This window comes from Hyperolius riggenbachi, chromosome 8, assembly GCF_040937935.1.
Source record: "Hyperolius riggenbachi isolate aHypRig1 chromosome 8, aHypRig1.pri, whole genome shotgun sequence".
Classification (NCBI taxonomy): domain Eukaryota; kingdom Metazoa; phylum Chordata; class Amphibia; order Anura; family Hyperoliidae; genus Hyperolius; species Hyperolius riggenbachi.
The window spans coordinates 159731362-159803450 of NC_090653.1; the positions used below are offsets into that span (position 1 = coordinate 159731362).

Below are 72089 nucleotides of genomic sequence, written 5' to 3' on the forward strand. Positions count from 1 at the left end.
AAAGCAAATTATTACAATTGCCACATGGTGGGCACAGGAACAGACAATGTCAGTTCCTGTGTCCCCCCCCCCCCCCCCCCCCCCATATGGTAAGTATAGGCCTGTTATGCAATGGGCATTATAACCCGAGGGCAGCAGCAGTACCCTCTGTTTTCCGTTCTCTCCATACATTCTTCTCTCTTCCGAGCTCTGGACTACTCCCCTCTGTGCTTTCAGCCAATGAGCAGCCGCGACAGTCCCAGAGTGTGCCATCTTGTGAATGCTCCGCATGGGCAGAATGAAGCTGATACGGACGAAGCGACACAGGTGGACGCAGAGGCAGGGATTTTATTATATAAGAGATTAGGCACTTCCTTTTCCTCTTTTCTAAAACTGTTCATTCAATTACTGTTGCAGGTATGCACACAGAGTGAGAATGTTATTTCCTGAATGAATCCAGGTTTGCAAGGTGAATTATCTTATGTAACAAAACACCTGTACATGTGCCTCCTCTGTCACTGTGTGGCATGTGTGTCTTGTGCGTGGGAGTGGCACGACTTCAAAGTCTAGGGCCAATTTTTAGGGGGAAGCCAATTAACCCCCTTGGGGGTATGATTCTTTCTGGATTTTAGGGTCTAAAAGCAGTACAATTCTTTTGCATGTTTTTAGACCCTAAAACCGGGAAAAAAAACATGCTGCTAGGGAGATCTGCAGCAGCTCAGCACTCACTCACCTCCCTGGGATCCAGCGAAGCGGTTTTCCCTCCATCCTCCAGGTGGCACTGTAACCTTATAGTGAGATTGCCGGCTGTCGTCATGACGACAGACGGCGATCTCACCAGGGGGAAGCAGAGCCTCAGAGGAGAGGAAGAAGAATGGCAGCAGACATCGGGATCCCCCGGGAGGTGAGTGAAAAACGCCTGCTGCGTGCATTGCTCTGCATAGACCTTCGGCGACTACCACGTGTTCAGCTCGGGTTACTGCTCCTGGCATGTTTTTTTCCACCCTGAGCTGGACTCGTGATTACCGCTAAGGAGGTTAACTCATCTGTATGTTTTTGGGATGTGGTAGGGTTCCAGAGTACCTGGAGGAAATCCACACAGACACAGGGAGAACATACAAACTCCTTGCAGATAGTAGGCTTGATTCACTAAAGCGTGCTTACAGTTAGCACGCCTAAACGCTTTACACGTGCAAACTAGGGTGCTAAGTAGTTTGCATGGCGAAGCTGTTACTTATCGCATACTATTTTAGCGCGCGTAAAAGTTTGCCCCCAGACAGGAAGAAGTGAAGCCTGCCGGACCCGGAGACCAGACCAGAGTGGAGAAAAAGACAGCGGAGACCGGGGGGAGTCGCGCCGGCCGGAGCAGGTAATGTATGCGGGGGGGGGGGAGAGCGGCGGCAGCACCACCACGAGCACAGATTGTGAACGGCTTCAGGCTGCAATCGATTCACAATCTGTTTGCAGTAAAGGCAGCCATACCATCCCTCTCTGATCTATTTGTTGGTCGAATCTGATGGCAAATCGACCAGTGTATGACTACCTTTGTGTTACTTCACTGAAAGGAATTAGGTTTCTGATCATTACCTTAAAGCGGAATATAACCCTGCATTTCAACTTTGCTCTAAAATATTATTTACAGCATATTATATGCAAAAAGCATTTTTTTTTTACTAGACCAGCATTGGAAGGGTTAAACACAGAGGTTTAAAGGTCCGTGGAGAGATATGCAGAAGTTCAGATAGATACATTTTATTTAGTTACATGTATCTCTTGATAAATGTGACACACTCTTTGGCTGTCCTCCAAGCTCCTTCTCAGTAAGAGAGATGAGTCACGTTTAACACTTAGATACATTTATGTAAACAAAATGTATCTATTTCAGCTTCGGATGCCTCTGCAGAAATCTCCAGGAACTTTAAAGCCCTGTGTAACCCTTCCAATGCTGGTCTAGTAAAAAAAAATGCTGGTTGCATATAATATACTGTAAATAATGTTTTAGAGCAAAGTTGAAATGCAGGGTTATATTCCGCTTTAAAATAATTATGGTACAGGAATTCAATACCTTTTTTTTCTTTAATTGATAAGGCTTGTAAAGTTGAAAGAGAAGCTTTTGAACTATAATTTATATTGTGCAACACTTTTGTGTTTACATATTTTAAAAATATATTTTACCAGTGAAATACAGTAAATCAATACAGAAAATATAATGGAATTGTTAAGTTTCCTTTTTCACAGGAACAGCAAAGAAGACAAAAGTTTAAAAAAAAGTAATGGATTTTGCTGGAGATTTCAGTTAAAGAGGAACTCCAGCCTAAACAAACATACTGTCATTAAGTTACATTAGTTATGTTAATTAAAATAGGTAATATAATCTCTTACCAACACTGTTTTAAAAGAACAGGCAAATGTTTGATTTGACATGATGGCAGCAATCGTTTTGGTTGAAAGGAGATGACAGGGAGCATGAGACACAGTTCCAACTGTCCTGTGTCCTGAGCACCTCTCCCAGTTGCTAGGCAATGTGAATAACAACATAGGAAATCCCATCATGCTCTGCACAGCATCATAGCTAAAAATGCAGCTAAAAATGATGCTTTGGTCAGAAAAACTAAGTTCTAATGCTGTAAAACTGTTAAACACCAAGCCTTTTCAGTTCTGCTGAGTAGATTTTTAGTCCAGAGGTTCACTTTAACATTAAGTGTGTGGTGTTGAAATAACTACTCTACTAATCTTATAAATGGATTTTATTTTTCAGGATTACCGGTAAGGAAATTTCGAGCAATTGCCAGTAAGGACACACAGTAAGCTTGCTTGTGCCACCAAAACAACCCTCTGCATTGTGGCATCTGAAGGAGATATACTCCAGTTTTATTATAGTATGCCATCTTTGAAAGTGACTTTGCTTCTAATTAACCAACAGACAACACCATTCCTATTATCCAGGTCTTAAAGATGCTTCTGGTAATATTTCAGGTTAGTTAATGGTTATTTATTTTATTTTTTATCAGCAACTATGAAATATTTGCCATAGTGTTTTGTACTATCTAGTCTGTTATCTGTGAGTTTTATCTTAAACCTCCTGAGCGTTACGCCGCTCAGGAGGGTTTGCAGGTGAGAGTCCCCGAGTATAATTTTAAGCGATCGCATAGCTGTAATAGCTTCACCTAGCACTAGGTTAGCTAGTAGTGGTGGCCTGCATCCCCCTGATTACTTCTGATCCACCCGATCGCCCGCTAAGCATATTACCCAGGCTGCGCGATCGCTGGATCCAGGGGGGGGGGGTTATGTATTTAGCGGGGGATCAGAAGTAATCAGGGGGATGCTGGCCACCACTACTAGCTAGCCTAGTGCTAGATATGCGATTGCTTAAAATTATACTGGGGGACTCCTAGGGACAGCCGGCGGTATGCCCGACACAGTGTCGGGCATACCGCTAAGGAGGTTAACCATTGCTGTGTGTACCCCCTGGGGATCAACTAAAAGCTTGTGTGCCTGTGAAAGTGCAGGTATTGTCAAATATCCTCTTTGCTCCAAAAGGTACAGTGCTGCCCATAATTATTCATACACCTGGCAAATTTTGACTTACCGTAGTTACTTTTATTCAACCAGCAAGTAATTTTTTGATGGGAAATGACATAGGTGTCTCCCAAAAGATAATAAGACGATGTACAAAAGGCATTTTTGTGGAACAAAAAAATTCGCAGTTTTTATTTAAATTTGAGCAAAAAGTGTCCAGTCCAAAATTATTCATACCCTTCTCAATAATCAATAGAAAAGCCTTTATTAGCTATTACAGCAATCAAACGCTTCCTACAATTGCAGACCAGCTTTTTGCACGTCTCCACAGGTGTTTTTGCCCATTCAGCTTTAGCAATGAGCTCCAAATCTTTCAGGATGGAGGGTGTTCTTGCCATCACCCTGATCTTTAGCTTCCTCCGCAGATTCTCAATTGGATTCAAGTCAGGCCTCTGGCTGGGCCACTCCAAAACGTTAATGTTGTTGTCTGCTAACCATTTCTTCACCACATACGATAAACATACGATAAAACTACAAATAAGCAATAATTTTGCTAGATAATTACTGAAAGGAGCAAGGCTGTATTCCCACTTGAGGATTTCAAAACTGACAGTGAATGGCTCCTATTTGATATATAGGAGCCCCGGACTCCATCCAGAACACAGCTGACTAGGAATGAGCTCTCGACGTCGGCACAGTTCCGAGTTGCGATTTTCACATTGGAATTCAGCCATTCCGAATAAAATTGTGAAAATCGGAAATTACTGTTCAGAGATCCGCATTCTGTTCTGGCAATGCAAAAAATGGCTCCAGAAACAAGAATTTTCATCAAAGACTGTGTTAACCCAATGGCTGGGAATGTGAACATTTGGCTTCTAAAACAAGAATTTTTGACCCATATTGACATTAACAAAATGGCATAATTTTTCACGTTCCCAGCCTCTGCAATGCAAAAGCAGAGGCTGTCTATAGCCATTCAGCGCTGGGATCGGTGGGTTCATGGGACTTCCTTAGAGGATACTGACGTTAAATCACTTGTTCTGAGGATAACGGTTAATTTTAGAACAGTTAAGGACTTTTTTAGTGTGTGTTTTTATTTATTTTTTTAACTGTTTGTGGAAATGGATAACAGGTACAGAAGTACCACTATACTCATTTCACCTAGGGAGAGGTGGGCATCCAGAAGGTCCGCTTGTTTAAGAGGATCCCGGATACCACCATAACTCCCCTGGGGCGTTGATGTCCCCAACTTCTCCTGGGTGCCAGAGGTGGGAAACAGCCCCTTGTCCATGGATTGGCCAAGGGCTCTGAGGGGGAGGGAAAGGCTTGACCACCCCTCTCCTCTAGAGACCCCCCCCCCCCCATATCATGGACTGTGCAGGCTGGTATAGCTCAGGGTGTGGAGCCCCACGCGCCCGGGGCTCTGCATTCTGGCTATCCCAGTCTGCATGGGTGACAAGAGTTTAGAGGCTTGGGAGGGGAGAGACCCCACTATGTCTGTTTTTATGAAATGTATACAGTACACTGTACCACAGCAAAGTGTCATTTTATACAGTTTAAAAAAAAAAAAAAAAAAACCTTTTTCCTATGAAATTTTAAAATCGTTCCTACTGTTCTTCCTAACATACGTGACATCACGTAGCAAAATATATTGACTTAAATAGAAAATGGCGTCGGAACATGAAAATCGAAACACTAAATTCAGAATTTGCCTGCATAAATCAGAATTTCAAGAAAAACTGAATTTGGATGTTCTGATCAACCCTATAGCTGACCATCGGAGTGGACACTACAGTTGATACAGAAGATAAAACCTAGCAGAAAGGGTTTGTTGGATTCAGTGTGACTCTAAGCAGAGAAGAGAAAGGAAGCAAGTTTTTATTGAATGTTATGCCAGACTGTAAGGGTCGGTTCACATTTGTTTTAAAAATGTATCCGTGGCTCAGTTTTTTGGCCCGGACAAAAAACGGGGCCAAGGATACCAATGTTAAAAATAGCGGCCGTCTTCACAAACTTCGAAAATGGATGCGTGAGGGATCCGTTTTGAAAAACTGAACAGAGTGTCTGGATTTGTCGGGACTTCACGGACTCCAGATACACAGAGGGGTAGTGAAAGGCAATGCAAAAAACAATCTCCCTTTATGCAGAGAACTTTGCACACAGAACTGGAGGGAGATCCAGATTTCCTATTGCCTGCTCCTCCCCTCAACGTCACCCCCATAGGTGTTCCCAGGTAGCCTGAGGGTATAGCACCCAGGAAGGGGTCGGCGGGCACAGTGGTGGGGAGGGGGGTAGGCCCTCCTCCCTTACCTGGATTCCCCCTGTCATAAGCCCCCTAGTGGCCAGACCGCACAATGCCTTCCAAACTGTTTGAGCACACAGACTATGCAATCTGTGGTCGCAATCGGTGCGCAGAAACCGCTGGTATTTTGGCAGCAGACCGCCTAGAAGGGAGCTTGTGAGTTACGGGAATACAAACTACACACTATTTCAGGGTATAACTGCCACCACTCTTACAGAAGTGTAGGAGACCTAACTAATACCTGCAAATAAAATAGTGTGTTTTAACCATTTTTATCTAGCTATCAACAGTAGTAGCGACTCTTCAGAAGCTAGAATTTGGTTTGTGCGGCTGAATAGCAGGGGTAGCTGAACAAATAAATGACTTTTTAGACGTCTCTTTATTATAAATGCAATATAAATAATATATTCAGAAAATCATTAAAATCAACAACTATAGAGACAATCGTAGCGCAGTATAAAAAAATAAAAAGGGCAGAAAATACAAATACTTAAGTTCATGTGGAAATATGTCCTTTCTGGGAAAACACCTGCAGTTCTTTGTCTCAGTTCAGGATCCAAAGTTCAGACAAGATGGCCACTACTCTTCCTCAAAGCAGCAGCATGCTCCCATGAAGATGGAATTGGAGTAATAAAGGAGTCCCTGGCAAGCACTTTTGAAGAATCCACATTTTTGGGTGGGGTCTCAGGTTCAGCCCAGAGGCTGGACAGGGTGCGGTTAACCTCCTGGGTGGGTTCCTGGTGCCCACCAAATATGACATTTTCCATATCTCGGCTTACGCTTCCCACACACACAAGTCAGATTCATATTCCTCAGAATATGACAGTTCATATGACATCAAAGACATCAAACTTGGTTGCTGTCGCATGTCTGGTTACGAAGTAGCGGATGTCAGTGGCCTCAATTTAATATTAAAATACTCACCAGATCCGAACCAGCAGAATGAGATGACGTTCATACCTCTCATATGAACGGTATTCCTTAAACAGGCTAAAAATCATATACAGCATTTATTTCTAAGCTGGTTCCACGGCTCCGCTGGTCTAGACCCCTGCTGTGTGGGAAGCTTGCTTTGCTAGGGCTCACCAAATGGTATCTTTTTCAAAGGGCATGTTCACACTTGGGTGTCACTGCCCATGAAGGAACTTTTTTAGATGAAGTTAATTACACAACCAGGTCTTCTCAGAGAGCCACTTGTCTCATGAAAACAAAGTTCTGCTAACTGAAATGCTAGATTTCCAAAAGAAGACCCCGGACTCGACAGACTGCTACCCCCTAGACATAAAATCTTGATCTGGCAATGCAACGACAATCGGTGCAGGAAACCGATTGTGATTACGTTTTCTGGTCTCACGGCTCTTCCGTGACACCCCCGTCCCCGATCCCCCTCCAGCTATGTCCGTTATAGCAAAAGTAATAATGAGCAAGTGAGTGAGGAAGCAATTACCTTCCTCCTTCTGCTCGCAACGTGACTTCCTGCAATGCATTGTCACGTGGCGAGCAGAGGAAGGAAGGAAATTCTTCCCCGCTCGCTCATTATTATGGCTATTTTTATAACGGCTATTTTTACGGGACGTGGACACTTTTCTTTAGAATGTAAACGGACTGGAAACATGCTGCGAAAGGGCGCATGGATCCGTTTTTGATCCGTTTACATTCCAGTTTAGAAAACCTGAGCCCGGACCGCAGATTGTGTTCTGCAACCGCACCTAGTGTGGACCAAGCTTTACTCCACTTTATGGTGATTTGAAGCTGGCTTACAAAAGATCTTTCCCTGATATCACCTGGCAAATCATATCTGGAAGGCAAAGTTCGAGGTCACAAATGAGCCTGTTTGATTTCTTTCTTGAGTGCAAGGAATGTCTCCTCTCGTCTCCCCATTATCCTCAATGGGCATGAACATGCACAAATATTCACAATACACGCATGCATGTTAGTGGCTGTAGGGTATTGGTTAAGGGCTCTGCTACAGACACAGGAGGCCACGGTTCAAATCTTCCTGTTCAGTAAGCCAGCACCTATTCAGTGAGGTGACCTTGGACAAGACCCCCTAACACTACTACTGCCTATAGAGCACGCCCTAGTGGCTGTAGCTCTGGTGCTTTGAGTCTGCCAGGAGAAAAGCACAATATAAATGTTCTGTGACTGTCTGTCTGGCTTGCCTTGACATGAAGCTCCTAGTGTAAAGAAGTTATCTGATTAGATAGATTTCAAGATACTCATGAAATTCATGTTGGAAAAGGACAAAAGAAAGCCTCTTCAAAAGTCCCAAAAACTATTATTTAGTTGGACACAGGAGGAAAGGAGTGATGCAGTTTTGTATGTAAAAAATGACTATGTAACTCTAGCACAGGAGTGCATTTTTGGCAGAGGTGTCCTGGGGTTTATGGGGAGACAGACAAGAAAGAGTGCGGAAAGTGGCAAGACAATGTGCATACACGTTCCAAGGTAAGCCAGGAGAAATATTACATTGGAATCTTTTGATTCACAAGCCTTACAGGCTTTAAAGAGAATCTGTATTGTTAAAATCGCACAAAAGTAAACATACCAGTGCGTTAGGGGACATCTCCTATTACCCTCTGTCACAATTTCGCCGCTCCCCGCCGCTTTAAAAGTGGTTAAAAACAGTTTTAAAAAGTTTGTTTATAAACAAACAAAATGGCCACCAAAACAGGAAGTAGGTTGATGTACAGTATGTCCACACATAGAAAATACATCCATACACAAGCAGACTGTATACAGCCTTCCTTTTGAATCTCAAGAGATAATTTGTGTGTTTCTTTCCCCCTGCAGCTATCTTCCACTGAAGTGTCAGGCTGTTTCTTCCTGCAGAGTGCAGACAGCTGTGCCTGTATGTAATTCCTCAGTATGTGAAAGCCCAGCCAGCTCAGAGGAGGATTTATCCAGCTTGTAAAAGATAATAGAGCAGAGAGAAGCTGCACTAATCTAAATAACACACAGGCAGTGTGCAGAGAGGGGCCTGGAGGGGGGAGATGCATCACAGAACCACAACACTGAAGAACTTGGCAGCCTTCCAGACACAGGCTGACAAGTCTGACAAGAGAGAGATAAGTTGATTTATTACAGAGATGGTGATAGTAGAACATGCTGCAGTTAGCCAGAACACATTAGAATAGCTTTTGGAACTTGTAGGATGATAAAAAACAGGATGCAATTTTTGTTACGGAGTCTCTTTAAGGGCTTGAGGGGAGATTCCTATTGACTTGTTTCAATGAAATGAGACCCAGCAGTATGTTTCTGCCAGGTCGCCCATCAGTACTGCAGTGCTTGTCCCAGGCTGAGGCAGAAGTGGTGACCAGAACAGTGACGATGGTGGGGAAAAAGTGACGAAGAAGGCAAAAGGTGACTACAGGCGGCAAGTGAAGGTAAAAGATGAAGGAAGTAGGCGACAAATCAGAAGGGGATAGAATGCAGGACCGTGTATGGTAATCGGCCTAGTGAGAGCAGATACTTTACATTCTTATAGGTGTTAATGGATTTCATCAGCATCCATAGCATTTGCGGAGTCAGGAATTGTGTACCACACAGACCTGTGGTCCACTCATCAGAACTGAAAGTATGGAGTGGGAAAGGGATTTTCATTGGAAGAGAAAAAAGACAGCACAAGGTACTGCAAACAAAAACACAAATTACCAGTGAGAGAGCATGCAAAGTGCCACAAAGAAAGACAGAAAGGATCCACAGAAAAGGAAAGAAAACTGAAATTGTTGCAGAGAGCTCCATGCTGGCAGAGGGCCTAATGTAGTGGCCAAAAAGGTAAAGAGTAAGTGAAGAAGGAAAGAGACAGTAAAGGTATAGGAAAAAAAAAGATGTGGACAAGAGCAAAAGAAAAGACAAGAAAAGTCACAGTAGTGACAGAAAAGGAGAGTATGCTGACAGAATGACACATGCTTTAAAGCTACTCCTGAAGTCCTCTATTCTGGACCATTCCAGTATCCCAGCTCACAGGATGCTGCCACTGGTACTGCAAAGCTCTTGTATTGCCCCCCCCCCCCCCCCTGCAGTGTTGCAAACCATGCGTAATGATTAGGATCAACTCACCCAATCACATCTTCCAGCAGCGATCCTCATAACCACAGCTGCATCATGTGCTGGCATGTACTGACGGCGGGTCACATGACACTGCTGTGGCCATGAAGATCAGAACTGAAAAGTGTGATTGGGTGAGTTAAACTTATTACATACCTCATGCAACTTGCAGGGAGGGAGGAAGGAGAGGATAGCGAATCCGTCCCTCTTTCGGCCGGATTCAAAATTCTAATGGCTGGATACAACCCATGGGTCATAGTTCACCTAGCCCTGTCCTAGATGTTTAATGAGATGTAAATAATTCTGAGTTGATTCAGGATTATGCAAACTTTGTATGCAAATTTATGTGCCTGATAATGGACCAATCAAAATCTTCCAAATTGGGATTGGGATTTAATTTATCTATTTTCAAGTTGCCTAAATTTGTATACAAAAACATTTGCGTAATTCTGTATCAACCCTGAATTATTTGCATCTTATTGTCTGTCCCTACTCCTGGAGTACAGTGCCCTGCCTGTTTCCATCCTTAGCTGCTGGACTGAAGTCAGGCATACACTGTTTGATAAGCTCTCAGGGTAGAAACACACGAGGCATAAACAAAGCGAAAACGCACATAATGCAAGTCAATGGGCCGCATGAAAAAATGCATATGTTTGCGTTCTGCAATGTGCGTTTTAAAAAACTCTGGTCTTGCTGCATATTTTTTCCAACGCATCTAAAACACACATAATGAAAGTCAATGGTGACGCAGAGGTATTGCGTTTTAGTGCATTTGTATGCGTTAAAAAAAAAGTTTGTTTTTCCACTTCCTACTGACTTCCTAGTGATTTGCATATAACGTGAAAAAAGCATGCAAAACACATATGCAATTTATAAATGCAAACCGCAAAAGCATTGAAATGCATACAAAATGTAAGAAAAACGCATGTGCGGAACAAAAACACAAACGCATGAAAAAAGCACTAAAAAAAACAAAACTCATATGTAGCAAAATGCTACCTTTCACGCACTGCCTAGTGTATTCCTACCCTTAGTCTAGAAAAAGATTGGGGTACTAGTGGTCTGCTCAGCCTCTCTCACCAGAACCCAGCTTTATGGAACCTCCAGAGCATTATTTTGATGGCTACCTACATGAGTAGGAGGTAACTTATCGAGCACCTACCACCTGTGGATAAGATGCAGTGACAATGTTTATGGAATAGTAGAGACCCATTAACCACTTCACCCCCAAGGGGTTTTTACCCTAACTGCCCAGAGCATTTTTCACCTGTCAGTGCTCCTCCCATTTAGTCACCAATCACTTTATTACTACTTATCACAACAAAATTATCTATACCTTTTTTTTTTTGTTATCACCAACTAGGCTTTATTTGGATAGTACTTTTTTGCTAACAATATTTTATTGTAAATGTATTTTAATAATAATACAAGCATAATGGAAAAACTCTGTTTTTGTTTTTTTGTGTCTAGTCCAGAATTACAAGCCCTTACATAGTAATATACCCTCATATAATACATATTAAAAAAACTGAGTCCCTAAGGCAACTATTTATGTATTTTTTTAAAACAGTTGTTTTTCTTTTTTACAAGTTTTTTTTTAATTTGGGGGGGGGGGGGGGGGGGGGCTATGGAAGTGGAAGGGGTTCATTGTATTAATTTTCAATTATGAATGTATAGAGTGTGTAATTTTTACTTTGTAGCCACTAGATGTCACCGCAAACACTATTCTGGTTTACCAGGAAGTGTACATTTTTTTTTTTTTACATCTTACAAGTGTCTTACTGCTTTTTTTTTTATTATGATGGACATGGCCCCTTATCGGGGTCATGTACATTCATTCCAGGCATTGCGATTGGTTAGGGGAACCAATCACTGATCTCCCTGTCCTGACTGGTACAAGCAGCGCACCGTGCATGCACAGTGGCAGCGGGGGCGAGCAACGCATTAAAACATCCTGGAGCCAGTAAGAGGCTCCTGCAGGATGTTTTAATGCGGCGGCTTTCCGCTAAGAGGTTTATGTTCCAGTGTTGATTCCTATGCCCACATTGGAACATTAACGTACTCTATTTCTGTGTGCTTACGACACTAATTGGAGCAGCCTGTGTCTGTTGTCTTGATAGATCTCTGAGAGTATTACAGGAGCAACATTTGAATATGTGCTTCCTGTATTTATATACCTTGGAACATGCTAATTTATTTGCAAGCACTAATTATTCTGTGAAGATCTCTCAATTCTAAGACTAAAATTTGTGTTTTGACTATGTTGTTTATGCAAACTCTGGAATTAGGAGTGTAACATCAGTAGTCTTCATTTGATTTCAATTTGGTGGATTATATGCATTGTATTTGTAATCCTATGGAACGATTGCTATATATCAGTTTCGATCACTCTGGATTATTTTGGTTTACGACATCAGAAGATATTTCACAGCAGCACCATATGTCAGCTGACCATTAACAATTCAACCATTGTTGTGTGTAAATACTTGAAACTTTGAACTAGACTTTCTGAACTGCAGGTTATGCTTAATTTTCTGAGTTAAAAATGAGCCAATGTTAATTATTTAATTTGGATTTCCCTGTCATTACATATGTCTTGTCTGTGTGCATTCAAGAGCCAATACCACCCTCTGTTTTTTACTTATACCAGGTTTGGGGAAACAAAAGAGAAAGTCCCATACACAAATTAGATGCAAAAAATCTCTAGCACATACAAAATAGTTTATTGAACCAAGCATAGAAAAACCATCCCCTGTCACAAGCCCCCTAGTGGCCGGACCGCACAATGCTTTCCAATCGGTTTCAGCACACAGACCATGCAATCTGCAGTCGCAATCGGTGCACAGAAACCGCTGGGATTTTGGCAGCAGATCAACTAGAAGGGAGCTTGTGAGTTGCGGTAATACAAATTAAACACTATTTCAGGGTATAACTGCCACCACTCCTACAGAAGGGTAGGAGACCTAACTAATACCTGCAAATAAAAACGGTTAAAACACTCTAGTTTATCTAGCTATCAACAGTAGTAGCGACTGTTCAGATGCTAGGGTTCAGTTTGTGCGGCTGAATAGCAGGGGTAGCTGAATAAATAAAATGACTTTTAAGTCGTTTATTATTAATGCAATATAAGTAATTAATATATACAGAAAATCATTAAAATCAACAATTATGGGTGGAGCGCAACATGGTCGCGTGAGGACGTGCTGATCCAAGGCTCCTGGCCACATGACGCTATTCAGCCGGTTTTATCCCCCTAGATCCCCCTAATTTTCACCCGATGGGTTATGGCAAGTAATCCTAAGTGCAGGGACAAGCAGTAGAAGAACCGGAAAGCTCCCAGAGGACCTCTAGATGAATTTATAATCCTCGAACTATCAGGAGTAGGACTTCTAAGATGGCCGACACTCATGCATCTGGTTCTTCCCCGGCAAGCTCCCCTGGCACTTCTGATAGAACTAACGCTCTGGAGGAGATGTGGACTTTCCTAAGAGGTATGCCGACCAAAAATGACATGCAACTACAGACTGAGCATATAGTGAACTCCACTAAGGAGGAGATCACCTCACTGCGAGCAGACATCACAGCTACTGTACAGCAGGTCTCGGGACTGGAGGCCATGGTCCATCTTTACAAGCAGAGATTGCCCTATCAAAGGACTCACGAGATAAGCAGACGGCGCTAGAGAGCCATATACGTTCACAACTGGAAGACCTACAAAACCGTAGCCGCCGCAACAATGTGAGGGTCCGCTGTCTCCCGGAAGCCACACGACAGAAGGACTTACAACCTACTCTACAAGCTATCTTTAATGGCCTTCTTAATAGACCAGTGGGTACCCTCATTAAAATGGATAGAGTACACCGTGCGTTGCGCCCGATGCCCGGAGCCCTGACCCCCCCACGTGATGTCATCTGCCGAATACATGTTTTCCCTGTTAAAGAATCAGTTATGGCGGCAGCCCGCACCGCAGGCTCAGTTGACTTTGATGGCGCCACTATCACCCTGTATCAGGATCTAGCACCTTCTACTTTGGCGCAATGCCGAGCACTGAAACCGATTGTGTCGGCACTGCTGCAGGCAGGGGCGACTTATCGTTGGGGATTACCCTTTCATCTATACGCTAGCATCGGCTCCTCTTCTTCTATACTACGCCACCCCAGAGATCTATCGGAATTCTTTAACACCCTGAACATCCCCCGGGTTGAAGCACCTGAATGGGAACCAGATGCACTTCCAGTCGCTAAACCGCCATGTGCAAGGCGACAAAGAAACTCTGCTTCACCTGCTCCTGCTACAAATGAGTGAGACCTTCTGGGAATAGCTCCTTTAAAAAGCTTCTCCCCTCTTTTGGGCTACTACAAACCCCTTTGAATCTCCAGACAATACAGAAGCTACACTCTATGCCAATACCTTCAGTAACCAAGTCAGAGGTAAAAACTCCTGTGATATCTATCTCTCTCCCCTCTATATCTGTTCTCCTGGGCTACACCTAAAGACCTGATCAATGCTTCTGTAAGGGATCCTACTACTAACTCACAAACTTTCGTGGTGTTGAACTTTATTCCTGGATGTCACACAATCTACCTAGGAGTTACAGCTTCCTATCTAGGAGGAAAATGGCAAAGACTTTTGCACCCTGTGTTTAGGTTTCACATTAACTCCCTCTTCTGGAAAGACATTCAGTCTCCCCTTGTCCCTTGTTTTCCCCTCCCTTTCATACTCCTCTGCACGTCTTCCATCAGTGTCCCTATCACTCACGCACAGGACTCGATTTATACATAGGAACGTTCACATTATATATTGTCTTAGGGACCTAACCCCCTTTTATGTTTTATGGGTCACACTGGTTAATCATTGCCTGACATCAGGGCCGGCCTTTGTCCTGTGCGACCGGAGCGATCACTCAGGGCGCCGGAATGCCAGCTTCCAGGAGGGCGCTCCTGCTGCCCGGCCGCATATATTAGTGCTGCTGCGGCTGAGGGCTCAGGCTTCGTGCATTGTGTGTGGATCCGGCTCCGCCCCCTTGTGCCGCTGGGGGTGATGGGGGTGAAGACCAGCAACGGCTTCAGGCGGCGCTGATTATTGGAGTCCGCACAGACTCAGAGCGGCAGCGGAGCGGAGCGATCTTAGCCCATGCTGGGCTGGCTGTAATGCTGGGTGGATGCGGAGTGATACACACTCCAGCCGCATCACCCGGAACTTATTATAGGTTGGCTCAGCGTGAGGCGGGAGATTTCGCTGTCGGAGCTGCGTGAGGAGATCATCTGGCAGGTGAGTTGATTATATTGATTTTACAGGTGTACTGGCCACATAAATGTATATTGGAGGGTGGAGGAGCCCAGAGGAAGGGGGACTAGCCTGCCAATCTGATTGCATTTGTGGGGACTAGCCTGCCAATATGATTGCATTTGTGGGGACTCTGCTGCCAGTCTGATTGCATTTGTGTGGAAACGCTCATAAACTGATTGCATGTGTGGGGACTCTGCTGCCAATCTGATTGCATTTGTGTGAAAGCGCTGCCAAACTGATTGCATTTGTGGGGACATCTGCTGCCAATCTGGTTGCACTTTGTGGGGAGACTGCTGCTAGGTTTTTTTTTTGTTCTTGGGGGGGAGGTCAGCCGGCTGGCTGGCCCTCCACCATGTGGTCTGGAAAAAAAAATATGGCCCTCCATGCCCACGAATTTGAACAGCACTGTCCTAGAAGATAACTCAGGATAAAAGGTGAAGTGTGCGTGCGTGCGCGCAGAGGATGAATGGGGGGCACCAAAATCTGGTTACGCTCAGGGCGCTGTGAAACCTAAGGCAGGCCCTGCCTGACATAGCTTTATACTCTGCTGTAATATGCTGTTTATGCTTTGTGTTATCTTTTAATTACTGTGGAAGGGTTTATATGTGCGGGAAGGGTGGAGGGGTGGGGGATAGATATGGATGGGACCTATGAAGCCTAATGTGTACATAGCAAATGGAGAGTACTGGACCCTGATGGTATATGGTTTTCGGGTTTTGCTTAACTAGTATCAATCTGGACTTTCCTCCACATGAAGGGGCCTACTACTTTCATGGTTCTCTATTATACTGTTTTAAACCGGTTTGATATCATCTTTTCTTTTATGTTCTATATTTTATATGATGTGGCCGGAGTCAACGGACTTCACACACGATGGTTGTTTGTTTCTCCCTCCTTATCTCTCTGGCCAGTACGCGGTTTTACTTCCTCTCTTCTGTTATGAATGAGAGGACTGGCCTAATAGGAGAGACGTGGAGTCCGGAAACTTTTATCTGGGCAACACGCTTGCTGGGATTTTCTCCCAAATTTTGTTACTGTTTGTCTTTTTTTCTTCTCTTTCTTTTCTCTATTTCTCTGATTTTATTGATTCCTAAGCAGTATGGGGGGACAGTGGGGAACATGGGGGACTTAATATACATAGCTTTAATTTGTACTTATGGTGTCACTTAAGGTACAGGCGTCGCCGCTCAACGTGAGAGGCTTAAACATTCCTGAAAAAAGGGCGGCATTATTAATTGAATTATGCAGATCCAAAGCACAAGTAGTCTTTCTTCAGGAGACACACCTGCGTGGATCATCCTGGGCTGGAGAATAAGTATTTTCCAAAAGTATTTCTTTTGCCATCTTAATCTCCAAAGATATCCCTATTTCTCAGATCCAACAGAGCTCAGACAATGAGGGTAGATACATCATGATAAAAGGCCTGATAAATAAGCAAATGTATACCTTTGGTTTCTTCTATGCCCCAAACTTGGGACAACAGGTGTTTCTGGAACATTTTTTTCGCGAATTGGATGCGTTTGCAGGTAGATCAGATGTAAGATTGCTCTACGCTCCAGGCAACTGGTAGATTGGTAGATATTTGACGCATTTTAAACCCCCGTGATAAAGATTACACCTTTTTTTCTTTTCCCCATGAAGTATACTCCCGTATTGATTATATTTTTATATCCCATAATCTCCTGTTGGTTGCCTTAGCAGCGCAGATCAGTCCTTGTCCCATCTCTGATCACTCTTCAGTATCTATCTCCATTGATGTCCTTGAGAGGAGATGTAGCCCATTTTCCTGGTGTCTTAAAGAGACACTGAAGCGAAAAAAAATAAATGATATAGTGAATTGGTTGTGTAAAATGAATAATTACTAGAAGATTAGCAGCAAACAAAATATTCTCATATTTTTATTTTCAGGTATATAGTGTTTTTTCTAACATTGCATCATTCTATAATATGTGCAGATTACACAACACTCAGCATTCAAAATGATTCTTTCAGAGCAGTCTGTGAATTAATGACCTCTACTCTGGCAGAGAAAAAGACATTTGTTTACTTACAGTTGAGATAATTAAAGTCAGATAACAGCCCTCTCCACGACTTTGAAAGTCGTAGACCTTAATGGCTTGTTTGCATAGAGATAACAACTGGAGTTTAACTCTTCCTGTACTGGAAACAATTAGACTGAATATCTGATCTTAATGTTTTATTTCTTAGCTGCACTACACATACAAATCATAATATCATATTTTTTTTTTCGCTTCAGTGTCTCTTTAACGCCTCACTTCTCAAGGACAAAGCTATCGCTGCTAGAGTGGCGACTGCAATTACAAAATTATTTTGAAACCAATAATGTTGAGGGGATATCGCCAATGTCAATATGGGCTGCCCATAAGTGTGTTGTTAATACAGGAAGTGTTGTGTTAATACAGGAAGGGAGTAGACGGAAAAGGGAAAGGAATGAAGCTATTGAACAAACCCTTACAGAGATACATAAATTGGAACTACTACATAGGAATTCTATGTCCAGGACAGATCTGGATGCACTTGCGGCCAAACAAGATAAGCTAAAATCCCTACTTTACTTTAAGGCACGGTATGCAATCTCCCGCTGCAAACGCCGTTACTATGAATTCGGCAACAAGTGTAGCCGCCTGCTGGCTAGGGCCCTTCGGTCTCAGCAGACGGCTAACTATATCCCTCAAATAAACGACCCAACTTCTAAGAAGCATCACAGATCTCTTTCGATCGCCCGTGTGTTCAAGTCACTTTACAACCTATCAGACTCTGACATTAGACAACCTGGGCCTAGTTTTTTAGGTAAGATACAAGAATATATCGAGCAGTCAGGCCTTCCCAAAATACCGGAGGGAGAGCTGAAGGAGTTAGAGGAACCAATATCCCTCTCAGAATTAAAACTATCTATTTCTCACACCCCTCAAAGTAGACCTGAAACTCTATGCCATCATCTTGGGCAACCGTCTCTCCCCTCTGATGGACAATTTGATTCACTATGATCAGTTAGGGTTTATACCCACCCGTGAGGCGAGAGCCAACACTATCAGGACTCTGGCAGCAGTCCACTGGGCACGGTCGAAGGCCTCGCCACTGATGCTTCGATCTACAGATGCTGAAAAAGGCCTTCGACCGGATCCATTGGGACTTTATTAAGAGCACTCTACACCACATCGGGCTCCCGCAAAATATGAAAGACCGCATAATGGCTCTTTATGGATCCCCTTCTGCCAGAATTAGGATTAACGGAGAACTGTCCGAGCCTTTTTCCATCGCAAACGAAACTCGGCAGGGCTGTCCTCTTTCCCCCCTTTATCTCCACTCTTTCCCTAGAGCCCCTATTACGCTCCATTTGCTCCAATCCTGATATAGGAGGGCTTTGGCTACCATCTGCTGAACACAAACTTGCTGGCTATGCAGATGACTTGCTTTTTTACATTTCAATCCCACATATCTCACTCCCTAATCTTATGCAAGAACTTACTAAATATGGCAGATTAGCAAATTTTAAAATAAACTATATTCAGTGCAAAGCACTAAATATTGGCCTTTCCCCTAGTTCACAGGCGAAATTAAGTCCAACTTTCCATTCACCTGGTCCCCACATGTAATCTCCTATTTAGGCACCAAAATACCTAACAAATTGTAAATAATAATGAACCTCCTTGCTGGTTATCCCGAGCTCAGCTCGGGGTAACCTGCGTAGGAGGATTTCTCAGGCCCCGCTGGGCCGATATTCAAAATTTTTTTTTTTTACTGCACGCAGCTAGCACTTTGCTAGCTGCATGCAGTTTCCAATCGCCGCCGCTTGCCGCCGATTCGCCGCTACCCGCCGTGCTGCGCCATCCCCCCCCCCCCCTCCAGACCCCTTGCGCAGCCTGGCCAATCAGTGCCAGGCAGCGCTGAGGGGTGGATTGGGATTCCCTCTGACGTCCCAACGTCCATGACGTTGGTGACGTCATCCCGCCCGGTCGCCATGGTGACCGGGGAAGCCCAGCAGGAAATCCCGTTCTGAACGGGTTTTCCTGCTTACTCTGATCGCCGAAAGCGATCGGAGTGGATAGGGGGATGCCGCTTGTCAGCGGCTATCATGTAGCGAGCCCTGGGCTCGCTACATGTTTTAAAAAAATTTTTTTTTTTAAATAAGTGCTGCGCTGCCGCTGCCCCCTTGCCGCCAGAATTGTAACGGCAAGGGGGTTAAGATGAATATCCTACCAAGATTCCTCTATATCTTCCAGGCTCTCCCGGTATCAGTACCCGCCTCTTACTTTATGGACATCAGGAAACTATTCCAGAGATTTATCTGGAAAAACAAACCGCCTAGACTGAAATGTGCTCTAACAATCCTACCTAAACATCGTGGTGGTATGGCAGTTCCGGATCTCTCTCTACCACACAGCCTCGGCCCTTGTGTGCATTGATTTGACATAGTGACATCGACATAGTGATATTAAGCAGTGGATTGGGATGGAGCAAGATTTGGTCTACTCCCACCTTCAGCACCTAACTTGGACATCTAAACTGCCATCCCCCTTGATCAACGAGTCTCCAATAACTGAAAATATAATAATAATAATAATCCGAACATTTGTATAGCGCTTTTCTCCTGTCGGACTCAAAGCGCTCAAGAGCTGCAGCCACTGGGACGCGCTCAAGAGGCCACCCTGCAGTGTTAGGGAGTCTTGCCTTGAACTCCTTACTGAATAGGTACTTGACCTAGCCAGGATTCGAACCCTGGTCTCCCATGTCAAAGGCAGAGCCCTTAACCAGTACACTATCCAGCCACTGCTGAAAATATAATAAAGCTCTTCCTTCAGGCGAATAAGACAGGATCGCTTGACCTCGTATTCACTCATCTCTGCTCTGTCACTGACTTTACTAATGATCCACTACCACTCTCTGACCATAACCTACTTAGCTTCTCTCTCTCCTCCTCTCTTCCTACCACTCTGTCACAAGCACGCTCACATATTCGCAGACTATCGCAATCTAGACATGCAATCCGTCTCTGATGCCCTGGCACCTCTCCTCACACAATCCTTCACTGACCTAGACTCGGCTGCTATACACTACAACAGCTCCATTACAAAAGTCATGGATGACTTCGCCCCCCTCGTCAATGTCCGCCCTCACCGTGTCAGTCGCCAACCCTGGATGACCAAAGACACTAAACAGTTAAAAAGATGCTCTAGAGCAGCGGAAAGGCGTTCTAGGAAAAGTAACACCAATGAGGACTTCATCGCATATAAAATAGCCTTGAACAACTTCAGAAACGCACTCTCTGTGGCAAAACAGGCCTATTTTTCCTCTCTAATATCCGCCCAAGTACACAATCCAAAACGCTTGTTTAGCACCTTCAACTCCGTTCTCCATCCCCCTCCTTCCCCTCCTTCATCTTGCTTATCAGCTGAAGAATTTGCAACATACTTCACTGATAAAATTGACAAAATCAGAAGTAAATTCTCCACGCAACCCTAAAATCCCACCTCCACATCTCTCATTGACTGCTATCTAACTGCCTTCTCTCCACTCTCTGAACATTCTCTTTCCTCTATAATTGCCAAATCTAATCTAACCACCTGTTCTTTGGATCCTATTCCCTCCCATTTCATTCCGCAGCTATCCTCATCTCTCTTGCCTGCACTAACAACTCTATTTAACCTGTCCCTCTCTACTGGCATCTTTCTGTCGCCACTCAAAAAGGCTGTTGTGACACCACTACTTAAAAAACCATCTCTAGATCCTACCACACTCGCCAACTACCGCCCAGTCTCACTTCTCCCATTTGCATCCAAACTAATTGAACGCCACATACATGCAGAATTAAGCCATTATTTATCAGCTAACTCCCTACTTGATCAGTTCCAGTCTGGCTTTCGCTCCAACCACTCCACGGAAACGGCCCTTACCAAAGTGGCCAATGACCTCCTTACAGCCAAATCCAAAGGACAATTCTCCATACTCATCCTTCTTGACCTGTCATCAGCATTTGATACGGTTGACCACACCTTACTCTTACAAATACTTTCAAATGTAGGAATAAAGGGCCTTGCTCTCACATGGTTATCTTCCTACCTCTCTGGAAGGTCCTTCACAGTCTCCTACTCGGATCAGATCTCTTCTCCTCATGCTTTGTCTGTCTGGGTTCCTCAAGGCTCTGTCCTTGGTCCCCTCCTTTTCCATCTACATGCACGGTCTTGGTGACTTAATCAACTCATTCGGTTTTCAATACCACCTGTATGCAGACGATATGCAACTGTACCTCTTGGACACAGACCTTAACTCCCTCCTCAAACGTGTTCCTGACTGCTTGTCTGCTATATCCTCCTTCATGTCCTCTCGCTTCCTAAAACTTAATATGAGTGAAATGGAACTAATAATTTTTCCACCGTCTCTGGCCACCTCTCTGCCTAAAGTAACTATAAATGTTAATAACACTCCCATCACTTCAGTTCCCAAAGCACGGTGCTTGGGGGTAATATTTGACTTTTCTCTCTCTTTTATTCCTCATCTTAACTCCATAAGCAGCTCCTGCCATCTCCAACTCAAAAATATATCTTGCATCCGTCCCTTTCTCACTCAAGACACAACCAAAATGTTAATACATGCTCTTATAATTTCTCGTCTGGACTACTGCAATGTACTACTTTGTGGACTACCTTCTAACAAACTGGCACCGCTCCAGTCGGTACTGAACTCAGCTGCTCGTCTCATTCATCTTTCTTCTCGATCTTCCTCAGCTGACCTTCTCTGTCAAGCACTTCACTGGCTGCCAATTAACCAGAGGATCCAGTTCAAACTCCTAACCCTAACCTACAAAGCTCTCCACAATCTCTCTCCTCGGTACATATCATTACTCATTTCCAGATACAAACCCAATCGCAATCTCAGATCTGCACACGATCTTCTATTGTCCTCCTCTAGAATCACCTCCTCAAATTCCCGCTTACAAGATTTTGCACGCTCTTCACCCCTTCTCTGGAATCCCCACCCACAACACATCATTTACCAGCCAACCTTTGTTACTTTTAAACGCTCTCTAAAAACTCATTTGTTCCGACAAGCATATGCGCTACCCTAGGCCACTTCCCTTTGTCCTAAGACCAAATTGCACTCCTACTAGGTATCCTAAAACACACTGCCTTTATATATTTTATCGTATACTACCCCTCCTCTTGTTTCCCCCATTCCCTTTAGATTGTAAGCTCGCAAGGGCAGGGCTCTCTCCCACTTTTGTGTCTTGGAAATCATTATACATTTTATTCATCATGTTACTTTTATCAGTGTCATTACCACTTCTGTATTTTGTACTCTGTATGGTGTATCATTTTTTGTATTTTGTCACTAATTATGTATCTTGTATATTAGTGTACACCATTGTCTGTATTATGTACCCCATGTTTGTTTCTTACTTTGTACAGCGCCACGGAATATGTTGGCGCTTTATAAATCAATAATAATAATAATAATCTCTATCCCTTTGGCCTTCCCCTATGATGCATCTACTAGATAATCCTGGTTTCCCCTTAGGAATGGTTAAAGGAGTTTCTCAAAAGTGGAGAATACCCAATGCTATCAGGGCCTATTATTTGGTAGAGAATAACAAATGGGTAGATATAATTTCCCTTTGAGAGCGTCTTCAGTCACCCACATTAGATGTCTGTCCCACTCCCAGTTTAAGCATTACTTACTCAGCCTAGGAGATGCCTGAACTTTTTCCAGGACCTTTTCCCCCTTTGAGAAGCTGTGCAATAGTGAGGGACAATTAACACATGGGATCTCTCAAATATATCCAGTGTTACTCCCTAATAATGATTTAACATCTTCATTACAGGCCAGGTGGGAAACCACACTGGGTAGGAATTTTTCAGACCCTCAATGGCAGAAGATTCTTACTCTATCACAGAAATCCTCCATTTCGGCTAGAGTTCAAGAATCTGGCTACAAACTACTTATGCAGTGGTATCACACCCCGGATAGTCTCCACAGGATGTTTCCTGGCTCCAGTGTGCTTTGTTGGCACTGCTTGGCACATAGAGGGACATTGATACACATCTTTTGGGACTGTCCGGGTGTGATGCCCTTTTGGGATATGGTTAAATCTGTTATCACCAAAGTCACAGATGTGGCACCATCTGATAAGGATGGTCACCGCTTTCCGCGGAATTGTATTTTCCGCAATTCCGGACAGAAATTGGTCATTCGGTCAGAACGGAATTGCTTTTTTCAATCCGGCCGAATTCCGAAATTGCCTGTGAAAGTCCGCCGGTATCTGTTGATGGTTTTAAACTGAAAATTCAGTTCAAAGGCATCAAGTCATAGAGAGTAGAGATGATCGGAAATGCAAAAAAAAAAATTCCGTTTTGGCTGAAAAATCTCTCTCTCTCTCTCTCGTGATGGGATGCCCTAACTGTTCATGGATCTAGTCTTCCAGGGATTTGTAGGCTGTCAAAAGCAAGCTCGCATGCATTGGCCAGGAATCGAACCCAGGTCGACTGCTTGTAAGGCAGCTATGCTTACCACTATACCACCAACGCTACTTGCTGAAGCCAGCCTAGCATGTACCATTGCGATATACCCAAGAGAAAAATGAGCTTGCTTATTTGCCTAATTTGCTAGATGAAAGCAGAGGGACACATGGCGATGCTGCTTACAGGCTTCAATTCAAGACTTCAGAAAGATCATGTGCCCCCCTGGATGATGCTGGTGTAACACACACAGCAAAGGACAGCAATTTGAAGTCTGGAAAATTCCAGGACAAGGGTGGGAAGGATGAAAAGCTAGGTGGCCATGCACCTGCTAACCTAAAGCTCACTTGTGTCTTACAACACATTGGCTTAAGACTTTACCAAATCCAATGCTCCAATATGGGGAAGCTTCTCTGTTGCCGTTTGCTTTTTTTTTTGAAGTGTGGTGTCACATTTCACTCATCTCCAACTATATGAAAGGCCCAGGAGTAGTCTTAGCTACCATAATATCTATGTTACGGCAGGGCCCTTATTACACTTTCTCTTACAGGGCTATGGAAACCGTTTTGCCCATGCGATAAAGCGAGGTGCAAAAATTAAATCATGCCTAGCAGAGGATGGTTTCAATCCATCGACCTCTGGGTTATGGGCCCAGCACACTTCTGCTGCACCACTCTGCTTACATTTGTATACAATCTTCAAGTTTAAGAAGGGTACATTAGTTGAAATAGTTACACTACAATCTATGTTACAGCAAGGCCCTAATGACACTTTCTCTTAAGGGGCTATGGCCGCTGATTTGCCCATGTGGTAAAGCAAGGTGTAAAAAACAAAGTACATCTAGGCTGCGAGGCTGGTTATCGCCCGCCATTGGACTCCTTCAGCTGTGGAATGGCTCAGAGAGATCCAGTCCATTACATATATGGAGGAACTTACACATTCCATACATGAGTGGGATGAACCGTTTCGCTGCACCTGGAGGCCCTGGTGGGAATTTGAGAAGTCAGACACTTATAAAAAGTTGATAAATCAGTTTACAAACCAATATCACACCATCTTCTGACGTTGAAAATGGCTCCTACAGATACAATCCCTTGATGCTCTTGAGTATGCCTAATGCTTGTATCCTCCCATGGGAATTTTTACCTCTATAGTGTCTCCCCCGATCGCTTTCTCTCTCTCTCTCTCTCTCTCTCTCTCTCTCTCTTTCTCTCTTTTCTTCTTATCCTTTGTCTATCTTTTCACTTACTTTTCTCTTTTCTATTTTTCTTTATCCGATTTATAGAGCCACTTTTCAGTATGTGTTCAACCAGTACACAAATTCTAGCCTTCGCCTCAAATAATTACTCCAATTCTGTCATAGTGACCGGTGGAGACGGTGCCCCAAATGTATGTTCCCTCTGGGCCTTGGGGATACCGCCCTTACCCCTTAACAAACAAACATTATATGCTTTGGATTGGATCTTTCTACACATAGGGGCAGCTATGTGTTTTAATGTATATAGATGAGGCGATCTCTTTTTTTCCCATTACCTTAACTGAATTTAATCATCTTACACTATATTGTAGTCCGCCTCCTCTATATTGATGGGTAATACTGGGAGGAGCCTTCTTATTGTTGCATTTATATTTTCAATAGGTGACACTGATGGTCACCTATAAAATGTCTAACCTTGGCACGTTAATCCATACATGATATGAGATTTTGCACTATGTTGTAGCCTTCGTTATATTGTTTGTCTGTCTGTACTAAAAAAAAATCTTTAAATAAGGAATCTTTAAAAAAAAAAATAAATAAATAAATAAACCAACAATTATGGAGACAATGGTAGCACAGTATGGAAATAAAAATAAGGGAAGAAATAAACGGATACTTAAGCCAGGTGAAAATATATCCTTTCTGAGAAAACACGTGCAGTTCTTTGTTTTAGTTCAGGGGCCAAAGTTCAGACAAGATGGCCGCTGCTCTTACTCAAAGCAGCAGCATGCTCCCATGAAGATGGAATTTGGAGGAATGCCCCTCACTGTATGTACCCTGGGTTTATGGAAGCTAGTTTTGGGGGTTGAGCAAAGCCAGCCCCCTCCAGTTCCCAAACCAATCGCAGTTTATTCCCTCGGAGAGAGATTTAGGTTTAAACTTATAAAACGCTGTAATTCAAAACCAGAAAATGCCATATTTGTGCGGATGGCTGATTCATATTCTTCAGAATATGACAATTCCTATGACATCAGACTTGGCTTTCATATTATGTTTAGTTCCTGAGAGGTTTAATACTTTGTCGTGGCTTATCCCTGGCCCCCAAGACTGGTATTAAAATGTCCATAAAAACACCATGAATTAAATGATATGACTCCCATAACCTTCCTGGGCACGGTATTCCTTTAGCAGGCTAAAAATCATATACAGCATTCATTTTCTCTCTGCTTCCAACGGAGTCAAGCAGTCTGGTCTGCTGCTGAGTTTATCCGGGCTATTGCACAGAGATTGTACTGCGATCACACACACACACACACACACACACACACACACACACACACACACACACACACACACACACACACACACACACACACACACACACACACACACACACACACACACACACACACACACACACACACACACACACACACACACACACACACACTTACACACACACACTTACACACACACACTTACACACACACACTTACACACACACACTTACACACACACACTTACACACACACACACACACACACACACACACACACACACACACACACTTACAAACTCACTCACACACACACACACACACACACACACACTTACAAACTCACACACACACACACACACACACACACACACACACACACTTACAAACTCACACACACACACACACACTTACACACACTTACAAACTCACACACACACACACACACACACACACACACACACACTTACACACACACACACACACTTACACACACACACTTACACACACACACTTACACACACTTACAAACTCACTCACACACACACACACACACACACACTTACAAACTCACACACACACACACACACACACACACACACACACACACACACACACACTTACAAACTCACACACACACACACACACACTTACACACACTTACAAACTCACACACACACACACACACACACACACACACACACACACACACACACACACACACTTACACACACACACTTACACACACTTACACACACACACACACACACACTTACAAACTCACTCACACACACACACACACACACACACTTACTTACAAACTCACACACACACACACACACACACACACACACACACACACACACACACACACACACACACACACACACACACACACACACACACACGAATAATACACACATGGTTTCAACTTTCTTTTGCTGAAATCCATGTACATTTTCCAAAATTCTTCACCTCATATTCATATGTAATTTCCTTTCTGGGTGGCAGCTGTTTCCCCATTGTAAATCGCTTGAAACCCAGATATTAGCATATTTACATATTCGGTTAAGGTTTCTCATTTGTCTATACAATTGGGCCAATTGGGAGATTCAGCAGAAAATTCAAATAATCCCTGGCTAGAAAATTAAAATGAGTTTTGGCAAGGTTCATTTGAATTTCCTGCCCAGCATCTCCAGTGATTTGTTGGCTTTGGCAGGGGCGTAGCAATAGGGGTTGCAGGGGTAGCGACCGCATAGGGGCCCTTAGGCCAGAGGGGCCCCTCACTCAACTGCAGTATTAGCCCTCTATTGGTCCTGTGCTCATAATCCCTTCTATAGATACTTTGAATAGTGGTAATCATTAAACTGCTCCCCACCCCCTTCTTGCACCTCTGACACTGTAGTTGCCATTGGCATGTTTTTTGGTGCGCTGTATCAATTATCCTGTATAAAATGCTTGGGGGCCCCCCAATGTAAAAAACGTGCATCGGGGCCCACAACTCCTTAGCTACGCCACTGGGCTTTGGGCATATAGCTTTGGATAGCAGGTATGTTACAAAAGGAGGAATCAAATTAGATTTATTTTTTTTCTGGAAATTTTGGTTGATTGGATCATCGGGGCTAAAAAAAAGTCAAGGACTATCCAGCTTCTTAGTAGCGCAGAGTTCAAATCAATTATGTGTAAAATAATACTTAAAAATTTGGGGTTGCAAGAATTGCAACCACCAATATGACTTCCATAGGAAATCCCACCTCCACTCGGGTCTGCGAAGTTCCACAGAGGTCCCACTCCTGATAGATTGGGTAGTTGCTAGGGATAAGGGCTACTCAAAACTTACAACCTCCAAGTAGAGGTGTGATAAGAATAGGCGTAAAACGGTGGAGGTGGTTAATGGACTTCCGAGGCGAGGGGTTTAAACAAATTTTACTCACCTGGGGCTTCTTCTGGTCCATAGCGGCCACCTAGTGCCCTTGCAGCATTCCCGGTCCCCCGTATTGTCCCACTGGCGACCCCTGAAGATCGAGACCCCATCAGTGGAGTACGTGCCAGATGATGCGGATGCGCGGCCGTGCAGCCGCAGAAGACCCGACTCAATCTTCACAGACGGCCAGCGGGACAATGCAAAGGGCCGGGACTGCGACGAGGGCACGAGACAGCTTTTAAGGACTGGAAGAAGCCCCAAGTGAGTAAAATTTGTTTAAGCCGGCTGGATTACTGCAATGCCCTTTATGCTGGCCTCCCCAAAAAGGACCTGCGTCGCCTGCAATTAGTGCAGAATGCTGCTGCCAGATTGCTAACAAACCAGCCTCGCCACATTACACCGATCCTTCGCTCACTGCACTGGCTACCAGTAGAATGGAGAATACTCTTCAAGATTGGACTGCTGTCATTCAAATCCCTGCACAATCTGGGCCCTGGATACATGAAGGACTTGCTGAAGCTGTACCACACCTCTCACACAGAGCCGGGACAAGGTCCTCCAGCACCCAAGGCTGAGACACCAAAGTGCGTCCCTCCATCCTTGCCACCCCAGCCATTACACACTGATTGCTATTACACTAAGAGGCGCCACAGGGCCCACAACCTCCCCAACATCTTAATATCTAGTTATATGACTTGCAGTCACTGCCATGTATCCCCTTTTCTTATTTCTTTCTGCTTCAAACATAATTAGGAATGACAGCTGAATTAATTCTGCGCCCCCTCCTACACTGCGCCCTGAGGCTGGAGCCTCTCCAGCCTATGCCTCGGCCCAGCCCTGCTCTCACAACCTCAGATCAGCTAGTTGTATAAACTTGGTCACTCCCAGAGTGCATCTCAAAAAATCTGGAGATAGAGCCTTCTGTCATGCTGCCCCTACTCTTTGGAACTCCCTGCCACACCCAGTAAAGACAGCACCATCCCTGGAGCTATTCAAATCCAGACTGAAAAGCCACCTGTTTAGCCTGGCATTTCCGGACTTATAAAATTCTTCCTCTGTACCACAATGGTCTGAGCCATGCTTATGCGCTTTGAGTCCTATGGGAGAAAAGCGCTCTACAAATGTTGTGTTGTTGTTGTTGTTGTAAGCCCCCTTGCCTCGGAAGTGCTTTAAAAGGTATAAAATTAATTACCGTAATGCAATATAAAAAGGAGAAGTATGGTAAGGCTTAACTCTCCTGAGGTGAAGCAGCACATGGAGCAATCAAAAACTCAATTGAGATTTCAAGAGTTTATTGCAGAAAATGTTCAGACAACCTGTTTCCTGGGTATCTTCCGCTTCATCAGGTCAATAAAAACCATCAAGAAGTGCCTCTTAGCTGAAATGAAGTAGACTTGAATGCCTCAATCATTACATAGTATGGTTGAAAACAATTCAACCATCTTGTTCGAGTTCAACAGGAAAAAAAAAATCTTTGTAGGCACCATTGATGCTAAATGATATACATTATACAGGTTTTGGGGCAATATATACTGTCATCCAGATACTTAATGAAAGGAATTTGTTAGTCAAGAATTATTATTTTTTAAATGCTATCTGTTTTTTTTAAAACATTTTTGGGAATGGGTAAGGGGTACTGATGTACTTGTAAACCTTTTTTTACCTGTATGAGGAGGTAAATATATGGGAGTCCCCTTGATCTTCCAGATTCTACCATGTTCCCCCAGAGCAGGATCACCCACCAGGCAACCTAGGCAGGTGGTTGGGGCCTAGTGGGTGTCAAGGGGCTCACCTGCCACCTTCTCTGACCTCTCTCCACTTCAGCTTACCAGGACAACAAGGCAGCCCTAAATCTACTACCTTGACTAGGGCCCCATTACATCTCAATCCATCTCTGTGTGCCCCCCTCCCCCTAGGGCCTACTGCCACATACTTGGTCGTATTTGTGCTCCCTCCTCCTGTGGCAAGAGCCCCTTATCTACAACTATGGACAAGGGGCTTTGTGAAGGAAGGAGGTTTCCCCAATATCATGGGCTTTGTGGGTTGTAACTGTTGGGGGGTGGGGGGTATTTGCAAGTCCTGAATTCCCTGAAGATTAGGAGCCTACATGGGGAACACTGGGTTAAGCGTATGGCAGGGACGACACCACACTGTCCATTTTGTCTAAAGGGGGAAGGATTTACTGTAGATTTGAAAGCCGTGAAAGCTAATTAGCTGAAAACTGCTGTTATCTGAGCGCTGTCAAAACTTTAAGATCTATTTTCGCAAGACAAAACTACAGATCTTTTTTCTTTTAGATTTTGACATGTTCCCACCTAGTGGCCCTGACATATATAGCACATTTTGTGACAATCGCATGTTTGAAAGCTTTGCGAATAACTCCATAACTGGAAAAATAGTGATAACTTTATTCTGGAAGTTCCAGCTTTCTGGATCAAAACGGTTAAATCCAGCCTGGAATACAGAATGATGGAATTTCACAGCTGATCTCTAGAGATGTAACACAACCGGTCACATGTCCCCTGACCCAACTTCATTGCATTATTTACTATTAAATACAAAGTTTCTAACCTGCTTTTTTTTATTTTATGCAGCTCCCAAACTTCTTTGGAAATGGATTTGTAAATGGGAATGAGATGCAAATCATTTCTTCTTGCATTCAAATTTCATGTAAATGATATACAGCTTGAAAATGGACCAGCATAACGTCCAGGCATTTTTTTATTGGTCCAAGTTGAAGCTGCATAACCTTAACATGAAATTTAAATGCAAGGAGAAATTATTTGTATCTCGCTGTCCCTAGTTGTAAAAGCTTAGGCTGGGAGCTCACTTATTTGATTCCCATGCGTTTTGTGGTATGGCAGAAAACGCATGTGAAATTGCATATAATGTAAGTCTATGGGCAACACAAAAATTACATTGCTGTGCGATTTGCAATGCTATTTTAAAATTGCATAAAAGTTCTTTGGTACTGCATACCAGAGCCGGATCATCCAATTCTTGGGCCTGTAGAGGGTCTAGGGGCAGTGGCATAGCAATAGGAGTTGTTGTGGTCTCCACCACACCGAAGCCCCTTAGGGCCCTCCCTCAACCGCAGTATTAGCAGAGCTCTCTGTTGGTGGGGTCTGATCGCCCTCCCTTCCTCCCCCCCCCCCCTCCCCTTGTGTTTATATTTTTTGAATTATTTATTTTTTTGCGATTTTCTTAAAAAAAAATTTTATAATTCCCTCGCTCCCCCCAGCCGGCCTATCCTGGCGATCGGCTGTCGTAGGCTTCTGCCTATGAGAGCCGATCGCTCTCTTGTCCCCCAGGGGGACAGTCGTGTCACACGACTGTCCCCAGTACAGCACTGCTGCTGATCGCAGCACTGTAGTATATGTAAAGACGCCGGTTTTGCCATCTAACAGGCGATCGCTGCTCGGAGTCTGAAGAGCTCCGCTTCTTGAGCAGGAGATGCGCGCACAATCGCCTGCAAACTGCAGCCCCAGGACTTGACACTAATTGGCGTTAGGCGGTCCTGGGGCTGCCGCCATGGTCACGCCCATGGGCGTTACCCGGTCTTCAGGTAGTTAAGTAGCTAGAGGTGCCCCTGACTGAAAGGAGATGTGGTCAATGGAATGCTGAGACCTGGGTGAGCAACCTCTCATTTACACTCGGGATTATGCACAGGTAAGGTGGGAGGGAGGGGAGTAAGACGCCTTTCCATCATTGGGCGCCTGTAGGCACATGCCTACAGTGCCTTATGGTAAATCTGGCCCTGCATGAAACCCGAACTGAAAAATGCGAACATAGAAAAAATGCAGAACCGCATATGCCAGAAAACATGATTTTCTGCACAGACATGTGCTCCCCTATCAATTCTCTTTGCAAATTAAACACGCTTCTTAAAGTGCACCTTAGCGTACCTGCCCCCACCCAAAAAAGAAAGTGGTAGGACCTGTCAGAAATTATTGATTAGACGCATTGCTTTCATGGGAAATTGCATGGACTGTGTAAGGTATTACATCAGTTTTTAAAGGAATAGCAAGAGTCTACGTGCCACTATAAATACCATGTGGGGTCAATGAATCACATTCACATATTGGTAACAAAGTTATGGGCGGTTCAGTCTCTGACTAACTTTCCGTAACAAACTGCTTTCCTCTCTTTTTTTTTTTTTTTTCCTCTGAGTAAAATAGTTCATTGTGGGGTGGGGTCTGTTCTGCTTCAAGGTCTCTGATTATTGCATCACTTTCTGTAGTGCATGATGCAACCTTTTCACCAGTAACATCAGTTCCTCAGTCACACATACTTCCTGAATCCTGCTTGTACTGCACAGCTTGTTCTGTGCAAGACTATTGTTATTATGCCTCTTGGCGTTTCTTGTGTAGTGAAGACTTCTTTTCACTGACCTTCTGCAATGTACCTAAAAAGACTGGCATGAACTGCCATGCCCTGTCCAGAGAGGTCTTATCCTTGCTATATACAATGCAATTTTTGAAACTTCTGGGAAATTAGATTGTAAACATTTCTCTGATTAATAATACATAATTGTAAACCATCCATAAAGAGAAATCTGCATTTTATTTCACAATGAATTTAATAACATTACTGGACTGATCACTATTGGATAATTTGGATAATTACCAGGACTGGTGCCAAGCTGCTGTACTTTATTTGTTACTAGTTTGCAGCTGATTCACACAGACGCTGGTGGTGCTGTGTTTGCATCATTCCTGGTGAAAGTGACGTTTGAAAGTGTGCACCGTCTCATTCTTCTGAATGATAGAATTTTTTGTCAGCATTTGTTGGCTTTCGTGAAAGCTTTGTGGTAGATTCTGTCATCACGTCTAATCTTGGATGCTACCTGCAGCATCTCGATATCAGTTGATGTTGCTGGCGTTTTATTTACTAGCATACGCCAGTGAAATCTGTAAAAGCGGTAGCACAGTGACCAGCATTGAAGGCACAGAAGAGGCACGTGCCGGCGACATAGCGTTCCAGCGGCTGGAACGCGGAAGTGAGGTAAGTTATTCTCCTCCTGCCCGCCCGGCCTGTTTGCTGCCCGCTGCTGGGTGCCCGCATTTTGGAGAGGAAGAGAGGCAGAAGGAAGGGACCCAGGTGAGGGAGGGGATCTGTCCCCCCTCCCTGCCGCTGTCCCCGCTACCACTCCTTCTAGTTATATATACTGGGGGCCACTATACTAGCTACACTGGAGCCACTATACTAGCTACACTGGGGCCACTATACTAGCTATACTGGGGGCCACTATACTACCTACACTGGGGGAAGCTATACTGGGGGTGCCACTATACTACCTACACTGGGGGAAGCTATACTGGGGGGCCTTTATGCTAGCTATGCTGGGGGGCCACTATACTAGCTACATTAGGGGCCACTATTAGAGGTGGCCTTAGAGTACGCCGGGCCTGGGGCGAGTGTCATATGCGGGGCCTAGAGACAAATGCTGTGGATACATGCACGCACGCACACACACACACTGTATAGGTTAGATAGGTAGGTGCCTCCAGTATAGATTAGACAGGTAGGTAGGTGCCCTGCAGTATAGGTTAGATAGGTAGGTGCCCTGCAGTATAGATTAGATAGGTGCCTGCAGTATAGGTTAGATAGGTAGGTGCCCTGCAGTATAGATTAGATAGGTAGGTAGGTGCCCTGCAGTATAGATTAGATAGGTGCCTGCAGTATAGATTAGATAGGAAGGTGGCTGCAGTATAGATTAGATAGGTGCCTGCTGTATAAATTAGATAGGTGCCAGCCTGCAGTATAGATTAGATAGGAAGGTGCCTGCAGTATAGATTAGATAGGAAGGTGGCTGCAGTATAGATTAGATAGGTGCCTGCTGTATAAATTAGATAGGTGCCAGCCTGCAGTATAGATTAGATAGGAAGGTGCCTGCAGTATAGATTAGATAGGTGCCTGCAGTATAGATTAGATAGGTGCCTGCAGTATAGATTAGATAGGTAGGTGCCCCGCAGTACAGGTTAGAAATGAAGGTGGCTGCAGCGGTGGGGAAAGCGGGCAAAGTAGTTAAAACTCACGTGTCTTCCTCCGATCCTCAGAGCTACCATCTATTTCCTCTCCCAGCATCTGTGTATTGGTAACAGCTCCCCCTGTGGTGACATGCGGTCACGTCATCATAGGGGGCGCTGTTACCAATACACAGATGCTGGGAGAGGAAATAGATGGTAGCTGTGAGGATCGGAGGAAGACACGTGAGTTTTAACTACTATGCCCACTTTCCCCACCGCTGCAGAGGGTGCGGGGCCTGGGGCGATTGCCCCACTGCCTACCCTGGGGGCAACTATACTGCCTACCCTGGGGGCAACTATACTAACTATACTGGGGGCAGCTATATTGGGGGGGCCACTATACTAGCTACACTTGGGGCAACTATACTACCTTCACTGGGGGCAACTGGCTACCTATACTGGGGCAACTATGCTAGCTACCTATACTGGGGGCAACTTTATTACATATACTGGGGCAACTATATTACCTATACAGGGGGCACCTATACCTGGCATTACCCACCATGGCGTGCTTAGACTGCCCTACGCTCCTTTTCTTTGGGGGGGGCCCTCATAATACCCAGCACGGGGTGTCAAATGGCCTAGGTACGCCACTGCCGGAACCATCAAGCCACCATTGCGGCAGGAAGCATCCCAAGCTGACAGCAATGGACTGGCTGCAGTGGAATTTGGTGTGCTTGTAGAAAAGATCCATGCTTGCCCAGTGATCTGGGACACAACCTGTTTTGACTACAGCAACATCATCTAAAAGAAAAATGTGCTTGGGGGAGACATCTGCGTGCACTTCTTTGAGAAGTATGGAGGTGCATCCACCAAAGAGAAGATATGTAAGCTTATAGTGACAAAATATAGTGACTAAATATAGTGATTAAATATAGTTTATAGTGACTTCCGCTGGAATTGTGTGTATTGCGACTGGACTGACATGAAAGAGGAAGAGAGTGATTCTGACACACAGGACAGACATGATCTTGGCCATGCTGCACTTGTATCAATTCATGCTGCATGCTTTGTACCTCACTTCTAACCCATACCATGTGCACAGCAGACAGCATGTACGTCATGCTGCATCTTACTTTACTTCTGTCTCATACCATGTGCACAGCAGACACCATCTACGTCATGCCGCATCTCACGTCTCTTCTATCCCATACCATGTGCACAGCAGGCACCATGTATGTCATGCTGCATCTTACTTCACTTCTGTCCCATACCCAGTGCACAGCAGACAGCATGTACGCAGTGGCATAGCTTTGAAGCCATGGGCCCCGGTGCAAGTTTAGCATTGGGCCCCCATCGGCATACCCCCCCTCCCCAAGCATGCTATAGACAATCGATACAACACACCAAAACCAATCGAGAACAACCACAGTGTCAGAGGCGCAAGAAGGGGATGGGAAACTGTGTGTTAATGAGCACTACTATTCAAATCAACTATAGAAGTGAATATTATCAGCACAGGACCAATAAAGAGCTAATACTGTGTTTAAGGGGTGGGCCCGTTGGGGCCCCTCTAGCTCAAGGGCCCACGATGTGGTCGCTACCTCTGCACCCCCTATTGCTACGCCACTGCATGTACGTCATGCCGCATCTTACTTCACTTCAGTCCCATACCATGTGCACAGCAGACAGCATGTACGTCATGCTGCATCTCATTTCTCTTCAGTCCCATACTATGTGCACAGCAGACACCATGTACATCATGCCGCATCTAACTTCTCTTCTATCCCATACTATGTGCACAGCAGACACCATGTACATCATGCCGCATCTCACTTCTCTTCTATCCCATACTATGTGCACTGCAGGTGCTTTATTCCATCTAAGTACTTGGTAAAAACATGCACATACAAATGACTGTAGTAGCCTCCGTCGAAGCGCATATATAGCGCGAAACGGCTGTCAGGCAGACATTGCCCAGCACCCACCGCACCACCGCACTACTTGTCCATGGTATGTGATTTCACGTCATTTGTATGTGCATGTTTTTACCAAGTACTTAGATGGAATAAAGCACCTGCAGTGCCGATAATACCTCCTTCTCCTCATTTGTATTACAAGTGATCTCAACTATATCAGAGCACGCAGGGCGCACCATAAGAAAAGAAGTGCAAAAATCCTGTCCGCACCGCTCCAGCGTCAGCTGTTTCGTGCTGTTGTGCCAACTATGCTTTTCTCCTTTTGCTGACCCATACTATGTGCACAGCAGACAGCATGTACATCATGCTGCATCTCACTTCACATCTGTCCCATACCATGTGCACAGCAGACACCTCCTACGTCATGCCGCATCTCACGTCTCTTCTATCCCATACCATGTGCACAGAAGACACCATGTACGTCATGCCACATCTCACTTCTCTTCTATCCCATACTATGTGCACAGCAGACAGCATGTACATCATGCTGCATCTCACGTCTCTTCTATTCTATACCATGTGCACAGCAGTCGCCATATACGTCATGCCGCATCTCATGTCTCTTCTATCCCATACCATGTGCACAGCAGACACCATGTACGTCATGCCGCATCTTACTTACTCCAGGTGGATTCCTGAATTTTGAAGGCCACTGCTACCAGCAGCCGGTACCAAAATCAATAATAATTGTTCTGGTGTGTGTACATGCCTAATTTTTCTGGCTGCACTGTGTGACGTATACGCAGTCACCCTCCAGTTCCTGTTCCCTTTGCCGCAGTTTACCATTCAGCCTCAGACCCTGAGGGAATCCTGAAGGCAGTCAGCACTGCAGGCAAAGTAACCTATTGGACTTGTTGGTGAGTCCATACACAGTCCAATTCCGATTGTATGTACAATCGATATCTGTGATCTCGTATAGAGACCAGGTCGCTGCCACCAATCTGCAATATAGCATGCAAATACGCTAAGTCTAACTCTAGCTAAATCCTGTAGAAAAAAGGGTTAGTACACCACCTTTCTAGAGATAGCAAAACTAACGATATTAATATCAAAACTGTTATGGTAACGTCTCTAAGGAGATGTGAATCCTTTTGCGGAGATTTTCAGAACAGCACTCAGACGATTTCTAATCGTTTATTTAAAGAAGTAATGCAGAACAAAATATAGTAATAGAAACAAATTGATACAGAAATAATAAGGATTAAATGTGAAAATAGCTATTGATAGTCTGAGCAATGTATCAAGTTACCGTATGTATGTATGCGGTAATAAGTCCAACAGAAGATTTGAAGTCCAATAATGGAAAAGTTCTGTGGAATGGATAGAAGTCCTTTGATAGACCAGCCAAATCCGTGATGGTATAAGGATGGCTGGAGTGTCCCTCTCAACCTGTGTCCAGTCACTTTTTTTAACCCTTTCTCTGCCAGAGGGTGTGGATGGTAACAAGAGAAGTTTCCCCACCCTTAGCAATCTGACCTCAGGCTAAAGTCTGGCCCCTATTGTCTTAGGGACTGAATTGGGTATTTTCTCCAATTAGGTCATAACTTAGTGGATATCAGACATATCATATAAAAAAACAGCATTTTGCATTCTGTCATCATGCTCTGAACCAATCGATATCAAACTCGCTTGAGGTGACACCTTCTCTGTCTAGGGAATTGATATCTCAGGCTGTGGACAAAACATCAAAAGAGACACGGCACTCAGGAGCTGTATGCAGCGACAACCTGTATTGGAGCAAGCGATAACACTACATGTTTCGGGCGGAGCCCTTCATCAGGTGTACCGCCCACCATCAACACAGAGCATTAAATACCCCACACCCAGGAAGTGACAACATATGAAAATTCAAAGAAGTATATACAACCAATCAGGGAACTACACGTGCATGTCTACCCTGACAAATCTGAATAAACATGTGTATAAACGTATCAAAAATGTATCAAAAATTAATGGCGATTACATAATATTGCACAATATTATATCATGAATAAAGGACTTATCGAACAGAAGCATCAGGTCCGTTATTCCTCTGTGGAGTCCCCCCTGTAAAAAATTCACAAAAAACAGGCAAGATTATTATTCTCATTTAGGCCCCTAGGAGAGATACACTCTAATCTCCATATCCATTTGGCTTCACGTTGTAAAACCAACCTGTCCCTATTACCACCCCTCTTAAGCGGCGGAATGGAATCAATAATAAACCACCTCAGTTGGGACACAGCGTGCCCAGCCTGCACAAAATGCCTAGCTACAGGAGTGTCCTAATTCGCTTTTCCAGCGGCATGATTGGCGATAGCCTGTTTGTGCTATTGAATCCTGCATTTGGCCATGCGTATGGTCTTACCGATGTAGACCAGGCCGCATGGACATTTCAGGCCATACACCACAAAAAGTCGTGTAACAAAAGTAACGGTTCGTAGTAAACATTTTTTGACCGGTTCGAGGATGTAAAATATAATTGCCCTTTATAATTGAACTACAACAATTGCAGTTTAGGCAAGGAAATGTACCACGTCGCGCTGGATCTGCTACATCTTGTGTCATTTTCCGTATATCTGAGTCACACACGGTATCACCAATCGATCTGCCCTTTTTAAAAGCAAACAATGGTGGTGGTTCAAACAACCTCCCATACTCCCTGTCTAACTGTAAAATAGACCAGTGTTTGCGAATTATGCCCCTGATCTGATCTGACTGATGGCAAAAGGTAGATGCAAAGGAATATGATCATTTGATCGTCTACTGGTTTTCCTACTTGCTTGTCTAATTAACCTGTCCCTGTCCAACTGTCTGACCTCCGAACAAGTTTTACTCAAAGAATCGACATCATAACCTCTTGCTTTAAATTTTTCAATCAAAATGTTGGAGGCTTTGTCATAATCAGCTAAGGACGAACAGATCCGTTTGGCTTTTAAAAATTGGCCTTTAGGGATCCCCCTCTTTACACAATTAGCATGGAAACTGTCCGTCCTCAGGAGATTATTTCGTTCAGTTGGTTTTGTAAACTATTTTGTCAACAAAGATCTCCCCTCATGACAAATAGAAACATCCAAATAATTCACAGCAGTGTTAGAAATTTCTGCAGTAAATTTAATTGTCGGATGGAAAATATTGGCCGCATCAACCATAGACCCGAATCTCTCAGGCGTACCCTGCCACAATATTAAAATATCGTCGACAAAGCGATAATACGCGAGAATATCTTGAGCGTACTCCGCGTTGTCAACGAACAGCATCTTCTCAAGGCTGGCCATAAACAAATTGGCCACTGAGGGTCCAACCGGGGAACCCATACTAGTGCCTTGTAGCTGGAAATAGAACTCCTCATCAAATCTAAAATAGTTGCAGCCAAGTACCATCTCAAGACAATCCAATAAATAGTACACCATACGATTGGAAATATTAGTTTCAAGCAATCTGGATTCAATGCATTGCATACATTCCTGATGAGGAATAGACGTAAATAAATTCTGAACATCAAGAGTACATAGGTACAAGTTATCAGGTACTGGACCTAAATCAGACAGACGAACAAGCAAATCATTAGTGACTTTTAGGCAAGCCACCTCACCCTGGACCAACGGTTTCAAAAAAGTATCAACGTACTTAGCTATCGGGTGCAGGACTGACCCTACACCCGACACAATAGGTCGTCCTGGGGGGTTCAATAAATTCTTGTGCACTTTAGGCAATAAGTACAGGATAGGTGTCTGAGGGTGTTCCGTGGTAAGAAAATCCACCAACTTACTATCAAACAGGCAATCCTCTACACCCTGTTGTATCAACATGTCCACTTTTGCTTTTATCTCCCATGTCTGGTCATAATTAATGGGGCGATAGTGACCAGGTACAGAAAGTTGCCGCATCGCCTCAGCAATATACATAGCTTTATCCTGGATTACCACAGCACCCCCTTTGTCAGCCTTGGATATAAAAATGCTCATATTCGCTTGAAGCTATTTTAGAGCATTTCTCTCCTGCCCAGACAGATTCCTAAACCTTGATTCCCGGGACCACACTTTACTCACTTCATGTAGCACAATATTTTCAAACATGTTTAGGGAATCATTCTGAAGATCCGGTATCCAAGTACTCTTTTTATAAAGAGACCCCTTTTCTACCATTAGTGAGTCTTTAAACCACATTTTCAATTTCAGAGATCTTAGGAATCTAAAAAACTCAGTCTCCCAATCAAATTGGTCCACGGAGTAAATTGGCCAGAAACCCAGACCTTTCTCTAAAACTTTACGTTCAGGAACAGTCACAGCATAGGAGGAGATATTAATGATATTTTCTCTTACCTCCCTGGTTGTGTCCTGGATGGATAACTGTCCCGTTCAATCGGCACACGGGGGTTTCGTCGGACTGCAGACTGACTGCCTGCTGCGCCTCCCCCTCCTTTTCCACCTGTATCTAGCTCGTTGCCGGCCTGCTGAAAAACCGGCTGATGTCTTGGGTTCGCTGGGGGGCGAGTGCCTGCACCTTCTCCCATAGAGTCCTCCGATGCTACTGCTGAGCTTTCTCCCACTCCGGTCGGGGGACGGGGACCCTGGGGTTTCGGTTGGCGCGGCCTTCTGTACGGGCGATGTCGAGCTGGTCTCTGTGGACCTGGATGCTGGGGACCAGGAGGTACTTCCAGGTGCGACGGATTTCCGGAACCAGGCGGATGACGCCGTTCCTCCCGACGTTATAGGTGCCATGTGTAGACGCGACCCAGCCTGTAATCCTCGGCGTCTCTGCGCACTTTGGACTGCTTCAGAACTGTGATCTCTCTACGAATCTCCTGCAAGCTTCTGTTATGGACAGTATTCAGGTTAGTGTAATCCAAGGGTGGCAGGGCAGATACAAGTTCAGTTTGCAGATTGATATCAGCCTGTATTTCAACGATATGTACTTGTAACCGTTCTATGGTTAAAACCATAATATCCAAACTGCCCTTATTCAAAATTTCAAAAAAATGCAACTGGAACACTCTGTCATGCACAAGCAGTGTAGATCGTAGCCCAATCCGATAACCTCTTGGGATACGACGAGCCTTTACATAATCCACCAGGAAGGCTTGATGTAGAGAATATTTCAACTCACGCTGGCGTAATTCAAATAATCTCGTTTTTTTTGCTATAATATTAGCCTCAGGATTCTCCACCAGAGGTTGACAAGTCACTTGCCTCAGAATCTGTGCAATATCCTCATCACGATAAGTGAAGGTTATAGCGAAAGAATCCACAGGTAACTCCTGGGTATTACTGTTGATAGACATGCTCCAACTTCCAGAACAAAGAGTTATGGTGATTTGAACGAAAAGCCAAAAGAACCTTCTTCCCTGGGAACAAGCGATATCACAATCGCCCAGCTGGTGCTCAGTATCTAGCAGGTACACCACTCCTGCACATCCATAGACAAAACATCAAAAGAGACACGGCACTCAGGAGCTGTATGCAGCGACAAGCTGTATTGGAGCAAGCGATAACACCACATGTTTCGGGCGGAGCCCTTCATCAGGTGTACCGCCCACCATCAACACAGAGCATTAAATACCCCACACCCAGGAAGTGACAACATATGAAAATTCAAAAAAGTATATACAACCAATCGGGGAACTACACGTGCATGTCTACCCTGACAAATCTGAATAAACATGAGTGTATAAACGTATCAAAAATGTATCAAAAATTAATGACGATTACATAATATTGCACAATATTATATCATGAATCAAGGACTTATCTAACAGAAGCATAAAGTCCGTTATTCCTCTGTGAAGACCCCCCTGTAAAAAATCCACAAAAAAAAAGGCAAGATATCTCAGGCTGTGGGGTGGCTGTTCAATCAATTAACATCTCAGAAGGTGCACTGCGCTTGTCACATTACACACTGTGAATTGTGGACGACTGCATCCCAGCGGTTCCGCAATATCCATCGAATTATGGAATAGTTTGGAATTATAGAAGTTTAACTAAGGGTCAGTCACTGCCTCTAGCATACAGGTCTGTTGCATGCCTCTCTGACTTTTTTTTTTTTTTTATAGCTTTACGACCAAGTGGTGGTGTTTTGGCCTAGCTAGTATCACCTTTGAAGTAGGAACCAGTGACTCTGCCATCATGGTTTATGGACCCCTCGCTAGGGCAGAATAAACACCACACCATTTCCTCTGTGTGGCTGGTTTGGACATGCAGAATATTTTCTTGTCCATATATCTTTTTATCAAAACCTTTGAAGTAGATCTGATTCTTGAGCTATGTGAATGGCTCTGGTTTAGGGTTTATTGGGGCTCCCTCTAGGGAACAATGACTGTAAAGTGAATCTTGTTGCTTTATGGCCGCTTTACCAGGGATAGATGTACAACTCTTCCCTGCGTGACAGTTAATAATGGCGCACAGCGCCAGGGGAATACAAAGGGCGCCCCATAGACTTACATTATATAACGCTATTTAGCGTTATAAGTGTTAAAAAATGGCGCAGGCAGTGTGCCTTACACTTATAACGCTAAATAGCGTTATAATTGTTCAAGAATGCAGCGGGGGTCGGGGGAGGAGAGAGTCAGCGGGACACTGGAGGGCATAGGCAGCGGGGAGGATGTGTGCAGAAGCATACGTTACCTTGTCCCGGCCGCCGATCGCTCCTTCCCTCCGCTCCTGCACTTCTTCCATTCGTTTACTGTAGTCCTGCAGCCGGCCAATCACCATGTGGCTTCAGTCTCCGCATGCTGATTGGCCGGCTGCGGGACTACAGCAAACGAATGGAAGGAGCGGAGGGAAGGAGCGATCACTGGCCCAGGATAAGGTAACGTATGCTTCTGCATACATCCGCTGCCTATGCCCTCTAGTCTCCCGCTGCCTCTCTCCCCCAGCCCTGCATGTTTATCATGGCGCACCGCTCTGCAATCAATGTAGCATAAAACGAAATTTACCGTTTTATTGTATTTACATTAAAACGGTAAATAGCGTTTTATGATACATTTATCGGCAGAACGGTGCGCCATTTTTCTCCCTGCGCCATTTTCGGATGGACCCCTTCCCTGTGTAGCAGAGATCTGGTTTGAAAGAGACACTCAGAAAACTCAAAACAGGCTAAGGGATTAAAGGGGCTCTACATCTCACATCTTGTGTGCATTTTTGTGGGATCGCACGGGGCCCGTAAGCAAGACCGTGACACACTGTGGCTGCAACAACAAAACAAAAGGCATGTACACGTGTCAATTCCTCTTTGTGATCATTACCTTGCCGCAGTGAAGGGGCTTGCATATCAGAATGAAGCAATGACCTATATGAGTGTGTTGGGGGCACACCCAAGATAATTTCGTTGCTTCATTGTGGACAGACCAAATTCGATCAGCTGGACAGCCACTGTTGTTCTTTCATTGAGCTACCTCACCCTGACCATATGGGCTGGGGAAAACCGCCATTGCCTGCTCTCTTAAACAGTGAGTTTGGTCTGTCAGTGTGAAGTAGTACACTACTTACACTACCTGATCCATGTATACACACGCAAGATATTTTAACTACTAGTCGACTGCGTTACGCTGACAGGCGTGGCCACGGCAGCAGCTCCAGGACCGCCTAACGCCGACTGGCGTAAAGTCCTGGGGGTCTGTTTTGCAGGAGAGGCTGTGCGCGCATCTCTTGCTCGGTGGGCGGAGTATCGCCTTCAGTTTCAGAGCGACGATCACTAGAGATGGCCCGAACGGTTCGCCGGCGACCGGTTCCAGGCGTACTTTGGGTGCTTCGCGATCGCATGTGAACGCGAACTATCCCGGAAGTTCGGTTCGCCCCATAGTGCACCATTCGGGTCAACTTTGACCCTCTACATCACAGTCAGCAAGCCCGTTGTAGCCACTCAGGCCCGGAATTATGGCGTATGTTTCCAAGGACTGAACTCCCGCTTGGTCGATGAAATACAAGTCTGAGGCCCTGAGTTTGATACTCCCGCAAATATATATCGTGGATACTGCGGTTAGATGGGCAGGTGAAAAGTCATCCATGCGGACACTGCATGTCGCATCAACAGAGGAGGTGGTAACTATGTGAAATAACGTATATGGCATCTACATCTGCAACGCTTATATGCATTACATGCATGGAAAATCCGATGTCCTGATATATGGCTTGGCTGAAATATTGAACTATCTTGTCTGCATAGGCCTATAAATTCACAGTACAGCTAATTGGCTAGGTGCACCAGCCTTAAACGGTCTGAAAAGACTTTTTGAAGAAACATAGTGATTTTTCGATGCTGAATGTGGAACTTTATTTTTTGCCATTTTTGAAAGTTGGATCTGCAGTGGGACACATTCTTTTCACACACGCCACTTATATGTTCAAGTGTCATGTTGATGATTTTTGTGGGTGACGACCCACGTTAGCTGGCAAATTGATGTGGAGGTCTGCATGTAGGGCATGGTGCTGTGATTTGCGGGGGGACATAGGGGGACTTTGGGGGGGCACATTTTTATTGTGGTTGGCCACTTTGGTATTGGGGCATGGGGTGATGCGGGCACGTTTGACATGCAATTAGCATATTAGATGCTTTAATCCTTTGGCATTGTAGGTGTCCGTGCCCGCCTCTCCCCATGTTGATGGTGTGATATGGTCAACCTTTTTTCTGGTCTGTGCACGGTCCTTTAGGACCTTCTGTTTGAGACCCAGTGGGGCAACACCCCGTTTAATGTAAAATTGTGCATTATTATGGTGTGCTATATAAAACTTTTTACAGGCTTCATTATGATTAATCAATGAATCAATGAAAAATACCTTTTTGATACTAAATAAATGTCAGGTGGTTGAACAGCATATACTGGTAGTGTGTTTGTGACTATTTTTGAATTTTTGACCAGTGCTTGTACCCACCTGTTTAGCACACCCTATTAATTACACTCCTTTGAGTAGTAGGTTTTTGTACGTAGTTAACCTCTGAGTTAGGGTTGTCTCGCGGGTTGTCTGTGAGGTGGCTGTGCACAGAGCAGCAAGATCTGCCTTTTAGTTCAATACAAACAATAATAAAAAGGAACAACCAAATGGCGTATATTCCTAGGATCGATATTGTGCAGGAAGTGGAGACGGCTTTTAAGGACCAGGATGATCTATTAAGCAATACAGGCAGTACTATTACCTTACAGCCTGACTCCACTGACCCCACATTATTAGATCTCTTTAGACAACATGAAGACCTAGCCCTAAAAATTGTAAGAAGAAAATGGAACATTATATCCCTAAAGAAATATATAAAAGCCCGGATTGTGCCAAGGGGTTTACGGGAAAAGATTATCCCGGCCGATCATTTGAGAAATGAGATTCTTGATTCCCTGGAAAGAACATTGCATAAGCAATGGCATTTATATTATGACCATGATGACAGAGGAGGAGACGGTCCAGCTGATTGATATGGAGAAACAGTTATGTAAATCGGTTGTTGAATTGGATGGATGGAAGGATAGGCCTGATTTTGCCAAATTTAATGACAGAATAAAAAGATCTATTGATTCTGAGAATGAGAAATTGAGAGAGGGCAAGCAAAAGAAATTCCAGAGGGACGTGCAGGATTTTGCGTCTGGAAAGGTGTTTTTGGTATATGCTAACCAGTCAAGAGGAAGAAGTAGAAGTAGGAGAAGGAAAGTAAGCTGGGCCTCCTCATCGGGGGGTTCAGGAGAGGATATTAGGGATAATGAGTCTGAATGGGAAGATGAACCACCCACCTCCAGGAAAAATGCAAAGCGTGGCATTTTGAGAGGAGCTGGAGCTGGGGGAGTAAAAACCAGACAACGCACTTTTTTAGAACGAAAAGAAGGATCAGGAAAAGGAGGAGGCAGCGGGTCAGAAATGAGATACAGCGGTCGCACATGATAAATGAAAATGATACCCATGGTAACAACGTTATCAATTTGACTAATGTAAAGTTGGACAAGACAGATATACAGCTACTTAATCGGGGTCTGACTTTCTGTCCCTCACATCGGGTGTCACAATTTGAGGTGTTTAAAGATTTGCAATTGTTTTTACGTAAAGTTTTGTTGAAACTACAGTTTCAGGGTGACACGGATGTGGGAGACGAGGAATTAATGGGTTACATGGATATAGATGACTTTGAAATCATTGAAGGGGAGGAAGGTGAGGAGTTGGGTTTGGATAGCTGTCTCCCTTTACACACTGATATGAGACCTAGATCTTCTTATATGCCTACTATACAGAAGAATAAGTACGTGTCATTATTTAATGAGTGTATAGTACAAGAGATTAACAATTGGACAGATGCTCCTGAACAATTGGATAACTTAACTAACTCTGAAAGAAAGTCCCTATCACGCCTAAAAAACTTGAAAGGGGTGGTTATCAAAAAAAGTGATAAAGGTGGTAATATAGTTCTCATGCCGGAACAGATGTATCTGGATGAGATTAACAGACAACTTAATGATAACTCCTGCTATGAAAGAATTACTTTTAACCCTTTTGAAAAAGTTAAAGATCAATTGAACAGAAGGCTCCAATGGGGTTTTTTGGATGGAATTTTGACTGATAGGGAATATAAAGCGTTAGTGGTTTCTGAGTATACCATCCCCACACTATATATATTACCTAAGGTCCACAAGAATCCTGCATGTCCCCCTGGACGCCCCATTATCTCTGCAAGGGGTTCTCCTTTGGAGAAAACAGCCCAATATATAGACAAAAAACTGAAACCGTTGGTGGAGAGGCTTCCGTCATTTGTACTGGACACCATGCATTTTTTGGAAAAATTGAAGAGTGTCAGTATCCCACAGGATGCATTGCTTGCAAGTTTGGACGTAGAATCCTTGTTTACGTCCATTCCCAATGACATTGGGAGACGGGGTACATCTAAATTTATGGAACGGTTCTATCCTCATAACGAAGGCCATAATGATTTTGTGGATTCCCTTTTACAATTTATTCTGATGAACAATTTTTTTTACCTTTGATGGAAAATTTTACAGACAGAAACGGGGGGTTGCCATGGGAGCGGCTTGCTCTCCTGCGTATGCTTGTCTCCATTTGGGGGCTTGGGAGGAGGAGATAGTTTACAACCATGCCCTATATAAAAGATATGTATTATTGTGGATTCGTTATGTGGATGATATTTTTTTGATTTGGGCAGGCACCAAAGGCACTTTTTTTGACTTTGTGGAGAGTCTTAACTCAAATAGATTTAATATTTTCCTTACCTCCACAATTGATGAAAATGAATTGGATTTTTTGGATATAAAGGTGTCCAGGGATGCTGGGGGCCTGTCCACTAGGACCTTTAGAAAGAAAACTGCAGGCAATTTACTTTTGCATTACGATAGTGCTCATTTGAATTCACAGAAAAAAGCGGTACCTATTGGTCAGTTCCTCCGAATTAGGAGGAACTGTTCCTCAACAGCAGAGTATCTACAAGAAGCCCAGGCTTTAAAGGCAAGACTAAGGGCCAGGGGATATCCACATAAATTGTTAAAATCTGCCTTATATAGAGCCCTGCATACCGATAGACATACTCTATTGAGGAAGAAACCTAAAGATGAAGTAGGAGATTTTCCCAGATTGATTACAACATTTGGGGGACATTGGGATAGATTAAAAGAAACTGTGGAAAAATATTGGCATATACTGCTAAAAGATGATAAGATTGCTACAATAGTGGGCCCTCGACCACGGCTAACTGCTAGGAGAAACAAGAATCTGTCTGATCTATTGGTACAGTCTGAGTATAAATCTGATGGCAGGGGTTGTTCTGAGATGAGGGGGATGATAAGATGTGGCAAATGTTCAGTTTGTCCTTTTGTTGAGGAAACAGACGTATTTTATGATTCTAGTAAGAAACAGCAGTTTAAAATTAATAGTAGGATCGATTGTGATACGACACATGTGGTCTATCAACTAATGTGTCCTTGTGGACTATATTATGTAGGAAAAACTAAAAGAGAATTTAAGACCCGTATACAGGAACACATTAGAAGTATCAATGATTCCATTAAGGAAGAGAAAAAGGACAAAACTCCTATCTCCACTCATTTTGCTGAATTTCATGAATCTAGCCCCATTGGGCTGAAGGCTAAGGGCATTTATTGTCTGAATCCAAGCATTAGATTTGAGAAGACTGACTCTATACTGTATAGGAAAGAGAGTTATTGGATATATACATTAGACACATTATATCCCAAAGGCTTAAATAGGGATTTAAATTTGAAGGTGTTTTTGAAATAATCAGATTGGGTCGGGCTAGATATGTTTGACATATGGGGTATATATCATTTCGACTGATAGGACAGTAATTGTAAGTGTGGGACTACTTGTTACTCGAAGGTATAGCTTAAATGGCGTGAATGGGAATGATACAGTATTGTTTGCTGTTTGATAAGTCACTAAAGGCTATTTGAATAATGTCCACTAGATGTCAGCAGTCGCATCAATTTTTCTGTTGGGCAGGTATGTGCTATGTGAATATGTTAAAAGAACCAGAAGATGGTTACATATGGATTTGTACCACCAGAGGGAGCTATGTGGATCATAAAGCCTGTTGCGCATGTGAACTGTAATATGTGATGTCACAGAGTGGAATGCACGTGCGCAGTATGGCATATAAGGCTCAATGAACTCTTGGCGGAAGCGACCTCCGGGTCGCATAAAAGGCGGTCATGTGATCCAGCGCAGTTGCGCAGTACGTCCTGAGGAAGTCCCTGGGCGGGGCGAAACGCGTCGACGTAGGCCTGCGTCACGCGCTGAGGTGTGCCTCTCTGCCCCCCTCTGCCCTCCCGCCGGATCGGAGCGCGGTGCCCGGAATTATGGCGTATGTTTCCAAGGACTGAACTCCCGCTTGGTCGATGAAATACAAGTCTGAGGCCCTGAGTTTGATACTCCCGCAAATATATATCGTGGATACTGCGGTTAGATGGGCAGGTGAAAAGTCGTCCATGCGGACACTGCATGTCGCATCAACAGAGGAGGTGGTAACTATGTGAAATAACGTATATGGCATCTACATCTGCAACGCTTATATGCATTACATGCATGGAAAATCCGATGTCCTGATATATGGCTTGGCTGAAATATTGAACTATCTTGTCTGCATAGGCCTATAAATTCACAGTACAGCTAATTGGCTAGGTGCACCAGCCTTAAACGGTCTGAAAAGACTTTTTGAAGAAACATAGTGATTTTTCGATGCTGAATGTGGAACTTTATTTTTTGCCATTTTTGAAAGTTGGATCTGCAGTGGGACACATTCTTTTCACACACGCCACTTATATGTTCAAGTGTCATGTTGATGATTTTTGTGGGTGACGACCCACGTTAGCTGGCAAATTGATGTGGAGGTCTGCATGTAGGGCATGGTGCTGTGATTTGCGGGGGGACATAGGGGGGCTTTGGGGGGGCACATTTTTATTGTGGTTGGCCACTTTGGTATTGGGGCATGGGGTGATGCGGGCACGTTTGACATGCAATTAGCATATTAGATGCTTTAATCCTTTGGCATTGTAGGTGTCCGTGCCCGCCTCTCCCCATGTTGATGGTGTGATATGGTCAACCTTTTTTCTGGTCTGTGCACGGTCCTTTAGGACCTTCTGTTTGAGACACAGTGGGGCAACACCCCGTTTAATGTAAAATTGTGCATTATTATGGTGTGCTATATAAAACTTTTTACAGGCTTCATTATGATTAATCAATGAATCAATGAAAAATACCTTTTTGATACTAAATAAATGTCAGGTGGTTGAACAGCATATACTGGTAGTGTGTTTGTGACTATAGGCTAAACTATCTCCTGGAGCCACCCCACCCCTTATTTAAAGCAGGCAGTGCCAGCCATTATAGTCGTTCGTGTCCCTGTAGTAATTAGTAAAGGGAAAGCTGCTGGCAGACTCTCATAGGGAAAGATTACTTAGGCTCTTGTAAGCTTCTTAGCTTGCTCCTGGCTGATTGTTATTCCTAAAATAGCACCCCACAACAGCTCTTTTGAGAGCTAATCTTGTTCTTGTGCTTTTTTTTTTTTCCACTGCACCCTCCTCCCAGGGTCGCACATGATCTTTCTGAAGTCTTGAATTGAAGCCTGTAAGCAGTATCACCATGTGTCCCACTGCTTTCATCTCGAAAATTAGGCAAATAAGCAAGCTAATTTTTCTCTTAGGTATATGACAATGGTACATGCTAGGCTGGCTTCAGCATGTAGTGTTGGTGGTATAGTGGTGAGCATAGCTTCCTTCCTAGCAGTTGACCTGGGTTTGATTCCCGGCCAATGTCTGTAAGCTGGCTTTTGACATCCTACAAATCCCTGGAAGACAAGACAAGACGAAGGGAGGAAGGGAAGAGGAGGAGGGAGGAAGGATTATACTCCCTGATTGATGTATACACATGCAAGATGTGTGAAAGCACTTTAGGCATGCAATTTAGCATTCAATGTGATTTCTGCCCTTAAAACGCTGCTTTGCATCAAATCCAGATTTTTCCCCAGGACTTTTGGCATGTATTCCACTCCGCCATGTCCCCCTCCAGGTGTTAGACCCCTTGAAACATCTGTTCCATAACTTTTGTGGCCAGCATAATTTTTTCTAGTTTTCTAAGTTCGCCTCCCCATTGAAGTCTATTGCGGTTCGTGAAAGTTCGCGCTAACCAAACTTTTGCGGAAGTTCGCAAACCGAAAATCGGAGGTTCGGGCCATCTCTAGCCATCACCGCTCGGGAGACTGTTAGATGGCGAAACCGCCATCTAATTACCCGTACAGCGCTGTGATCTGCAATGTCACATGGCTGTCCCCTCCTGAGGCACAGAGGTGATCGGCTGTCATAGGCTGAAGCCTATGACAGCTGATCACGGGGATTGGCGGGAGAGAGGGGGGCATACATTAGTTTAAAAAAAGACACATTTTTATTAAAAAAATACATAAACACCCACAAATAAACAAACATCTGGGGGGCGATCAAACCCCATCAACAGAGAGCTCTGTTGGTGGAGAGCTCTGTTGGTGGGGAGAAAAGGGGGGGGAAATCACTTGTGGGCTGTGTTGTGTGGCCCTGCAGATTGGCCTTAAAGCTGCAGTGGCCAATTTAATGAAAAATCGCATGGTCTTTTAGGGGGGGTTTAACACTGCGGTCCTTAAGAGGTTAAAAGCACATTATGCCTCCAATTTACCAATGCAATGTGATTTCTGCCCTTTAGGGATTGTAGCCCTACTCTGTGTCAAATACTTAATTTTCCAAGGGACTTTTGGCATGTATCCCACTCCACCATGCCCCTTACAGGTGTTAGACCCCTTGAAACAACTTTTCCATAACTTTTGTGGCCAGAAATAGTCCCTGTATGTTTTAAAATTCTCCTGCCCATTAAAGTCTATGGCGGTTCGTCTGGTTTGCGCGAACACAAACTTTTGCCGATCTTCACGGTCGCAGTTCGCAAACCCAAAATCTGAAGTTCGAGCCATCTCTACTCCCAGTATAGATAGCCAGCTGTGCCCCCAGTGTTAGCCTCTGCCCAGTATAGATAGCCAGCTGTCTGTGCCCCCAGTATTAGTTAGCCCAAATAGCCAGATGTACCTTGAGTATTCGGTAGCCCCCTCCCCATGTAAGATACTCGCGTGTGCCCACATTAGGTTTCTCACCCTCAGTATAGATAGCTAGATGTGCCACCTAGTACTGGGTAGCATCCCTCCCAGTACTGAGCCAGATGTGCCCCCAGTGTTAGTGAGTAGAGTTGGGCCGAACGGTTCGCCTGCGAACGGTTCCACGCGAACTTCGGTGGTTCGCGTTCGCGTCCCGCAGGCGAACCTTTGCGGAAGTTCGGTTCGCCCCATAATGCACATGGAGGGTCAACTTTGACCCTCTACATCACAGTCAGCAGGCCCAGTGTAGCCAATTAGGCTACACTAGCCCCTGGAGCCCCACCCCCCCTGATATAAGGCAGGCAGCGGCGGCCATTACGGTCACTCGTGTGCTGCCTGCGTTAGTGAGAGTAGGGCGAGCTGCTGCAGACTGTCTCTCAGGGAAAGATTAGTTAGGCTTAACTTGTTCCTGTCTGGCTGCATACCTGTTCTGTGAACCCACCACTGCATACCTGTGCTGTGAACCCACCACTGCATACCTGTGCTGTGAACCCACCACTGCATACCTGTGCTGTGAACCCACCACTGCATACCTGTGCTGTGAACCCACCACTGCATACCTGTGCTGTGAACCCACCACTGCATACCTGTGCTGTGAACCCACCACTGCATACCTGTGCTGTGAACCCACCACTGCATACCTGTGCTGTGAACCCACCACTGCATACCTGTTCAGTGAACCTGCCACTGCATACCTGTGCTGTGAACCCACCACTGTATACCTGTTCATTGAACCCACCACTGCATACCTGTGCTGTGAACCCACCACTGCATACCTGTTCTGTTCAGTGGACCCGCCACTGTATACCTGTTCAGTGAACCCGCCACTGCATACCTGTTGTGTTCAGTGAACCTGCCACTGCATACCTGTTCTGTGAACCCGCCACTGTATACCTGTTCTGTTTAGTGAACCCGCCACAGCATACCTGTTCTGTTCAGTGGACCCGCCACTGTATACCTGTTCTGTTCAGTGGACCCGCCACTGTATACCTGTTCAGTGAACCCGCCACTGCATACCTGTTCTGTTCAGTGGACCCGCCACTGTATACCTGTTCAGTGAACCCGCCACTGTATACCTGTTCTGTTTAGTGAACCCGCCACTGCATACCTGTTCTGTTCAGTGGACCCGCCACTGTATACCTGTTCAGTGAACCCGCCACTGCATACCTGTTGTGTTCAGTGAACCCGCCACTGCATATCTGTTGTGTTCAGTGAACCTGCCACTGCATACCTGTTCTGTGAACCCGCCACTGTATACCTGTTCTGTTTAGTGAACCCGCCACTGTATACCTGTTCTGTTTAGTGAACCCGCCACTGTATACCTGTTCTGTTCAGTGGACCCGCCACTGTATACCTGTTCAGTGAACCTGCCACTGCATACCTGTTCTGTTCAGTGGACCCGCCACTGTATACCTGTTCAGTGAACCCGCCACTGTATACCTGTTCTGTTTAGTGAACCCGCCACTGCATACCTGTTCTGTTCAGTGGACCCGCCACTGCATACCTGTTGTGTTCAGTGAACCCGCCACTGCATACCTGTTGTGTTCAGTGAACCTGCCACTGCATACCTGTTCTGTGAAGCCGCCACTGTATATCTGTTCTGTTTAGTGAACCCGCCACTGTATACCTGTTCTGTTTAGTGAACCCGCCACTGCATACCTGTTCTGTTCAGTGGACCCGCCACTGTATACCTGTTCAGTGAACCCGCCACTGCACGGTGCGTTACACGGTGAGTTTGGTGTGTCAGTGTGAAGCAGTACCTTAATTACACTACCTGATTGATGTATACACATGCAAGATGTTTGAAAGCACTTTAGGCCTGTCATTTAGCATTCAATGTGATTTCTGCCCTTAAAACGCTGCTTTGCGTCAAATCCAGATTTTTTCCCCGGGACTTTTGGCATGTATCCCACTCCGCCATGCCCCCCTCCAGGTGTTAGACCCCTTGAAACATCTTTTCCATCACTTTTGTGGCCAGCATAATTATTTTTTTTTTTCAAAGTTCGCATCCCCATTGAAGTCTATTGCGGTTCGCGAACTTTAACGCGAACCGAACCTTCCGCGGAAGTTCGCGAACCTAAAATCGGAGGTTCGGCCCAACTCTATTAGTGAGCCCCTCCCAGTATAGATAGCCAGATGTGCCCCCAGTATTAGGTAGCCTTCCCCACAAAAGAGTGGAGTGAATAAAGTGGGTACAACTTGCCTATCAGTGCCACCAGCAACTTCAGCAATGTCATAGTCACAGCGTCCCCTCTTCAACTCCTCCAGCTGTGCTTATAATGAGAGACACCATTAGAGAGCGTCATGATGAAGATCCCGGCAGCACTGACAGGTGAATTGTACAAGCACGCTCCACTTAGCACTGCTTTGCATATGGCCGGGCAAGGGGGGCGCTCGGGAAGGCACAGGTGGGTTCTGTTTCCTCAGCCTGGCCCTACCTGCACCACATCTAGCCAATCAAAATAGGATGTGTGTATGCACTATTAAATTGTGTAGTGAATACTTCTGTAAACAGAAGGAGCGAGCAGTGCAGCTTCAGTGTTGTTAAAATTAAAAGGGGTGCTGCTCTTTAAAATCCACTACAGTAGCCATAGACTCTAAAGTGCACAGAGTGCACAGAGATTAATATATACAGTCATGTGTAGCTAGAATAATCTCACCTTGAGTAGTAGCTGGCAAGCTTGTATAGGTTTGTCCAGCAGCAGGGTGTTTGTCCTTCTAGCCAGGGACTAGGCTTGGCAGTCAAGTGGGGCTGGAGGAAGCTCCAGGTAAGTCTAAATTCTGTTTTTAATTACAGCTTAGTGTCCCTTTAAAACCTTTCTTTTAGTCTTGTAGCTATTGCCATATTTATAAGCAGTAATGTAGTTCTATGCTGGTGTGCATATAGCAAGGGTAGTGAATATTTTTGCAATGCTATCAGACAAATCTGGTGCATGGGCTCCTGGACAAAACTGCACCGCCATACAAAATATTGGCAAGTTGGCACCAACGAGGAAATTTGGGCCTCTGTTAGCATTTTTTTAGGGGTCTTGATTTCCTTTTTTTTCAGCATGGTTGGGGAACCCGCAATATTTAACATTCATTGCAGAGGGGAGGGTTAAGATTAGGTTTAAGGAGCGATGTTTGTGCGAGAGGGAGTTAAGGCTAAGCATGAGGAGCGGGGTTTGTGTGGGGCGGTTAAGTTAGGCGTCACGAGTGGGGTTTGGGGGAGGCTTAAGGGTTAGGTGTCAGGTGCAGGGTTTAGGCATCAGGAGTGGGGTTTGTAGGGAATGGGGGGGAAGGAACGTCAGGAACATGTTTTGTGCAGGGAAGGCGAGTTAAGTGTCAGGAAGGGTGTTTGAGTGGGGGGGGGGGGGGGGGCGGGGGATGTTAAGGGTATCGCTATGTTTTTCCCAGATTTTGCTATCCAAAATTGATGCTGTAAATAGTAAAATACTGGCAATTTTAGTTTACATAGCTCCCAATTGTTCCTCTTTTTGAGTGACAGTCCCTCCTCGGGAACCAAATGCCTCTGTCCCTCTTTCTTCCATATTTTGTCCCTCTTTCAACTGGTGTACAGAATAGATCTGTGCAAATATACTGTATGTATTTTTATTTTTATTTTTACTGAAAAATGTGTTAAACTGACTCCATTTTATTCCCATCAATTAAATTTGTTTATTTCTTATTTTCAAATGTTAAAATTAAGGTTTACTGATGCCAGAAAAAGGCCCGTGTGGTGTAAATTAAACTACATATATTGATTCTCTCCTCTCTCTTTTTCTTTTGGTCTTCATTTGTCTGTCTGCTCGTTTTCTGTCTCTTTCTCATTGTCTCTCTTTTTTGTCTCCTTTTCTCTGTATCTCCGCTCTCTCTTTCTCCTGTCTCTTTTTTTTCTCTGTCTCTTTCTGTCTTGCCTCTCTCTTTCTCTTTTTTTCCCTCTGTCCTCTCTCTGTCTTTCTATCTCATTCTTCTCTCTCTCTCTTTATCTATCTCTCTCTTTTTCCCCCTCACTGGACACACTGAGAGGCATCTAAATTGCTGTGAGCAATTGAGCACCGCCGATATGTTGCAGCTCTGCTCACATAGCACTCAGACTTCTCCTCTGGTCATGGTTTATGGGTTGTGTATATGTCTGCTTTACGTATATTTGACTGTACCGTACTGTAGTGTTGCTGTACCTTAACCATATGCGTTGTCTCTCTTTTCGTTTATTGTACAATCACCGACCCTATATGTGCCACAAACCATTCCGGGTTCAACCCCTGGGGAAATAAATATATACTTCAGAATCAGAATCTAAGAAAAGAGAGAACCGAGAGCCCAATATAGTGTAGTACGTATTGGTAATGGATAGATAAAGAGTACAAGTTTTATACTTACAAATCAGGGTTACCTCCAGGCAACCACTGTATGGGCAGGTGAAGAGATTGTCCTGTCCTCAGGATTAAGAAGTCGCTCTCTGTAGACAGGAAGAAACAAGGGGTGATCCCCTCCACCAGGGGTGGATATTTATATAACAAAATAAGGACCAGAGGCGCCAAAAGAGTAAAAACAAATATTAAACGTTTTAAAAGTGCTTTGGAAGCAGTGGTGGACTTTCCTCCTGTAAGCAGACACAAGAAACTGTGTGTTCAAGAGAAGATAAATTTGATACACTCCAGGGGGTTTGCAGCGCGTTTTGCCGGCTTAAACCCGCTTCATCAGGCAATAGTTAATTGGAGCACACAACTGGGGACAAGAGGTAACAATAGGTGTATATACGGACCAAATGCATTTATATTTACATATACATACACAAATATTCGTGTATGAGTGTTATAATACGTTATGTTGGGGGAAAAAAGAATATGAAAATGAATATGAAAATGATACTTGAAGGGATTATGAGGGCTAGGTGGTGTGGGGTTTTATCTATCAATCACAACGAAAAGATATGTACCTTGGATTTTTTCACCACAAATTAGGCTTTCTTTGGGTGGGATATTTTGCTAAGAATTATTTTATGCTAAATGTATTTTAATGGGAATAATTAGGAAAAATGTAAATCATTATTACTCAGTTTTTGGCCATTATAGCTTTAAAGTAACACAGGCTACTGTAATTAAACCCCACGTATTTTATTTGCCGATTTGTCCCGGTTATTAAATATTTCCTTAGTAAAATGTATGACGACAATATTTTATGTGGTGTATTTTTTTTTTGTTTTAGTTTAGGTGCGATCGCCAGACGTGACACAAGGCAGATCAGAATAGAATACGAGGTTAGCAAAGGCACAGCAAACAATACAATGAGGAGATACGAAAAATAACAAACGCTAGCTAACCGCGAACACCGCACTCATTCGCAACAGTGCACGCGGTTATGCGCGGTCTCCACGTGATAAGCACAATAGAGACAAGCACGCCTAACTAACCGACACAAGACAGACACCACACAAACGCGCTTTCTACACGGTTGCCTTACCGCAGGCACCAGCAAGCGCACGCAAACAGACAGACAACGAGAATCGATCAAACAGGAACCCCTGCTCTTACCGTCAGAGCCAGTGCGAACCAGGTATCAGCAAGATCCACTGCTCTTGCTGTCAGAGCAGTGTGATCCAAGCACACGACAAACAGAAGGAGTAACCAGCAGCGACCGCAGCCGAGGTTAGGTCCAAGATCCAGACCAGAGGAATCCACTGCCACTAACGCTAGGGCAAGTGTGATTCAGACAGACAGAACAGAAGGATCCACAGCGCTAGCGAAAAGTGGTTAGCGCGATCCAATGAAACAGAACAGAAGGATCCACAGCGCTAGCGAAAAGTGGCTAGCGCGATCCAATGAAACAGAACAGAAGGATCCACAGCGCTAGCGAAAAGTGGCTAGCGCGATCCAATGAGACAGAACAGAAGGATCCACAGCGCTAGCGAAAAGTGGCTAGCGCGATCCCAGGAGACAGAACAGAAGAGATAGCTGGTAGCAACCGCTGCACCAGCTATACTCCAAGAACAGAGATCAGAACCATTTCCTGTCGACCACCGCTGGGACCGGACAATGGCAAAGGAACAAACAAACAGATAAACAATCCTAACTGCACTAGGGAAAACCTGCCTAGCGCAGATTCAGGAATTACTCTAAGCTGATCTTCAAACAAAGAGCATGGCTGACACTCCCGGCAGGAGTGTTACACAGGACTAAATCCTTATGAACAGCCAAGCATTGTGGGAAAGACATAGTACTTATAGTACACGCCTCCAATGAATGTGGCCAGGCAATTTGCATGACAACGTATGCAAATTCCTCTGCAAGCACAAGCTGCAAAACTGACAGAAGCTCTTCTTTCCAGAGTCCTGCAGCATGCAAATCAAAACAATGGTCAAAAAGCTGCCTGCCTGCACAGGCAGCTGAGCAAATCATCACATATGGTATACATATGGATTTTTATTTGAAAATGTAGGAGTAATTTTGGCCACAAGATGTCCCCCACTATATCTTCCTGTGCGCAAACAGGAAGTATTACGTGTAAGTTTTACTTTTATTTTATCAATGACCATGGCATCTCATTGATGTGTTGATCAACTGTGTTCCCATTCACTGATCGGTGTACAAGTACACTGCCACAGAGGGGGGCTCGTAGGAGCGTGCATTTGTGCATGCCTTAGATTTAGATTAATAGACGAGTATCTACGTCCCTGGGACGGGAACAGTCTTCCCGCAGGGTGTAGATATACTGCCGCAAGTGCGGCTAGTTGTTTACCTGCATTGTGAGTGATGATTTTAATTTGCCACTTGTGACCATAGATTGTTAATGAGATGTAAATAATTACTGCTTGCATGCAGAGATCCCGCAGATCATTTAAAGCTTAAAATTGAACACATCAGTTTCAGCAGTACGAGAATTTGATTGGTCTGATTTTAAGCTGGATGCAATTTACATGAAATCCGCTTGCAAGCCGTAATTATTTGTATCTCTTTGACCATCTCTACATGTGACGATCAGTTTTAACCTGTGATTTTTGAATTATTGGTAAGCGGACACTTGTGCTCATTACCCAAGGACTCTCTCTATTGTACGCTATAGGGCACTGATACTCGCTGTGCATGTGCCTATTTTCTTTTGACATAAATTGATAGCGTAATAACATTTTGATACTTATGTATTACCATTTCAGATTTCTGTTTGGGAGTTCTTGGCTTCATGTCGCTAGTCCACTTTATCATTTGTATGCACATGACACTCATGGGCGTCCGCAGTATAGGGCAAGCGGGTTCGGCCGCCCAGCAGAGCAGACGCTATCTTCAGGGATGCAGGCATGGCTCAAGCGCCTTGCCTGCCCCCTTCCTGTGCTGCCACCACTGCCTTCTTTTGTCCGCCTGCTGTGTCCCGTCCCCACTGCCTACTATCATGTAACAGGCAGCGTCACAGAGACCTCTGATCATCTGGAAACCAGAGAGAAGCGGACGCTAGTACCTCACAGACACCGCACTAATATGAGGAAGTGACGTCATATGTGGGGGGCCCTGTCTTTAAATAAACTTGGGGGGGGAGGCACCTGTCACCACCTCAACTGGGGGGGTCCCTGTCGCCACCTAAACTGGGGGGTACCTGTCATTAGAATCTGTGTCAGAGGCGCTCACAATCTAATCCCTACCATATTTTTAGTCTAATGTCCCACCATTGCTAACTTAATGTAAACGCCCCTTTTTCGCACAACTTGCCCTTCCCCTGTATAATTTTTCTGAGGACGCCCATGATGACACCCCAATCTACCTGAGCACCCCAGACTTGTCTCCCTCTGCCTTGGATAAAGGTGAAGTTGAAGTGAAAGATGAAATAGAGCTAATCAACCACACTGCACATCTTTGCCTTCTGATAGTATGATGTCATTAATTTAATGTTTGTCATTGAATATATCATGCAGGTATGAATGAACCAGAATATACACCAATTTCCTCCTCCTAAGAAATAGCTGGCATGGAAAAACAGGGACATTAGAAGGTAAACTGATATCAGTATGGCTAGGGATAAGGCCTTGTGCTCTCATGCAGCAAGCTGTATGCAGGATGTGGATAGCCACAAGCTGCTTGTTTAACAGTAATGAAGACTGATGAAATCATTTTACTAGCCACAATTACAAATGAGCTTCTGTTTCCTGTATGCTGCCCCTTTATCCATCCTAACCAGGAGTCATCCAGGATACATCCAGATGTAATTACCGCTTTTGGCAATGACAAATTACATCTAATTTTACATCTGCAAGCACTGTAAGTCTTGCTCTCTTTCAGTGTGTTTATTTGGAACATGGGAAACAAATGCGAGCATGACAGAATGTTCGCTGTAGCAGCCCCGATCCACGAGGGCTTAGACAGCATCTAGCAGTATACAGTATATATATTCTTATCATACTGGAAGCAGATATTCTCTAGCAAATGTAGCAGCAGTATATTGGGCTTATTAGTATTGGGCTTGTGGCGCTTGAGATTTATATAATGTCATTGTAATTGTAATGTCTGATTGCTGGTGGGTTTGTAAAGCATTTGCCAGCAAAGCTTCACTGTGCAGCCTGCAGTGATTGCCTTTTGAGTTTAGACAGCTGGAAGTGCTCAGACTTTGTGGAGTGTGACATTCCCTCGTGATATGTGGCTCTTATGATCCTCTTCATAAAATCTGTGTGCATAGCTAAATTATCAGCTTCTCTGTATCCAAGGTAGGTTGTTTCCAAAACACATACAATATACTTCTGTTGGGTGTACCAGAAAGGTCTAGTTCTGTGCATTTATTATGGGTTGCACTGATACATTCTCTTGCAAGAAATGCGATTTTTTTTTTTTTGATGTTTTTTTTTGGGGCGTTCTTGTTCATCTATAATGAGGATTTAGCAAATGGTTTATCTGTTTTGTTATAGTAATTTTTCGTTACAGAACACAGAATACAATGTTATCAGATTGAATCTGATATTTGGCCTATATATGCATTCCAGTCCAGTTTTAGAAATCTAATCTCCACTTTTATAATGTTATGTTCATATAGGTTCATATAGGTTAAAACAAATTTTCTTCACTGGTTTCCCAGTTTCAATAGAGTGGAGAAAATTGGCACCATAACCATACCAAAATGTCTGTCAAAAAAAAACCTAATCTGCATTGTGATTGGAACAAAAAATGCTTCTGCCCCTGTAAAAAAATGTTTTTTTGTTTTTTTTTAAATGTCAGGATTTTAGTTAAATTTTTTAATGAAAATATTTAATAATGACACAAAGGTCATTGGATATATTAAACTGACAATACTATATTTTAATTATACAGGCTCTGGCGTTGCTCAGGTATGTGTTTGTTTTTGGGTCTGACCACTTTTTCTAACCTTAACACACATTCATTCAGTTACCATTTTGGGGTACTTGGCATCAATAATGTGAGAATGGATGTAGTTTACATTTTTCTATTGAAATTAAACAAATCTGGCCGTGGCCCCACCCCTTTTCTGAATTGGAATCCCAGTGTAACAAACCTACCTGGTGTGGTCTCTGCAAGCTGCTCTGATAGTTTGGAGCAGCTGGAGGAAGCTTCCCTTTCCTCTTTGATCAAAGGCATCCCCAGCTCCCCTGTAGAGGTGAATCAGAGTGATGGCATCCCCGGCTCCCCTATAGATGTGGGTCGGCGTGTTAGTTCTGGCAGGACACGCGCAGCTCAGAGCGGTCTTTATAGGCTGAGGAGGCGTGTCTGTTGGGGTGTCAGCGGTGATGTCATTTCTGGGGGCTGGGCTTGTGCTCTGCCTCCTGGGTATTTAAGGCCACAGTATTCACTTGCTTGTTGGCCTTGATACTAATCAGTTCGCTGTTTTTTGGCCTAGTCAGTGAGTTTTGAGAGCTACATTAATGTATTGTGTAGACGCACAATATATATGTACTCTAGTTAGTCAGTCTTGCTTTTCTGTAATTATATTATATATTATTGTTATATTTTAAAGTAACATCTTATTGTATATTTATCTGTGTACCGACCTCTTGCCTGCCTCTTGACCTCGCTCTTGTCTTGTCCTTCTGTACCACTGCCATCTGATACACGTGTTCGACTCGTCTTGTCCCTGACTTCGTTATTGACTGATCCTTACAATACGACTGACATCTAAATTATGAGTATGACCCTGCCTGTTTATTGACTACGATATTGCCTTGCTACTCTGTACCTCGATACCTCTGACTTTGCGTACGACTACGGCCCGATCCTGACTACGCTTTACGTACTACTGTTTGTGTATACACTTGTACGTTACCTCATCACATATCAGCGTGATACCCAGTCACGCAATGACTTACTGTTGCAGGTTTGAGGTCTCTGTTATTAACAGTGTAAGAATGGTAACAATTGAAATGTTCCCCTTGAAAATCAATAGGGGAATTTTGACTGGCTTTTGTGGGTTCCACCCACTTTCTGAATGTTAATCCCATTCACCCAGTGACCAACTGTGCCAAGTTTGAGAACCATACCATTAACAGTGTAATTGAAAATGAATTGTTGAAATTTGGCTGTGTTATGCTCCACCCACTTTCCCTGAATTTTTCACCTCGGTCACCAAGTGATCAACTCTGCCAAGTTTGGGGACTTTGGCTTTATTACCATGAGAATGTCAGCCTTTTACATTTTTTCCATTGATGTGGATGGGTGAAATCTGATTGGCTGCTTGTGGTTCCACCCAGCTGTGCAGGAGGGACATGAGACACCCAGAACACATCTTCCTAGATAGTAAAGGATCTGAATACCAAGTTTCGTTGAAATCGGTCAAGCAGTTTTCGAGTGATGGTGGCACACACACACACACACACACACACACACACACACACACACACACACACACACACACACACACACACACACACACACACTCTTCCGATGTTACGTATATATAGTCATGTCACTAACTGTCCCTCAGAGGGGCTCACAATCTAAACCCTGCCATAGTCATACGACTTCTGTAGTCTAAGGCCAATTTTAAAGTGGATTTAAACTTAGAACTTCCTTCCTGCTTTAAAAGATTAGGCACAGGATGATGACCTTTAGGGAAAAAAAATCTCTTCATTACAAAGGGTTAAGCCTCAGTCTTTTCCTGTAACGGTGGCCTGGACACACTCATTCACAGCTACTGATAAGGCTAATTACAAACACACAGCTCAGTGAAGTGGATTTCTACAGTATACTGTATACAGTATGTGGAATTAAAACTTTTCATTGTGTGCTGTGCAGGAGTTGGATATTGTAGGGCATTCCATTACAGAGAAGTTTAATAATGGTGTTGCTGCTCATGTCAGCCCCATGAAAAAGATATGCCAATGTTCAGCAGCATGCTAACAATTCAGATATATTTCTATCATACAGATCAAAAGTACACCATCTTTTAAAAATTCATGTGGCCTGGAGAGACCATCGACCATCAGTGTACAATCCCAATTGTGATGGTGATTTTCACAGTTCTGCCATGACATGAACACTCAATGTACCTGCAACAGAACTCCACAGATTGTCCAACCTGACAGCCACTAGTTCCTCCACAAAATCCTCTGTTAGGCCTTGTTTCCATCTATGAGCTTCTGTCCTTTATTCAGCAACTTGTATCAATCTGTAACATTGATATGCTGATAAAAAGCGGACAGAAGCGTACATATGGAAACAAGGCCTAAGTGACCAGACACCCAACAATACAAGGTCTACTGACCTCCTTCATACACTCTATAATGAAGTACCTGTTGCTGCGGGGCCACATTAGTTGGGCACCAGATGCCACTAGTTAAAAAAAATCTGTAACTTACATTACCAATATCTTACCATGCACCCATTCTCACTCATTCTCCTAGTTCCTAAACTGCTGCTCTCCCCCCCCCCCCCCCAACACTAACCCAAATGATTGCCAGTTGTAGCGATCATCTAATAACGTAATCTACCAAGATACTGAATGAAGCCTCGCAGCCTAAAAAGCTTTCTTTTCCTTTTGGAAATAATTCCTTAGCATACTGTAAGCCGAGGCGTTTCCTGTGGTTCACTTCTTGTTTACTGATGATATTCATCATAGCATTTATATGCAAGTGAAGTGGGCACAAGGCAGCTTGCAGTGCATGTAGAGCTTTCATCTGTCTACTTCATGTCTATCAGCTTTCAATTTCCTCTGCCCAGCATTAGGAAGACGTGAACCTATCACTCGTCAGGCCTCAGACGGCGACTGGCTGATTTATCTTCCTGTCACATGCATGAATGGATTTGGGAGACTGCTACTATTATGAATGAAAAAAAATGCATTATTTACTTATATGTTGAATATGCTCTATGCAAAACTTATAACTGCTGGCATCAATCAATGACAGCACTTGTAAGATAATGTTTCAACATGGTGAGCCCACACTGGCTCAGTTAACCTCTCATTTTTTTCTACAAGAAGTTACTAATTGTAGGTTAATTTGGGAACTGTATAATGCTGAGAAGCACCTGTCAGTGTTTTCCACTTGCATTCCAGTTTCATATTGAAATCAGTATGCCGGTGTAATGAAAGATTTTGCAACCCATTATATTTTGCAACTTGCCATAAGGACAGTGTATAACTGCGTAGGCGCGGCTTCTCTCTGTCATTTTTTGCAACCACGGATCCCGTTGAGCTAGAAGGGGGATTGTTCCCTCGGGGTGGGGGGGGGGGGGGGGGGGTAATTAGTTGAGCAAGAGATGAGGATTGCTCCCTCCGGGGGGGGGGGGGGGAGGGTTATTAGTTGAGCAAGAGGGTAAGGTTCTGTGTGAGAATAGGGTTTGGTTGGGTTGCATTTTCTGAAACAGGTTGAAGTCAATGGTTAGGTTGCACTTTCTGATAGCTATACCTAGAAATAAGTGCAACCGGTTGCAAGATCTGATAAAGTTGCAAAAAATTTCACCACACCTGCAGTAAACAGTGGATCAGATTTACAAAGATTCCTCAAAGATTGTGTACAAAAGTGATCCGGAAACTAGGGACCAGCGGCCAAATTCCAGATTTAGGGCCAGTTCTTCCAGATTCCATCCAAAAACTGGACAGCTGAAAAAAATGCAGTAAAATTCTGGTTCTAGTTTTCTATTCAAGTCTATGATTCAGACTTTTTTTATTATAGTTATTATTATTATTATTGATTTTTAAAGCACCAACACATTCTGTAGTGCTGTTCATAGTAAGAAACAAACATATGGGGTACATAATGATACAGCCAATGGTATACACCAAATACAGAAACTGGTACAAAATACAGAACTGGTAGACCTAGTAATTGAAACTTTGAACATTTAAAGTGATAGAACACATTTCCATATACAACCTCCTTAGCGGTATGCTCTGTGGCCCCAGGAGTCCCCCATAATAAAATTATTGTCCCAAATGACTGTAAACCATTTAGCTAGCACTAGGCTAGCTAGTACAAGTGTCGGGCACCCGCCGCTTCCCTGCGATCTCCCCCGATCCCCCCGTTTCTACATCACCCCCCCTGGATCCAGCGATTGCGCAGCCTCCCAGCACAGCTCCGGTCTCCCTATGGGGAGGATCGGGTTTGTGCATGACGTCATGTGCGAGCCTCCCCATGGTGAAGACTGGAGCTGTCCGGGGAGGCTGCGCCGATCGCTGGATCAAGGCTGGGTAATGTATAAACGGGGGAGCGGCGGGGATCGGGGTTGCCCAATGCCTTTACCAGCTAGCCTAGTGCTAGCTAAATGTTTTACAGTCAATTAGGACAATAATTTTAGAATAGGGCAAAAAGTAACAAAACCTCCTGAGCGGTGTAATGCTCAGGAGGTTAAACAGACAGGGTGGGGTTCCTACTTCACAAGCATTAAACCACTTAATAAAAGCCTAACGCCGATAGGCGTCGGCAGATCGTTAGTGGTATAGCGTGGAAACGGCCGCTCCATGCCAGTTCACGGAGAGTGTCTCCATGAACAGTGTGCGAGCCGCTAATCGCGGCTCGCACGCATAATGTAAACACGTGGGGAAGAAATCCCCGCTGTTTACATCAATACGGCGCTGCCGCGCAGCAGCGCCATAAGGCAGATCGTCGATCCCCGGCCTCTGATTGGCCGGGGATCGCCGGCATCTGATAGGCTACAGCCTATCCTAGACGGCGCAGGACTGATACCCGTCCTGCGCCGTAGAAAGCTAGAGGGAGAGGGAGGTAAGGGGAAGGTGGGAGGTATATCGCTGCGGAGGGGGGCTTTGAGGAGCCCCCCCCCGCTCAGCAGTAGGCAGCGGCGGCGATCAAACCCCCCCAGCAGGACATCCCCATAGTGGGGAAAAAAGGGGGGAGTCTGATCACCCTGTGGAGAGCCCACGCAGCACCGATAATGCAGAAATCCCCTGGTCCTTAAGTGGTTAACCCCTTGTACCTCACAGGCTGGTATTCCCCAGGGAAATTTACATTACAGCAAACTTCAAACAAGTTTTCTACTGAAAACAGTATTACTTATGTTAAAAATATATATCTCTATTCAGGATAGCTAAATTAATATAAAGGCTATTACAAACTAGCTGCTTAGTGCACGGCAATGTAGAATGCAGGAGAAACTGATATTATTCAGCCTCTCATGGCTAATACTCACCAAGAATACAACAACTTTATTAACAACTCCCATGGCAAGGATGTACTAAGAACATTGCTACTAAAACAGCACTGCACACACTGTGGTTATAGCTGGTACTGCATCTTACCTAATAGATGTACACATAATAGACTGTTTTTGATAAATACCCATTCCAAAATCCCCACTCAACTGCTACTTATGTCAGTCTCATTTATGACCAAAAGTCAACAAACGTGTCTCTGGATATTGGCTTTGTCATAGCATCCACTACCATCTTCTCAGTCTCACAGTATGTCAGTTTAATCACTTTCTTGACTGCATTCCATTCCCTTTGGTGCAGTTGACTCGCATATCTGCAGAGTAGAGACAGGACTGCTGCAATATCTGGACGTGTAATGCAATGTACAAAAATGCCCCCACTGCTTGCCTGTTCTGTTATGCTAATTGGAAGATGGCAATCTTCTTCACCTTCTAATTGTGGATAAGCAGTTCCCATAGGTGTGCTTACACTTTTTGACTTCTGTCATGTTAAACTGCTGTAGACTCAAATCTATTTTTGAACATTTGGTTCAACAGAAAACTGCTGTTCATCAAGTGATGTCATTTTTTATCTGCTGCTTTAATCCACTTTTGTTTCTCAGAAGTGGGAAGTCATTGGATCTCTTTCCAAGAACATGGCTCATTCTGAACTGCTGTGCAGACCAATCTGGCTTCTGTTTGTTCCATAATTTTCAGTATATGGGCTTTTCTCTGTTGCCTTGCCTGGTAGGCGATTCAGAAGTGAACCAGCTAATTTACGCACTATGCCAATAATTTGCCGAATTGCATTATCCCACCAAATTGCAACAACCCAGAGCAGGGGCGTAACTAGAAATCGCCGTGCCCCCCGCAAAAATTTGGATGCCCCCCCGGGCCCGCTTAGGGACATTTTGGGGGGTAGGAGGGGTCACAGCATGAGGGGAGAGCTTGGCCACACATCGGCGGGGAGGGGGGACAGTCCTGTCTCCCTCACCTTGGGCTCTCCCCTCAGAGCTCCCCTCCAGCTTCAATCAGTCAGTGTCTGCAGAGCGGGCAGGAACACATACCTCCATCCACCACGGAGGTCTGATCTATAAGTGCCCGCCGATGTGTGGCCAAGTTCTCCCCTCATGCTGCAACACCACCTGCCCCCAAAAATGCCCCAGAGAGGCCCCGCCCCCCCCCCCCGGGTACAGGGGTTGCATCCCCTATTGTTTCGCCCCTGACCCTGGGGCGAATAGTATTAACGTCACCCAGGAGTTTGGCTGCAGCGGGGTGAGACGTCTTTTGGCTTCATACTGCACGGAAATGTGGCTGCATTCATTTTCAATGTACGCTTATTAAAATAACATGCTGTCATGAACGCTTCTCCCTAACAGGTGGTTGCCATATCTGCATTGAATAGCACGTTCCTTGCACTTTCACCGGGTCCCGTCACTTCCGGCAGACGCGGCCAAATGTCCGCATCACACGGGGCTCCCTCCATATGCGAACGCATGAGGCTGCCTACTGCGCAGTCTCATGCGTACGGGTATGGAGGGAGCCCCTGTGATGCGGACAATTGACCGCGTCTGCCGGAAGTGACGGGACCCGGTACCGCCGATACAGGAAGCGGAGGATGGCGGCGTGGGAGCGATCCAGGCTTATGGGGCTGGAAGAAGCCCCAGGTATGTATAAAAGCTTGTTCTATTTTTTTCTTAACGTTCCTCTCTAGTTCCCTTTAAGGTCTTCATTAGACCACAAAGATCTGAATGGATTAAAGAGACTCTCTGAAGCGAATAAAATTTGCCATTTTTACCTTATTTGCTTCAGTAGTCTCATCAGAAGTAAACCGCCGTATCCCCGCCGCAAAACGAGGGGTTTGGTCGTGGATTTTGCTGCGCTGAGAGGCTGAGCTTTCAGCTTCAGCTCTGCCTCTCCTTACATCAATCGCCGCACGGATCTCCGCCTCTCCCCGCCCCTCTCTATGGGAGAGGCAACGATCTGCCGCGATTGACAGCAGAAGAGGCAGAGCTGAAGCTGAAAGCTCTGCCTCTTTCAGGAAGCGCCGGCCGGATTGCCCCCCCGTGGATTTGGGGAGGTCTAAAGCGCTCGTTTTGCGACTGGGATTTGGCGGTTTACTTCTGATGAGTACTGAAGCAAATTATAAGGTAAAAATGTCAATTTTTTTTCGCTTCAATCTCTTTTTAAGGCCTTCCACAGTAGGACGTTTTGATGCGACGTTAAAGTCCCCAAAAAAGTTGCAACGCAACTTAATGCCCATTATCGTCGCATACAGTAGAGCATACAGGTAATGAAAAGTATGCTTCCAAGTCATTACTGAGCATGTCATTACTGAGCAAGCATATACTCTAGACCTTGATCAATCTGCCCTTTGATGCATGTTTTATTTTTGCGCAATGCTGATTAGATCCCTAGGCGGACATCTGGAGAACCTTTGTTGGTATTGGAGTGTCCACATTTCACCTTAAGTCCCCCCCCCCCCCCCCCCCATCCCAGGGCCTACCACCACACTGGTGGAAATTACCTGTATGGTCGTCTGGGCATTGGAGGTGGGAATAAGAGTTTGTCCATAACTTTGGGTAAGGATGGTTTGTGGGAGGGGAAAGTTATATCAAAGAAATGTCTCTGGACAACTCCAGTAAATCGGGACTATTGCGACAGTAGAATAAGCACAGGGGGCATTGGTTCACCTTGGGTGGATATTATACGGTCTAATGACCTAGGAACACATAAGATAGGTTGACACTACAATCACTACAATCAAGCCTGAAGGGAACCAGACTGCTATAGCAAAAACTCGGATACCACTGCTACAGCTCATTTTGACATCTAACTTAACTAAATAACTTGTCACCTACAAGCGGATAACGTAGAGTGGCAGTGGAGTAATCAGCCACACATCGATGCTGTCTGTAATGACCCTCTCATATAATGTGGAGGGATATGTGTTGCAGCAACATCATCTGTGAATTCACTATGGTACAGCTCTACTGTTGGTGTGTGAGAGTAGCGCTGGCTACGCTGCTAAAGACTGTCATAAGGGGCCAATCTGCAGGTGAGGTTCTGGTCTTTGTAGGGCACACTGCCTATTATAAATTAGAGGGAAGGAGAATATGCCCAAAAATTTTTGGGGAGGATGGGGGAGGTGACTTTGCATAATTATTTGGGGGGATTTGGGCGGGGGGACTATGCCAATCACATTTGAAGGGGGATGGAGAGTATGCCCAACCACTTTTTAATTGTGTGAGGGTTGGAAGGGGGTGGTGGTGGTAGGGAGGTTCTGCCTAATTACTTTTGGGTGTTGAGGAGGAAAGTTTGTTTTAATTAAGAGTAAGGATGGGGGGAGGGGGTGCTCTGCGTAAGCCTAATTATGTTTAGGTGTTTAGGGGATGCTCTGCCTTTTTATGAGGCATGATGCCTACTTATGATTGAGTGGACAGACAATATAATTATGTATTTTACTTTGTGAGAGGAATGCTGCCTAACTATGTATTTTGTGGAGAAAAAAACTATGCCTAACTGTTTATTTTGTTACATCTCATAAGGCTATATGGTAACAAGTGCATTATTTTTCTAATTAAAGGAGGGGACTGCATCCAAAGTTTTTGTTTTTGCTGGGCAAGCCTACGGTCTTGGAATTACACCACTGCTAGCAGGGTCATAGCTAGAAATCACTGGCCCCCCCTGCGCAACTTTGGATGTGTGTCCCCCCCCCCCCCCCCCGGCTTTCTGCACAGGTAAGCTGAGAAATAATGGTATTCTATTGGCTAGTGCACACTTGAATGTGTTTTTCCCATGCAGATAAAAACATTAAAATTAAATTGACTCCTGTGATAAAACATGTATGTTTTCACACATACAGATACACATGATGTGCAAAAAACACGCATACAGAAAACCAACAGATGATCGTGCTCCCATTCACAGCTTATTACACTCACTCTATCCATCTCTGATGGAGCAGAACTGGCTTTGCAGACTTCTCCAGCATCACTACAGTACACAGCACTTGGGGAAGGGTAGAGAGGTTGGGGGCTGGGCACTGTACACAAGAGCCTGCTGAACACTGAATAGGAACTGTCTATGAATATTTGTCTGCAAAACTTTGTATGATTCCTTATCAGTGGCTGAGCAGATGCAGTCATTAGAATAATTGCGCAGAGAGCAGAAAGTTTTTTTTTTCTCTCCGTGCCCAGTCTCTCAGGACAGGGAAAAAAACTTCTCCCCCCATGGGGCCCCCTGCGGCTTCTGGGCCCTCTGCAGTTGCACCCTTGCAGGGTCTATTGTTATACCCATGGCTGCTAGGCTAATGTACATATGGCACCATTCTTAACAATAAACATATTTTTCAGGACCCTAGCAACACCCCTGGTTGCCTTTAAATATGTTTCTGGTCAAGTAGAACGCTCCTTGGTATTAAAAAAAGCAATGTTCTTAAAGGACAGGTCCGAGGTGAAAAAAAATAATCCTTACTTGGGGCTTCCTCCAGCCCCTGGCAGCCTATCTGTCCATTGACGCAGCTCCGCTTCCAGCCAGTGTTCCAGGGTCCCCTCCGTTGCTGCTGCCTCAACCTCGCCAGGATTGTGCCCTCGTAGCCTGGAATGTTCTGTGTAGGTACAGAATGCAACCGCGAGTGGCGCAGCCAACGCGCTCATGCAGGCCGAGAAAACATCTGCAATGGAGGGGACCCTGGGACATCGGCTGGGAGCAGAGCTGAGGGACAGATAGGCTGCCAGGGGCTGGAGGAAGGGAGCTAGTCTACTTTAGGGGACCCACCGTAAATCCCCATAGAGAATTTGACCTGTGCTGAAAACAGAGCGAATTTCCGCTTTCAGCTTGTTGAAACCCCCACAAGTCATATATCTATGGAAAGCTCAGAATCTGCTCTAACGAATGGTGCCACTTTCGGTGAGAAAAAGCTGAAACTCACCGTGTACGAGGCGCCGAACGGCCACAATCGCGGCTCCGTCAGCCATCTTACATCTGTGCTGCTCCTATTTTTCTCCCTCCTCATTGGAGGGATTGTTAGCTGGGGGCGTGCCAGAAACTGCTCTCACAAGACTCACCAGTTACCATGTCTACCGACCTTCAGGGCTGTGAAAAAAATAAGTTTGGCCGAATGAAATTAAACCGTGCCGAACAGATAGGAAATTACATCCTCCTGCTCCCCCCTCCCATCTGCCAACACACAACACCGCCCAGCGCAGTAGTAAATAGGAAGCCATTGCCAGTAGAAAACATTTCACTTTTTTTTTTTTTTTTTCTTCTCTCTGGCACGCCCCCAGCTAACAATCCCTCCAATGAGGAGGGAGAAAAATATGAGCAACACAGAACCAAGATGGCCGACGGAGCCGCGATCGCGGCCGTTCGGCACCTCGTACACGGTGAGTTTCACCTTTTGCTCACCGAAAATAGCATCATTCGTTAGAGTAGATTCTCAGCTTTCCATAGATATATAACTTGTGGGGGTTTAGAAGAGCTGAAAGCGGAAATTCGCTCCGTTTTCAGCACAGGTCAAATTCTCTATGGGGATTTACGGTGGGTCCCCTAAAGTAGACTAGCTCCGGAGGAAGCCCCAGGTAAGTAGATCTTAGGTTTTTTTTTTTACCCCTGGATGTGTCCTTTAGGCCTCATTTCCACGGACAGTTGAACTGTGTGCTCAGCAAGCAGTTACCAGGCAGCAGTAGGCAGCAAAGAGTCCCAGGTTTACCATCAGCCAGGACTCTATCTGCCTGTTTAAGTAGTACAGAGGCGCCAACAAGGTAAAAACAATATTTCTTTAAAATGGATAAAATGAAGTAGGTAGCGGTGGACTTACCCCTCCAAAACAGACACAAAAATTGCTGTTTTAAGCAAAAATCAGTTTATTTACATACTCAGAACAAGGTGCAATGCGTTTCGCGGGTATATCCCACTTCCTCAGGCAATAAATAGGAGCATATCACCAATGCGGTCCGGTACATAGCCATAGTACCGGACCGCATTGG

The 72089-nt window shown here is 44.6% G+C and overlaps 1 non-coding gene across 1 annotated transcript; it reads right to left on the reverse strand.

Moving 5' to 3' along the window:
* Positions 1 to 23610: 23610 nt before the first annotated feature.
* TRNAV-UAC (transfer RNA valine (anticodon UAC)) lies at positions 23611 to 23682 on the reverse strand. The gene has a single exon. It is a non-coding gene; the product is annotated as a tRNA-Val (tRNA).
* Positions 23683 to 72089: the final 48407 nt, after the last annotated feature.